General features: G+C 62.2%; 5 protein-coding genes and 2 long non-coding RNA genes across 7 annotated transcripts in view; 4 read left to right on the top strand and 3 right to left on the bottom strand.

Moving 5' to 3' along the window:
• Positions 1 to 2,170, top strand: part of ABHD17A (abhydrolase domain containing 17A, depalmitoylase) — a 4,944-nt gene extending 2,774 nt beyond the window's left edge. Inside the window, exons 3-4 of the mRNA XM_030845702.2 lie at positions 1,410 to 1,589; positions 1,692 to 2,170. Of these exons, the coding sequence (XP_030701562.1) occupies positions 1,410 to 1,589; positions 1,692 to 1,917 (406 nt within the window). The 3' untranslated portion in view covers positions 1,918 to 2,170. The remainder of the gene's footprint in view (positions 1 to 1,409; positions 1,590 to 1,691) is intronic.
• An 8,860-nt stretch (positions 2,171 to 11,030) lies between these two features.
• KLF16 (KLF transcription factor 16) lies at positions 11,031 to 21,871 on the top strand. Its single transcript, XM_060297404.2, has 2 exons — positions 11,031 to 11,609; positions 19,525 to 21,871. The coding sequence occupies exons 1-2, from the start codon at positions 11,153 to 11,155 to the stop codon at positions 19,824 to 19,826; spliced, it is 759 nt and encodes a 252-aa protein (XP_060153387.1). The 5' UTR covers positions 11,031 to 11,152; the 3' UTR covers positions 19,827 to 21,871.
• A 3,209-nt stretch (positions 21,872 to 25,080) lies between these two features.
• Positions 25,081 to 45,924, top strand: REXO1 (RNA exonuclease 1 homolog). Its single transcript, XM_030845822.2, has 16 exons — positions 25,081 to 25,339; positions 35,032 to 36,761; positions 37,728 to 37,832; positions 39,031 to 39,241; positions 41,043 to 41,206; positions 41,356 to 41,487; positions 41,552 to 41,675; positions 42,213 to 42,326; positions 42,435 to 42,572; positions 42,689 to 42,802; positions 43,395 to 43,468; positions 43,692 to 43,802; positions 44,217 to 44,332; positions 44,498 to 44,636; positions 44,823 to 44,943; positions 45,022 to 45,924. The coding sequence occupies exons 1-16, from the start codon at positions 25,183 to 25,185 to the stop codon at positions 45,108 to 45,110; spliced, it is 3,639 nt and encodes a 1,212-aa protein (XP_030701682.1). The 5' UTR covers positions 25,081 to 25,182; the 3' UTR covers positions 45,111 to 45,924.
• LOC132597153 (uncharacterized) lies at positions 37,150 to 41,460 on the bottom strand. Its single transcript, XR_009563582.1, has 3 exons — positions 41,229 to 41,460; positions 40,341 to 40,396; positions 37,150 to 37,947 (listed from the first exon to the last, which is right to left on the bottom strand). It is a non-coding gene; the product is annotated as an uncharacterized lncRNA (long non-coding RNA).
• A 618-nt stretch (positions 45,925 to 46,542) lies between the features above and the next one.
• On the bottom strand, positions 46,543 to 48,181 carry LOC132597053 (uncharacterized). Its single transcript, XR_009563332.2, has 3 exons — positions 48,042 to 48,181; positions 47,433 to 47,728; positions 46,543 to 46,910 (listed from the first exon to the last, which is right to left on the bottom strand). It is a non-coding gene; the product is annotated as an uncharacterized lncRNA (long non-coding RNA).
• Positions 48,182 to 49,774: 1,593 nt separating this feature from the next.
• ATP8B3 (ATPase phospholipid transporting 8B3) lies at positions 49,775 to 59,833 on the top strand. Its single transcript, XM_070045095.1, is given in 13 exon segments — positions 49,775 to 49,818; positions 49,968 to 50,026; positions 50,505 to 50,596; positions 50,969 to 50,981; positions 50,984 to 51,351; positions 53,149 to 53,317; positions 53,395 to 53,529; positions 54,636 to 54,711; positions 54,936 to 55,056; positions 55,318 to 55,449; positions 55,544 to 55,786; positions 58,859 to 59,506; positions 59,508 to 59,833. Coding segments are annotated over 13 exon segments (2,334 nt in total). The 3' UTR covers positions 59,742 to 59,833.
• A 4,798-nt stretch (positions 59,834 to 64,631) lies between these two features.
• The window catches only part of ONECUT3 (one cut homeobox 3), an 18,053-nt gene continuing 16,292 nt past the window's right edge, over positions 64,632 to 66,392 (bottom strand). The window contains exon 2 of the mRNA XM_030845845.1: positions 64,632 to 64,924. Coding sequence (XP_030701705.1) covers positions 64,632 to 64,924 — 293 coding nt within the window. The remainder of the gene's footprint in view (positions 64,925 to 66,392) is intronic.

The raw sequence follows: 66,392 nt of genomic DNA, 5'->3' as shown, positions 1-66,392 counted from the left end.
GCTGGCACCACCCTGGCACTGGGACCCGTGCTGGGTGGCGTGGTGCAGGTGTGTGTCCACACTCGGCTGCCGCAGCCTGTCCCCACTGGCTGGGGGTTGCTGGCAGAATCATATCCCGCCGAAGGGTCAGGGGTCTGAGCTCTGTCATCCATCCATCTGTCCTGCTGCCAGGCTTGACCTCCAGAGACCTGGTCCCTCAGACCCAACGGCTGAGAATCAGCAGGAGGGTGGGAGGCTGGGGCCCAAGTGGTGGCCTGGGGCAGGGCAGGCACTGGAAAGAAGAGCTGTGTCATCCGGCACCTGTCATGTTTGTCCAGGTGGAGACAGCCAGGTGGCAGCTGGGGGTCCCTGCCTGGAGCTGGGTGATAGGACGAGGCTGGTGCTCAGCACAGCAGTACTCATGGTGAACCAGGGAGCAGGTCGGGGAGGAGCTTGCAGGGTGGTAGGCACAAGGCCAGATGGCATCCCCGAGGCCTGGGGGTTGGGACCGGAGGACAGGGACAGGGGCAGATGGCGCCTGGGTGCCCAGGTGGGTTGCCCGGTGAGACGAAGACTTTCCCTGGCCACTCGGAGAAGGGGCACCCCCTTTGAGATCAGGATGTGGGTGTGGGGAGGAAGGCCGTGGAGGCCCCCTGCAGTGGGAGGGTGGTGAGTGGGTCCTTGTGGGGTCAGGAGAGGACTGTGCTGGGATGGCGCTGGGGGAGGCCCGTGTGGAGGGGGTGTGTGGGGGGGTCAGGACCTGGCCACTGTGTAGGAAAGATGCCCAGGGAGGGAGGTGATGGCCACCCACCTCCTCCCCTCAGGAGCCGCTATGCCTGCTCACCCACGTTGTACTAAGCAGCTGAGGGGCTGCAAACTGGCTGAGATAAGAGAGGATGAGGCTGCCTCCATTCCCCGAGGCCAAGGGGGTGGGTGAGGGTGACGGATGCTGGGAGGAAGACACACCCCCTTGCCCTGCGACCTGGAAATGCTGTCGAATTCCGAACAGCGAGGACAGGAGGGCCCCAAGCAGGTTCTGCATGTGGCCCTGGTCGAGTGTGTGTAGGGGTGGGGGTGGCCTGGTGACCAGGAGGAGCAGGAGAGGCCCCAGGGATCTGCCCCCAGGAACCACACAGCGCAGGTACGGCCCGCACAGGTGCACTGCCCAGGTGTGACCAAGTAGATGCTGTCGAAACTGAGGGTAGAGCTGGGGGCTTGGGGCTGCGGGCAGCCAGCTCCCCTCACACCTGTGGGTCCTGCCTCCCCTGCTGAACGGACCGCTTCGGGGCTGGGAGGCAGGGGAGGGTGCCTGGGCGCCACCCTATTGCTTGGAGCCTAAGCGGAGAACAACTGGGGACTGCACTAGGAGGGCAGGCAGTGGGAGGGGTGTGCGTGTTGCGTCGCGGCTGATCTGCCCCCACCGCCGCCAGGTACGGCATCAGCCCAGACAGCATCGTCCTGTACGGGCAGAGCATCGGCACGGTGCCCACCGTGGACCTGGCCTCGCGCTACGAGTGCGCCGCGGTGGTGCTGCACTCCCCGCTCACCTCGGGCATGCGCGTCGCCTTCCCCGACACCAAGAAGACCTACTGCTTTGACGCGTTCCCCAAGTGAGCGCTGAGGGGGGCGGGGCCGCGGGCGGGGGCGGGGACCCAGGGGGCGGGGCCGCGGAGGGGGCGGGGCGTGGAGGCCTAATGTGCCCCGACCCGCAGCATCGAGAAGGTGTCCAAGATCACGTCGCCGGTGCTCATCATCCACGGCACGGAGGACGAGGTGATCGACTTCTCGCACGGGCTGGCGCTCTACGAGCGCTGTCCCAAGGCCGTGGAGCCTCTGTGGGTGGAGGGCGCCGGGCACAACGACATCGAGCTCTACAGCCAGTACCTGGAGCGCCTGCGCCGCTTCATCTCCCAGGAGCTGCCCAGCCAGCGCGCCTAGCCTAGCAGCAGGCCCGAGCCGCGCCGGGACCTCAGCAATAAGGCGGCGCCCGGCCCCGGGCCCGGCCCCGGGGGCTGCATGTGAACCCCCGGGCGCCCCACGTCCTCGAAGCAGCTGGCCGGTAGGGGTCGGGACCTGACCCGGCCCCTGGGCCGTGGACAATGTACAGGCGACGGAGCTATGCGCTCCTTTCCTTCTGGAAGAAAAACGAAGGAAAAACGTGAGAACAGAAATTAAAGATTTAAAATTTTAAGGTTCCTCTCCCTTTCTTGGCTCATGCGTGCTCTTCCTGGGGCTCAGCAAGCACGAAGAGGGGGCCGGGCTTTGTCCCCAACCCACCAAGGAAAGTTCACAACTGCGGATGTCAGGTCACTCCCTACAGAAGAGGGGTCCAGTTCGGGTCCTTGGGGCTGCAGGTTGCCTGGGTGGTGACGGAGGGGCAGCAGCATTTGAACCCAGGACGCTGCGTGCTCAGAGGGCGCGCCTGGGGAGGGTGGTGGGCTTCCTGTCTCCGAGACAACCCTGGGGGTGGAAGTGGCCGCCGCCGGTTTAGGCTGAGCCTGCTCCGGGCCCCCAGAGAGGCAGACAACCCTTCCGTGCCCGTGTGGTAGACATCGCAGGGCTGCTCTTCCCATCCCACCCCACCCGTCCTCGGCTCCCGCTGCCCAGAGAGCTAAGAGAGTCTTGCAAACGGGGACGCTTGGGTCCAGTGGAGGGCAGTGGCAGGTCCGAGGCCGCGTGGGGCCTCCCCAGGAATGAGGTCACCATGAGCATCCCGCAACACGCCTCCGGACCTTGGTCTGAGTTGTATCCTCCGCCCGGGGTGCCCTTGAAGACAGGGTCGGTCCGCGTCACCCTGGACCCTGGCCAGACGCCTGGCTCATCAACGGCCTCCGGAGTACCCCCTGCGACCTCCAAGGGCGGCACTCTAGAGTGGGTAAGGCCTCAGAGGCCTGTCATCCACCCCGAGGTCGGGCGGCGGCTCGGCGTGTGTGGCGACACTAGGCAGTGGCGAGGCCGGGAGCCGGCGATGCTTCCGCCTCGGCCCCTCGGGGTCCGCGGCCCCTTTAAGAGGGGGCAGTGCTTCGGCCTGGGGGCGGGGAAGACGGCAAGGGGCGCGGCCGGGCGAAAGCGGAAGTGGGGTGGCGCGCGCACGGCGGAGGCGGTGGGTGGCGAAGCGCGAGGAGACCGCGGCGTGCGCGGTAAGTGGCAGCGGCTGGGGCTCCGGCTGGCCGGCCCTGCCCTTGCCGCCGTCCCGGTCGTGGGGGCGCGCCTAGCGGGCCGGCCGACGGCGGCGGGTGTGTGTCAGCGCTCTCTGTGGCTCACAGCTGGCCCTCGGGCCTGGGGCGCTGGAAGAGCCGGGAGTGGCCCCGGGCACGCCGTCCCTGACCCAGGACGGTGCCCGGCCTTGACCCTCCCGAGCCCCACGGGCCCTCCCGCTGGGAGGCTAGGCTCGTGTTTGATAAGCCAAGACGTCTAGGAGCAAAACTGAACGTGGGGTGTGTTCTCTCGGGAGCAGAGAGCATCGGGTCCTTTCCGCCGCGGGGCCTTTGCACGGAGTGGTCCTCGTGACCGACGTGCCGCCACTATGGCCCGGCCTTTGCCGATCCCCCTCAGCACGTCCGGCTCCTCAGCCTCCCGCTGCAGTATTTCTTCCTCGAAGCCGCCCCCCAGCCCTGTGCTCCCACTGACCCCACTGCTGCCCGTGTCACAAGAGCCCGCCGTCTTTTCACCCCATCAGAATGTAAGTTCCCTGAGTGCCGGGGCTCCGCAGTGCAGCAAGTCCAAAGCGACGGCTCACGATTGAACAAAAATGTTTTCAGACACACAGAGTAATTCAGAGTATAGAAGAGTGTTGGGTGAAAACTCAGTGTTCTTCCCACCCCTGACCTCAAGTGCTCCCCTCCACTGGGGCAGAGAGGAAGCAGTTTCTTATGTGTCAACAAAGAAAGTGCATGTGTACCTAATGAGTTTATACAAAAGTGTGATCCTCTTACTCAGCGTGCCTTGGAGAGTGTTGAGTTTCCCCTACATAGATAGACTGGATCCAGTCCTCCTGGTGGCCACGCCAGTTTATTAGCACTATAATTTATTCATCCTGTTTCTTGTTGGTTGAGATGTAGGTTTTTTCCAGTCTTCTGTAGCAGGCAATGCTAGGTCCAGTATCCTCGTACAAATATCTTCCTACCCAAGTACGAGTACTTCTGGAGGCTGAATTCCTTAATACAGAAGGACTAGATCCAAGGGCTTTCCATAGAACTCTAAATGGGTATGTGAGCCCTTAAAATAGTATTTCATTGTAGCTTCATTTGTGTTTCCTAGAAGTATAATCAAACATCTCAGTGCTTCTGTCAGATTTGTTTTTATGTTGATCATTTCTACCACTAATATAATCATTTTGAAACTGGAAGTCTATTATAAACATGTATATACTTAAAAAGCCATTTGTATTTCACATTCTTTGTCCATTGGGTTCTTGATGTTACTATTGGGTTCTTGGGTTGGGTTCTGTTGGGTTCTTGGTTTACTGTTTTATAGGAACACTTTACAGACGAAGAAAATTAGCCCACTGTCTTAAAAAAGATATATATTTTTTCCAACTTGTCATTCGTGTTTGACTTGGATTGTGTGTGGGTTTCTTTGGTTTTTTTTTTTCGTTTGTTTGTTAATTTTATTTATTTAGTTTTGCCAGGCACTTAAAATCGTTATCAGTCATTACCTTATCAATATGGCTTCTGCATTTTGTATAGTGCTCAGAGATATCTTCCCTACTCCACGATTGTAAAACGTTTGATGTTTTCTTATGTAAATATAATGGTTTGTTTTCTAAATATGTATTTAAATTTTTGGGCTAACTCTAGAAAGGACTTCTGAGAAGGAGTAAGGTAGGAACCCAACCTGCTTTTTCCCAAATCGTTCGACCCCAAAGCCATTTCCCGATAAAGCCATTCTTTTCCCCGACTGAAGCACCGCCTTTACCGCACGCACGAGGGGCTCTCCATGTCCGGGGCTCTGTTTCTAGACTCTATCACCCCAGTCATCCTGAACCCTGCTGACTTCTTTACTGTCTGGAGGCCCCAACTCCCCTCGTGAAAATCAAGAAAAGTTCTGTCATAATAAATAGCTGACGGCTTGAACATGTTCCCTGTAATGCTAGTTCTGACAGATAGGATTCTGAAAACTTAAGCCTTTGGGGCCTCCCCCCTGGCCCCCATGTACAGTCACAGTGCGAGGTGCTGACCTTGCTTGAGGTCAGCACAGTGCTTTACTCGCCGGTGCCTGCCCATTGCAAGGAAGGGATAAGCTAAGGCCAGGGGCTCCTCAGGCTGGCCCGGCCGGCGGGCTCTGCCCTTCTGCGGGGGACTCGCCTTTCCCACGGGGGGTGCCTCTGAGGGGCTCAGCCTCTGAACCGCAGGGGCTGTGATGGGGGAGTGGTACCTTCCGGGATGCACCCCCCCTTCCTTTCCACTTGGTACGGCCCATGAGCCAGGCCGCCTGGGACAAGGGCCAACTTTCGGTTCTCCATTTTGTGAATTTCCCAGGACACACGTGTTCACACCGGGCAGCGTTCTTGCGCTGCTCAGCAGGCGCCCCCCGGCTCCCCAGAGCCTCGCGTCCTCCGCTCGACACCTGGCCTGGCGCACCTCACCTGACACCTGGCCCCTGGGTCCCGGAACCAGGGTCCAGGCTCTCTGATCCGCGGCCTAGGCACGCCTGGCACCCAGAGACCCCGGGGGACACAGCCCGCCCAGGGGGTGGGGCTGCCTCAGCCAGGCACAGGCCCCTCCCCGAGGGTGGGGTCCGGGTTGTGCGCATGCCCCTCGCCCTCAGGAGCCCCGACTGGACCTCCTGCGGGGCCCAGCCCCCGAGGGCCCTCCGTCCATCCTCCCTTCCTTCCTCCGGCGACCCTGCTTCACTGCCCACCCCCCATCAGGCTGAACTGGTGGGACCCACCCCTCTGGTTCTGCTGTCTTCGTGTTAACTGGGGGGCCCCAGGGGTCCCAGAAGAGGATGGGGAGTTCAGTGTCCTCCCTGACGCGTAGTGGCTAAGGTTATGTGAGGAGCTGTGGTCCCCCCAGGGCCCAGATCTGAGATGGGGCCTCGTGGTGGGTGCCACCCCTCAGGGCCCCCGGCACCCCGACCCAGGGCCTGGGCGCTCCCCCAGGGCAGGCACTTGTCTGTATGCTTCACGGTCAGGGTGCAGGGCCAACGTGTTAATTGTGCGATTCCGTCAGGTGGGAGTGCCAGCCCAGCATCAGCGTCCCCCTTAAGTTTCGAAGCTCCTGCCGTGTGCAGTGGATCTTCACGACGACAACCCTGGGCTACTGGGGTCGCCGTCCCCACTGTCCCAACTTCAGGGGAGATTGCTCTGGCCAAGCTGCCCAGAGAAGAAGGCCTGGGACCCTGACAGGACTCAGGCCTGGGCTCTCTGGTGCTCAAGTGGTCTTGGGACACAGGGACCACTGCCCTGGACCACTGCCGCTGGACCACACTTGGGACGTGTCCACAGCACGTCCAGGTGAGGTGGAAGGGATGGGCCTGTCTGTGGTCATGGTCATCGCTGGGAGGAGCCGAACCAGGTGCTCTCTGAAGCCCAGCAGAGCGCCGCGCAACCCACGTTACAGGAGAGGGCCTTGAAGAGGGCTTGTCATCTCCCCCAGCAGGGCACAAGGAGGCCAGGCCCATAGGTGGCCCCCACTGCATCTGGCCATCTGAAACTTTCCTCCAGAAGCCCCTGCTTTCCAGGGGTTGGTCCCAGGCCAGCAAGGAATGGAGGATGAGCAGGGGCCCTGGGGAGGGAATTCACGGGGCTCAGGCCATACCCGCCCCCTCCCGCTCCTAGAGAAGGGACGGGTTGCGGGGGTGGGCGGGTGGGCTGGGTCTCTCCCCAGAAGCTGGGAGCAGGGACCTGGCACCTCCTGTGGGGGAAGTTAGCCACATGCCCACTGCCCGGCTAGGCCTGGGCTGGGGCCTTCTGCACCTCCTATGTGTGACCAACCCCTAGGACCACGGTGAGTAATCTGACACAAGTTAGAAATAAACAGGGATGGGGGCTTCCCTGGTGGTCCAGTGGTTAAGACTCTGTGCTCCCAATGCAGGGGGCACGGGTTCGATCCCTGGTCGGGGAACTAAGATCCCGCACGGTGCACGGCTTTAAAAAAGAAAAAATATTTTTTGTGTACCTTTGCAGGAGTGGAATTGCTGGGTCACAAGGTACCACATTTACAGCTGTGACAGCTCTGTACACAGCTGTGAAAATGTAGAACTCCTGGTGCCTCCGATGTGGACTGCTAGCATCCACTCCTCGTGTTTAATTTCAAATGTTCACCTCGGACTAGTTTGGGGTTTACAGAAAAGCTGCCATGTCTAGCCTTCCCCCAGCGCCCCTCGTGGGAGGGTCTTGTGAAAACCAAGGACTAACTTGTGTACCTGCCCATTCTCACGCTCCAGACTTTTTTCCCTGTCTCCGCAGTTTTCCCACTAACGTCCTGTTCTGTTCCAGCGTCCGACCCAGCAGCCCACATGGCCTTCAGTCATCATGTCTCCTTACCCTCTTAAAACCTGTGACGCTCCTGCAGTCTTTCCTGGTTTTTCATGGCCTTGACAGTTTGGGGACCAGTCGGGAATTTCTGTAAATGTCCCCTAATCTGGGCCTTTCTGAGGTTTTCTCGTGATCAGACCAGGGCTATGGGTATAGGGAAGAACACCCAGAAGTGAGGTGCCCTTCTCATTACATCCCACTGGGGATTGCTGACACCCTGAAGACGACCTTGACCTCCTGGCTAAGGTGGGGTCCCCAGGTTTCCCCACAAGCAGGTTACTGTCCTCAGCCCAGCCCACACCAAAGCGGGGGAGTTATTTAGAAGATAACTTTTCAGGGACTTTCCCGGCAGTCCAGTGGTTAGGACTCTGTGCTTTCACTGCCGGGGCCCAGGTTTGATCCCTGCTGGGGGAACCAAGATCCTGCAAGCCGCATGGCATGTCCAAAACAAAAAGAAAAAAACTTTTCATATGGAAAAGTATGAAAGGAAAGGGCCCATGGCCCATAATTGCACTGCCTAGATATCTACTGACATTTAAAGAAAATAAAAGTAATAAATCCACATGGATTAAAAAAAACGTTGAACTATACAGAAAGTACTATTAAGACAAAAAGTAAAGAGTTCACTGTCTTTAAAAGAAAAAAAAAGCTATGGTCCTTCCAGAATGTCTACACATACAGACACACAGATGTACACGCAGGTACACGAGCCTAGATTCCCACTCTGACCTGTTGGGGCCCCAGGGCATCCATGTTTCCAATGCGCTCCACTTTATATTGCCTTCCCCTCACTGGCAGCTGGAAGGCTCACCCTCTGAGCCCCCTTCCCTTCCACACCTCCCTGTGTCTGCTTCTGCCCAGCTTGGCTCCATGGGCCTTGTGGTCTGGCGAGAGCCCCCCTGAACTCGTTGGTGCCAGAAGGGAAGGCTAGAGATGGGCCCCCATCTACAGGTGAGGAAACTGAGGTCTGGAGAAAGAAGGGACTGACCTCTGTGTGGGTGCCCCGGCCAGGACAGAAGCTCAGGCCCCTAAACCCTCTGCTGCTTCCTAGCTCTTCCACGTGGGCCAGCCACTTCAGGCCACTTCTGAGACCTCTCCCAGCCTTGATGTCTTCATCTATGAAATGGGGTGACAACTCCTGAAGGGCTGTAGTGAGGATAGGGTGACAAAACATAAGGCAGAGGTGGGCATGGGGTCAAGGTGGGGCAGGGGGGGTCATCAGGGGTCACCCAGGCATCCCCCGGGGCCTGGGGTGTGAACAGAAACACTGTGGGTGGAGTGTGGTCCCCCGCCTGGGGTCTCCTGCCTGCACAAGTGGTCCGTGGAAGAAAGCCACAGGTCCAAGACCCTGATTATCCGTGGGAGCGAGTGCACACCTGGGGTTCTGAGAAAATGGTCTGTCTGGGGCCGTGAGATCTGCCAGGCACAGCCGGGACGGCAGTCCTAAGCCCTGCTTTGCCATGGTCCACCCCTCGCTTGCCTGTGGGAAGTTATTGCCCCAGTTTCCCGTGGCTGCCCCCTTGAACTGCAGGCCCCAGGTGGAGCCATCTCTGGGATGCTACCCCCACTTCTTCCACTTGCCAGGCCTGTGTCCATCCGCTGTGCCACTGTCTTGAGTCCCAGCTGCCTTGCCCTAGACTCTGAGCCCCTGGAGGGCAAAGCCACTGGGGAGATCTTGCTCGGGGTCCTATAAACATCAGTGGAAGGAACGAACAAAGGGTCCCGGCATCTTTCTTGTCCTGCTTCTTCCCCACATGCTGGGGTGAGTTGGGGCCTATGGGGGCAGCCTGCAAAGCACTTCCTGCCTTGTCTGGACTTGGGAGAGGCCAGGCACAGGGACTTGGGGAAGACCTGTGGGTGGCTGTGCTGAGATGGTGGAGGGTGGGGGCCTGCCCAGGTGGGCCACCCTCCTAGACTTTCAAAGGCACAGGAGGCCCCGGCCAGCAGGAATGCTGACAGCCGGCGCCCACCAAGTGCCCACCTGGAGTGGGAGTGGGCTCATCTGTTAAAAGGAAGAAGCGGCGTCTCCTCTCTGAAGCCTGAAGTCATTGCTCCAATGCCCCTCTCCTCTCCCTCCCTCTGTCCACCCTTGTGCAAGGGCGGGCCCCCAGAGGAGGCTGGCACAAGCTGGCACCACCAAGGATGGTCGGGCCTAGACCAGGGGGACGCATGGGGCGGAGCCAGGCCTTGTCAGCCAGCGCGTGGAGGGGGTATGTGTTGCAGGTGGCCAGGGTGAGTATTCAGTCCCGGGATGGGGTCTGGGCTAGAGCCCCCGGCCTCTGTCCACACCCAGCTCAGGGCGGGTCACCGAGAAAACAAGAACCCGTGCAGGAAGGTCCCCTGGAGGCCGCTCCTGCCACTGCACGGTCCCCGTGGCCTGCCTAGGAAGGGGCGGGGGCGTGATCGCAATGCAGGGGACCACCCCATCGCCCCACTTCCCCGCGCCCGCTGCTTCAGACCTGAGGGTTGGGCGGACCCCGGGCATCTGCGTTCCTGGCGTCATCGACATTAAACAACTTGGCCAGGACGTCCTCGGGGTCTTGCCGAGGCCCCACTTGCCCCGTCTGCGCCCCAAAGATCCCTGACTGGCGCCGGTACTGATGTTCCCGACCCCCTTGTTCTGGCGGGGCCGACCCACTCTTCCAACCCAAAGCACCCCGCGCCCCACCCTTTGTGACCCCAACCATCTTCACTCCCGAATGGGTCAAAAAAAGAGGAACGAGCGCACGTTAGCTCGACGCTACCAGGCGGGGAGTCCTCCCCTCCCCTGCCTAGCTGCGGGTCTCCGGGAGCGGCGAGGGGGACACCCACCATGAAAGCAAGCGGGCGAGAGAAGGCAGGGGGCGCGCGGTCGAGCAGGGCCACAAACTGGGGAGAAGAGGGGGAAGGGTCGCGCACGTGGCCGGGGGGCGGGGCTAGCCGCTTCCGCACCCCCACCGGGCCACGTGGGGAACGACCCCTCCCCCATCTTGACCTGGGGCGCGCCCAGGCCAGGGTGGAAGCGTCCGAGGAAGGGGCGGGCCCCCGCCGGCCGCGCGCCCCAGCGTGGGGTGGGCGAGCCCGCGGGGAGGCGGGGCGCGCGCCGAGCAGGGAGGGGCGCGCCCTAGGGGGCGTGGCCCTCCGAGGAGGGAGGGGCGTGCCGGGACGGGGCGGGGCGCGCCCCGGAGGCGGGACCGTAGCGGGGACCGGGCGGAGCTTCCTGGTGTGAGGAGAAGGTGCTCGGGGAAGCGGACCAGGGGTGGCCGCAGGGGGAAGGGAGGGCCAGAGGGGGCTGGCTCCCCGGCCTGGCGCCCCGCGTGGGGAAGGAGCACTCGGAGGAGGGAAGGCGTACTCCGTTGCCAGAGTAGGCGCGCCAGGGGGCGGCTCCTTCGGCCCGGCCCCGCCCCCGGCGGCCGCGCGCAGCGGGCAGGGTGGTGGAGGGCGCGCCAGGCGGGGGGCGTGGCCGTGCGCCCCGAGGGGGCGTCCTCCGGGCGGGGCGGGCCGCGGCCGCCCCCGCGGGCTCCGGTGCGTCAGGGCGCGTCAGGCGGGGCGGGGCAGGCCGAGCGCGGGCGGCGGCGGCGGCGGCGCGCGCCGGCCTCCTCCTCCTCCTCCTCCTCCGCCTCCCGCACTCGATCAGCCGCCGCCGGCCGGACGGGCGCCGCTCCCGCCGCCTCCGCTCCGCCCGCTCGGCCGCGCCGCCCGCCCCTGCCTGGCATGTCGGCAGCCGTGGCGTGCGTGGATTACTTCGCCGCCGACGTGCTCATGGCCATCTCCTCAGGCGCCGTGGTGCACCGCGGGCGACCGGGCCCCGAGGGCGCGGGCCCGGCCGCTGGCCTGGATGTGCGCGCGCCGCGCCGCGAGGCCGCCCCGCCCGGGCCCCCGGGGCCGCCGCCGCCGGCCCCCGTCGTCCCGGGCCCAGGCCCAGGCGCCGCCGCCGCCGCACCCCACCTGCTGGCCGCCAGCATCCTGGCCGACCTGCGCGGCGGGCCCGGCGCCGCTCCGGGGGGCGCCTCGCCCGCCTCCTCTTCTTCGGCCGCCTCGTCCCCGTCCTCCGGCCGCGCCCCCGGCGCCGCGCCCGCCGCCGCCAAGAGCCACCGCTGTCCCTTCCCGGGCTGCGCCAAGGCGTACTACAAGTCCTCCCACCTCAAGTCGCACCTGCGGACGCACACAGGTGAGTCTGGCCGCGCGCCCGGCCCGCGCGAGGGCGGCCTCCCGCGCTCCCCCCACCCCCCCGCCGGGACCCCGAAACTGCGTGGCGCGTCGGGGGCGGGGAGGGGGGCGCGCCCGGGCCGCCGCCGCGCCGGCCGGGAGGGCGGGGCCTTGGTGGGTGGGGCGCGCGCGGGGGGCGTGGCGGCCACGCGGTCGGGCGGCGAGCGGATGGCGGGCGCCGAGGCAGCGGCAGCGGCTCGCGGGGCGCGCGTCGCGGCGGGGTCCGCGGGCGGGATCGGGGCTCCCGGGCAGTCTCCTTCGCTCTCGGCCTCGTTTCTCTTTTATTTTACGTTGGTTTCGGATCTGGTTGGTGGGTATCGTGGTCGGAGCGTCCAATTCTGAGGTTCTCGTTCTCTCTCCTGCCTTGGTTTCCTTCTCTGTAGAAAGGCAGGAGGAACCGCGCGCTGCCTCCGAGGTGGCCGCGAGGATTCACCCCAGAGAGCGGCGGAGCGCCTGGTGCAGAGCCAGGTTGGGGGGTGCCCGACACGTTTTTTTTTCCTTTATATGTATTTTAATAACGCGGAAGGCAGGGCTGGGAGTGCGGGTTAGGGCTTGAGTCTGGGGAGGAGGGGGACCCCTAAGGGTGTCACGTCCTCAGTGCGTTTCGCAGCTTCCTGGGTCCCCCCCACGCCCCCGCCTGCAGCGGGAGCCGGGAAGGCTTGGGGGCGGGGGTGGGTTCCGCGCGACACTGTCACGTCTCACAGCCCAGCCGGGGGTGGGGAAGGGCCGCTAGGGAGCCGGAGGTAGGGGGGCTCTGGCCACCCTTTCACTCTGTCACCCCCTCTTTGTCCTCCTGTGGGTCCCCCCAGTCCTCCCCACGGAGTCCCACCCTCAACCCTGAGGATTTTCTCTTGGGCTGGGGGTCTGGGGATGGTGGGCCTTGGTCACCAGCCTGAGTTTGAACATTGGAGGTGTTCCTTCTGTTGGAAAGGGCAGGGGGGCTGGGTGGGCGTGCACTTGGACTTGGTGGTTCTGTCCGTTTCTAGCACATTACCTACCGCCTCCGGGCTGCCTTCTTCTGAGGGCCGTTATGGGGGTCACGTCGGGCAGTAGGGTGCATCAGCTTGACTCAGTGGACACGCTCCCACTGTAGGAACACGTGGAGCGGGTGCATGGAAGCGGGGTTGGACCTAGCATTGTGGCAGAGACATGGATGGTGTGACCCCTGAGAGTGGCTCAGACCCCCTAGTGCTCTAGTTTGGTTTGTTTTTTTCCACATTCTGTTTGAGTCTCTGGGTCTGGTGAAGGGGGTGGCCACCCCCCTTCCCACTGTGGCTCTGTAGGGACACTTCCCCAGGGTATTCTGGGATCCTTGAGAACCTCCGTGGGCCCCCAGGCAGTACTGGCCGCCCCCCTAAGCCTTTGGGGGAGAAAGGATTCCTTGTCGAGCGCCTGGATGTCAGTATTGCCATTCTGGTTTTAAAGAGAAAGCGAGGCCCAGGGGACTGAGTTGGGGTGTCCCAGTGATGGGTGGGGAAGGGTAGGGTGCCATCCCCCCATGCCCTGCCCCCTGGATAATAATGGTGCTGGGCCCTGGGGTGGGGGGGTGCTGCTCCTGAGAGTGAAAGTCGTGCACCTAGGCACCTTTGGTGCCGGTTTTGGAGGGTTTGGGGCACCTTTGTGCTCAGTGATTGCTAATTCAGCATCTGTTTAGTGCTCAGGACCACCAAACCCTACCCAGGGTTTGTGTCAAGGCCTTTGGGTTTTTCCAGCCCCTAGGGGAGGGGGCAGCTGTTTTTATGCCTGTTTTGGGGTGGGGAAGCCATGCTTGTCTGGACCTTGTTGCCCACTGCTGGGGGCAGGCCTGGGGAGTGATCTGATGAGGAGCTTTAATTAGATGATGGCTGTCTGCTGCGCCGTTGTCCGCCGAGGGCCTTTGGGAGGGAGTCCCGTTCCACCCGCCTCTGCCTGATGGCGGCTCTCCTCTCTGCAAAGTAAAGAGAGCTCCCATCCTGGCCTGGCCCCATTTTACAGATGAGCAAGCAGGCCCAGCAGGAGCCAGGCGAGTTGAGTGTGGTGCCTCATCATCCCTGCTCCATTTGGCACAGAGGTTTGGGGTGGGGAGACCAGGAGGGGCGATGGGGTCCTTCACAGGGCCACGCAGCTGTGGGGGAGCGGGGACGGCTGTCCTCCGGTCCCCTGTGTCTGGCCCGCAGCCCCTGGCCCAGAAGGAGCTCTCCTGCCTCCAGTGTGGGGCACGGAAGGACTGGGAAGCTGCAGGAGATGTTGACGCGGTTGCCGTGGATACCGAGAGGGAGAGGGAGGGAGGTGGGGCGGGGGCGGAGAGGCTGGCAATCGACTCCTCGCTCTCCCAACCTCCCTTGTCTCCGGACTGCTCCCCTGCCCCAGTGCCCCCAGTGTCCAGCACCTTCTGGTGGGCTCAGGCCCCCTCCCCGCAAGGAGCTGAGATCTGGAAGTGGGGCTGTTAGTCTAGGGTCTCCCCTTCGGCCCTGCTGACTTCGGGGCTCATTGTCTGTGTGGGGCGTCCTGGCTACTGTAGGGTGTTGAGCAGCCTCCCTGGCCCCCACCTGGAGCACCCCCCGTTGTGACAATGACATATGTTCTCAGACATCATCCAGTGTCCCCTGGGCGTTGCGGCAATACCTCCAGCTGAGACCCCCTGTAAAACCCTGTCTGCTTGAGCCAGAGCAAGAGTAGCTGAGCCTTTACAGTGTGTGAGAGGCACTGTGGGGACGACCCAGCCCCCGTCCCCCGGGACTCCTGGAACACTGGGGGGACAGTGACAGCAGCGGTGATGGAGGAAAAGGCTTCCTGTAGGAAGAGGCCGCTGAGCGACACCGCGGGGTCAGATGTAGCAGGGAAGGGTGTGTCCCAGGAGAGGGGCCGGCACCCTGGCTGCTGGGGGTGGGGGCAGGGACCCTGGGGCGTGGATTTGGAGGGCTGCGGCTGTGGTGGGTGGGAGGTGGGGAGGGGGCAGAGTAGGTAAGTGTGCCCTTTAATCCCAAGGGCAGGTGGGGGGGGCGGGCAGGCCCGGCTTTGCAGAGGAAAATCCGTTTATGGGGAAGGGATTAGGATCCGGCGGAGGGATCGAGGAGGGGGGCCACTGTGTTGGAGGGAGAGCAGTGGGCCACCGCACGAATTGGGTGGGAGGGACAAGGCCCAGGACTTGGGGGACAAGAGGCGGCTAGGGCGACCCCTGTTTGCCGAGCGGCCTAAGGGGGGTGGTGGTGGTGGTATTCTTTGCTGAACAGGCCCCCAGGAGGAGAGGCAGACAGGGAAACTGAGGCCCAGAGGGGAAGTAGCCACCGCACCCCCCAGGGCTGTCTGAGTCAGCAGACCCCACCTCCACGCCTCGCAGAGCTGTGAGTGCCCCTAGCGTGCCAGGTGGGGCGCAGGAGACTGGTGGCTTATCTGGGGGGCCAGAATGGGGCAGTGCCAGGGCGTGGGGTGGGGTGCGAGTGCCCAGGACTGCCCGCCCCCCAGCCCCCTCCTCCCGCAGCAGGGTGCAGCGAGCAGCTGGGACTGCTCACGGTGCTGGTGCCCCAGCTGGGGGGTGGGGGAGGGTGCCCCCAACCTTGCAAGGGGCGATAACCACCCCCCACCCAGGCTCCCTGATAAAGCTGGCCCAGATGGCCCGGGAGTTGGCACACGATACCAGCCTGAGGAGCTGGCCTCCCGGGGAGGGAGGGGGGCCACCCTCACCCAGTCCCGTTTCCAGAACAGCGGGGCTCCGGAACACACATGCTCTGGGGGGCCTGAACACACAGGCACTGAGTGGGCCATCATCCCCGATGCTGAAGATGCCAGTCTGAGTGGGGAAGCAAAGCGAGGGCAGCCTGGGTTCCCCAGGAGGGAGGAGAGGTGTGGGGTGGCAGGTGGCCCGCTTTTTATGTAAACGGGGGTAGTGGTGGCTCCTACCTGGGGGGTGGGGAGGTAAACCAGATGACGCACCAGCAAGCTAGCTGGTTAGCTGCTGCTGGAGCTGTAGCAACCTGAGTGCCATTCTTGGGGCTTGTAGACGCTTTCCACGGATGTGTTAAGCACCCACGGTGTGCCAGGCCTGTGCTGTCAGCTTTATGGTCAGGTGGGGGGCACATATCATTCCCAGGAGAGACTGTGCATAAGCATAAGAAAGCCGAGAACGGGGACAGTGGGGGGGGTACCCCAGCGGGATAAGGAGCGTCTGCTCTGAAGGGTGACGTTAGCACAGAGAAGGGACGGAGTGATGGGGGAGAGGTTCCAGGCGGTGCGTGAGGAGCAGCTACCGGGGCTGCAGAGAAGCGAGGCCACAGTGAAGACTTCAGCTTCGACTCCGAGCCAGGGAGCAGAGCACAGGCTGGGCGGCCCAGGCACCCGCCGATGGGCTGCCGCCTCACTCCTGGGCTGAGCTGGGGCCGGGGGGGGGGGGGGGTTGGACATATTTTGAAAGGGTGTCTGATGGGATTTGCTGCCAGGTACCACGTGGGGAGGTGAGGGCCTGCAAGACCCCTGCCTACGGTTTTTGGTGGCAACCGCAGAGCAATTGAAATGGAAAACCTACAGGAGGGGCGGGGACAGGGAGAGAGATGGGGGTGGCTAACGTCTAGGGAGTATTTAAGATCACAGAGCACATGAACTTCGCACGGGTTGGTCTTTGTTAAAGCCATCAGGATGGCCAGCCGCACGGGGACCCTGTGCTCTGACCCCCGGACCTCACCATCAATTTTCAATCCTTTTGGCTGTATGTCCGTACTGTCCTTCGCGGCCTGCTCAGGCCTGTCTCCTTTGGGAAGCCCCTTGCCCCCGCACCTGCTGCAGTCCCAGCCTTCTCCAGCTCTCCTGGGATGCTACCTTACCTGGGCCCCTCCCCCGGTGCAGTCCACCTGGTAGGTGGGCATTTGCGCAAGGGTTGGCTGTGGGCCACACACCCCCCTCTTAGGTTAGTGATGACCTCAGGAGGTCACAGTGAAGGTCAGCTGTCAGACCCTTGGCCCCCAGCCCCAGCCCGGGGAGGTGGGGCACTGTCCCCCGTGAAGGCTGAGCACACTGAGCCAGGCCTGGCGCACGTTCGCCAGGACCTCCTTTCCGGCCGTCCTGAGCTCACCCCTAGTCCCAGCCCAAGTCAGAGGGTCAAGTCCACCGCAGCCCCGCCCACCGCATCCTCCTCCGGCACCCAGGTGGACTCAGCAGACAGGCAGCTGCACCCGGCATGCCGGCTCTGAGCCTCTGAATGTTACCGCCCTTCCCGGCCAGAGGACTGAGAGGGTGGCAGGCCCTGGCATCCTGCAGGCATCCGCCCGACGTTGTGGGGAGGGAAGCCTGCAAGCCCCGGGCCGCGCCACCCACGTGTGCACGTGCGCTGCGCTACCCAGCAACCCGGCGTGGGGCGGGGTTGGCAGGCGGCCAGCCGGCGAGGCGACCCCCGGCCCCGGCGGGAGCGGGACCACGTGAGCGGGGCCGGCTGGGGCTGCGGATGTCCCTGCCGCCGCTGAGCTACGTGCGGCAGCTGTGTTCCCGGCGGCTGCAGGCGTCCGGCCCCTGCGGGCACTGGCACCGCTCTTGCAACCTGCTGGTGGCAAAGTAGAGCTGCGGGACGGAGAGAGGGGAGGGCAGGGCGGGAGGCGGGCCCCGCTGCCCTAAATGGGGAAGTGAGCCAACTGTGGGGCGCACCCGTGGCGGGCTGGCCCCCCTCTCCCCCCCCTTCTCCCCCGCCTGCGTCCTGCAAGATGGCGACAAGGCCGCATGCCCCTCGGAGGGGCGTCGCTCCCCCAGGCCCCCGTTTGCTTGGAAGCCAGCAGCCCCGCCCCCAGACTTAGGCCCTCGGGACCTGTCGATTCCAAGTGGGGTGGGGTGGGGTGTACCTTCTGGGGCTGTTTTGAGCCCCGTGATTCTATGGAGGACGTCCCCGCCGGGGCCCCTCCCCCAGCGGCTGCGGACTCTGCCTGCTGGATTGTTGCAGGGGAAGCATGGGGGTGTGTGGGGGGGGCGGCCCCAGGGATTTGGGGCCACCTGTGGTCTTGGACAGTTGCTCTCCCCCCAGCACCATGATTGTGGCCTGTGACCCCTGGGGGAGGTGGCACCAGCGCGTCTGGGTCCCCAGCCTCCTGGGGCGTGCCCTCCCCCAGCCGTGAGTATAACCGACAGGTATCCCACAAGAAACTTTCTGGGGGAGGCTGCTGGGCTTTGACCCCCCCCCCCGCTTTTCTGCCTCGCTGGTGGTGTCCGAGTGCGACCAGGAGGAAGGGGTGGGGGAGGGGAGGTTTTAGTCCCGCTCTCTCCTGGGCAGCCCCTCTGAAGTCCACTGGTGCCCCTCAGTGGTTCGCGATCCCTTCCCCCTCCCAGCCCTCTCCCCAGGGCGGGCTTTGAGCTTCCAGAGCAGAGATGTCACTGGGTCACCCTGAGAATGCAGGTTCCCCCCACCCCACGGCTGCGGGTCTGTCCCATGGCCCCCACCTCCGGCTCCTGGTCAGCGGTGCACGCCCCCACTAGGGTGCTGCTTTTCAGGTGCTTCTCTGATTCTCGGCTGAGGACACCCTTCAGTCTGTCTCCCTCAGCACCTCCCCCACCGGTGGGCGTGTTTCCTGAGGCAGGGTCAGCCTGGGTCACCGCAGTCCCCAGTGCTCGGTGTGGGCCTCCCAGTGTGTAACCTACCCTGACCCCACTGTGGCTCCCCCTCCTGCCCCCCAGCTGGCCTCCCCCTCTTCCTCTGCTGGGTTCCGTCCAGTGCCACGAGGGGCGACCCTGCCCACGTGTCCACACTCTATCCACCCCCAACACACCCTGCAAACCCCCTGAGCATTGGGCAACACAACGCCTGGGGATTCCAGGGTCCCAGGTACCCGGCGCTGGGTCCAGGAGGGTGCAAACTCTTGGGTGCTTCACGGCCCCCGGGCCTGGGGCGTGGCGGGGGTCCCCCTGGGTCGGCTGGGGACACGCTGACAACACAGACGTTGATGTGTTGATGAGGGGGGTCGGGTGACCCCCCGGGTTGATGAGGGGGGTCGGGCGACCTTGTTCCGGGGCGGAGACCCCCCCAAGGGATGGGCGGGTGGGGACTGGCAGGCGGGGAAGGCCGTGGCCCGCAGGGGCAGGATGGGCGAGGCCGGCTTGGCGGTGGGAGGGGTCTGCGGAGGAAGTTGCCGGTGGCGGCCCGCCCCTCCCCTCGCCTTTGCTCCGCTGGGGCGGGGCGAGTCCTGGGCTGCCTCGGGCTCCGCCCCTTCCCCGCGCACACCCAGGGGCTGTCCCCGTCTCGCCTTGCGTCCCTCCGCACCCTGCGAGTGCGGCCCCGGGGTTGGCCGGGGTTGGGGGTCCCTTCACATGTCCCTCAGCTTGTAGAGGGGCCACGAGGGTCAGCAGTGGCGTAAGGCATGGGAGGCTGCCCAGACGGTGCACCCCACGGGGTGGTCATTTCCAAAACGAAGGGGCTTGACTGGGATCGCGAGCACCTGGGAGACCCCGAATGCCCCCACAGGAAGGGCAGAAGGGAGTTTCGCGGGAGTGGGGACGGCAGGACCCGTTTGCATAAGAAGCCTCTCCGAAAACTCGACGTGCGTTCGGAGCGGACAAGTGTGTGCCAAGTACACATGACACCGAGGTGGCGCCTTCCTGGGGGTGGGGGCGCGCGGGCGCGCGGTCCTGGGAGAACGCGGTCTCTGTAGATTCTCTTTTCAACCCATGGCAGCTGCTCCCAGTCTGATTACCATTAGTCGTAGGAAATAGAGGGGAGAGTATTCACGGGGGTTCGCGAAATGAGTTGGGGCCGTTTTCTTTAAACATCTACACGTTTTAAATTCACGCCCAGAATTCAGCCTCTAGAACGAGGTGGGGAGGGATGAGGCAGATGACGAGGACCTTTGGGGATCTGATGGGACTTCCTCCTCTCCCTCTCTCCCCCGACATTGACCAATGTCTGTCTGTCCTCCGCCTCCTCCGCGCAGGTGAGCGCCCCTTCGCTTGCGACTGGCCGGGCTGCGACAAGAAGTTCGCGCGCTCCGACGAGCTGGCCCGCCACCATCGGACGCACACGGGCGAGAAGCGCTTCCCCTGCCCGCTCTGCTCCAAGCGCTTCACCCGCAGCGACCACCTGACCAAGCACGCGCGCCGCCACCCCGGCTTCCGCCCGGAACTGCTCCGGCGCCCGGGCGCCCGCAGCACCTCGCCCAGCGACTCGCTGCCCTGCAGCCTGGCGGGCAGCCCCGCGCCCAGCCCGGTGCCCAGCCCGGCTCCCGCCGGCCTGTAGAGTCCCAGTCCAGCCGCCCTGAGCGCGCCCCCGCTGGGCCTGGGCATGGAGTACCAGCAACACGCCTGCTGTCCCGGCCCGGGGCGGGGAACGGACTGACCGCCAGCCCGGCCCCTTCCAGTGTCCCCCTGAGGGCCCCCCAAGATGCCCTTGCCCCCTCGAGAAAACAAGGAGGGGTCTGAGACTGGACCGGGGTCATCCGGGCCTTGGAGTTTGCTCTCGGGAGGGGTAGTGGCCCCGTGTCTGTATATAGCCATGATCGTTAACTCTCTTCCCAGCTGTTAAACAGGGACCCCGGGTGGGTGGCCAGGAGGCGTCCCCCTTCCCCTTTCGCCACCTCCCTGCTTTGAGGGACGTGTGGGCCTTGGGGGGAGGTGGCCCAAGAAAGGCACCCCCTAACCGGTGTTCACACTTGGTCCCCAGGCCCCTCTGTCCAGGTTGGGATGAAGTGTGCAAAGAGCCATAGGTGAACCAGGGGTTACCGCGGGCTGCCTCGTGTCCCCCCATCCCCCGCCCCGGGAGCCCCTCACCCCACCGAAAGCCATTGGAGACGTTCAGGGAAACGGGGGTGTGGCCCGGCCGCCCCCATTCGGGTACTCAATCTCAGGTGTCCACAGGTTCTACCCCACTGCTCATGGGAGGGGCCCCTCAGCTCCCCGGCCTCGAGGGCTGGGTGGGTGGGGACGGGGGAGGTCGTAGGGTTTCCATAGGGGTACCGGTTTTGCTTCTGAGACTTGGGGTAGGGAGGGAGAGAAAGGGGGGTTCTTCCAAAGAGCAATTTGACTCACGGTGGGGGCGGGGTGCGGGGCGCGAATATCACCGGATGGGAGTTACTGCAGGCTTATTTATTTTCCGCTGTCTGCTGGCTTGGGGGGCTGCCTTGCCCCTCTGGGTGGGTGTGCGAATGTGTCAGTGAGAGAGACTGGGGGGAAGCTGGCCCCCAGTTTGGATGGCTGGCTCCCCTCTCCTGAAGGGGAAGAGTCCCCGACTTTGGCCTTGTGCAGCATCACGTGACAATCAATCCCTCCTATTTGGGACCAGGCCAGCCTTCGGGCGAAATGCACCCCTTCCCCGCCCTGCGGATGGGGGTGAGGAGGCCCCGGGCCCTTGCTCCATCCTGCCCCGGGCATGGCCACTGGACCAGCGGTTGAGGTCCCGCCCACGCGGGCGGGCGGGCGGGAAGTGGGAGGGCTGACCCCCGAACCCCCTGGGATAGCTCGATTTTTTTGGACCGGGTAGAATATTTTTTCAGGCGCCAATCTCTTCCTTGATCTGGGCCCCGGTGGGTGGTCTGTTGTCCTCAGGCTTTGTGGGTGTGTGGGGGAGGGCCTGCGTGGTCTGAACTTAGGATGAGGAAGGACAGATATCACGTCCCCTCCTGGTGTCTTCCCACCGTGGCTGCGGTTGGATTTCATTTTGGACAGAGGGACTGAAGACCCCGGCCCTGGAATGGGAAGGGACCCAGGCTCCCTGTCCCATACCCTGAAAAGGCCTATCCCGCCTTTGGCTGCACGAGGTCTGTGACACCCCTCTGTGTTCCAGAACCTTCCTGCCTCCCAGTTGGCGGCTGGGGCGTTTGGATGGCACTAGCGTGGACCGGAACGGCCCTGGCAGGATCCAGGGACAGGTGCCTGGGGTCCTGGGGAGGGCGGTGGGGCTGCGGAGGATCTTCCCGCGGTGGTGAGATGCCTTAGTCCAGGGGGCAGAGGGCGGGCCCGGGCCTTGTTTCCCTTTGTGTCTGTCTGGACGCCCCCCTCATTGTCCCAGCCCTGGCCGGTGCATGTCCGCGGGGGTTGGACTGTGGTCTGAGGACCCAGGGAGCTGAGGACTTGTCCCTGCCCCCCTCCCCCCCCCCCCGTGTCCAGGAGTCTGGAGGGACCGATGGTCATTGGGGTCTGGCTCCAGCCATTTTAGCTGTGGCCTCTCGAGGTGTGGTGGGGTAGGGTCCTAAGGGATTTGTGCTTTCGGGTGACCCCCCCCTCCCCTTGCCCTGCCTGGCCTCATCCTGGTATTTAATTAATTAAACATGTCTTTTTTAAACCCGATTTCCAGAGCCTTGTGGTTTTTCCCATCGCTGGTCCGAGCCGGTGGGCCCTCTGAGTCCCTCTGTCCCCCTCGCCAATGGGGTCCCCAGCCTCCTCTTGGGGAAACTGAGGCAGTGGGCTAGTGAATTCGGGGACCCAGTGGCGGTCTTGGCAACGCCCCTCCAGCCCTAAGGTGCGGGGGGGGCTGCCCTCTGCTGCGCGTGGCGCGTGCTGTAGTCCAGCGGCACCCACGCCTCGAGCAGCTGCGCCCCCAGCCCGCCTTCCGGCTCCGTTACCCGGCAACCGAGGCGCGGTGACACGGCGCCCGGGGGCGTCCGCTGCCCGCCCCCTTCCGGAACCGGGGGCGGGGGGAGCCCGCGCTTCTCTAGACTCTAAAGGACTCGCGGGCTCGACAGGGCTCCTCCCCGGAGGTTCCCCTCGACCCCTGCCTGGCTCCTGTGCCCATCGTCTGGCCGCTCCTGTATCGTGTATGCCTGCTGTATGCCGGCTCCCAATTGAGAGGGCAAGGGGCCTCGGGAGCGTTGAGAAACTGGTGAGGGCTCTGAACCCCTTCTTAGGAAGAGTGCATCCCAGGTTCCAGCGGTCTCCAGAGCCCGGATGGTGTGTGGGGGACTGCGGTGGGGGGAGCGCGGACCCTCCCCACGGGTTTCCCCGCTTCCCGCCCCCGGGAAGGCGGCAGACCTGCCATCTGGTGGCTTCCCCTGGTACTGCACCACCGGCTCCGGCCCACCCCTCCCCAGGGTCCTGTCCTTGGGGCCGCCAAGGTCGCCCCAACCTGGGCACGGGGCCCTCGCCTTTACTCGATGGTGGCCTCCCTCTGGCACTCCCCTTGCTCCCTTTCTCCTGGAATCTGGCCCGAAAGCCCGCAGATCTCGCTCCCTGGACCCCTGTCCCCCTCCAGCTCTGGCAGGCTTCTCTGCTCCTTTGTGGCAGGGTTCCTGGAATGCTGGGTCCACGCGGGCAGCCCCCCCTTTAGTCTCTCTTGGTCGCACTCCCACGTGCCCCGGAAACAGCTCGAAGATGCCCCCTCTGCCTCCTGGACGCTTCATTGGCAGGTGGCCTCGGGACCCCTGGCCCTCCTCCCCAGGTGTGCTGAGGACACCCCCTGGTCCATGCCAGCTGGACCTCACCCTCAACTCCAGGCCCGGAATGTTCTTACCCCTGCCCCCAGTCTGCCTTGGTCGGCTTCCCTTCATCACTGCAGCTTCATCTTTCCAGGTGTACAGGCCAAAATCTTTGGGGTCACCCGTGACTCCCCTCTTTGTCTCACCACCCACATCCAGTCCACCCGGAAATCTCCCTAGAGCTCTACCTTCAAAACATATCCAGAATCCACCCACTTCTCCCCCCTCCTCGGCCTCCACCTGGTCCCACCTCATCATGGCCCACCTGGACCAGCATGGCCTCCCCTGTGGTCCTTGACTCCCACCCTAGCTCCTGACAGTCTGTCCACCCTGTAGTGGCCACAGGGCGCCAGTGAGCACCTGTACCAGGTCCAGTCCCTCCTCTGCCCAGAGGCCTGCAAGGTTCCCACCTCCCTGGGGATAAAAGCCCATGCTCTCCCCATGGCCCACAGGGATCTGCACGACCTGCCCCGTCCCCTTCCTGCCCTCCCCTCCTCCCTCTCTGCCCCTTGCTCACTCTGCTCCAGACACATGGACCTTCTAGCTGTTCCTCCAACATGCTAGGCCCGGCCCTGCCCCAGGGTCTTTGCACGGGCTATGCCCTCTTCCTGGAAAGCCCCTCCCCCAGATGCCTGCTTAACTTCCTCATTCGCTTCCTTAGAACTGCTCAAATCCCACCTTTCCCATAGGACTATGTGAACCACCCCTTGTCCCAGCCCCCTACTCTGTTCTACTTCCCCGTCATAGCACTTTTTACCTTGTATCAAGATATTTACTGATTTCCTGTTGTCTGTCTGTCTGCATCTATAATGCTACAGCCACCAGGGTGGGGATCTTTGCTTTGTTCAGGAGCCCACCCTCCTGTTGGCAATGGAGGAGAGGCATTGAGAGACCCCTGGGGTGAGGGGTCTCAAGCCCATATGTCTGCAGGGCCAGGTGGCTGAGGTAGGGAGAGAGGTGGGTTGGGAGAGCGGGGAGGTGACCTGCACAGACTACCGCCTGCTCACAGGAGGATCCTTGGTAATTGCCAGCTGGTGGACAGGCTGGGAATTGTAGTTGTATGTGACATCTCCCTACATTTTAAAAATGGGCAACAGGGCTTCCCTGGTGGCGCAGTGGTTGAGAATCCGCCTGCCGATGCGGGCGACGCGGGTTCGTGCCCCGGTCCAGGAAGATCCCACATGCCGCGGAGCGGCTTGGCCCGTGAGCCATGGCCGCTGAGCCTGCACATCCGGAGCCTGTGTTCCGCAACGGGAGGGGCCACAACAGTGAGAGGCCCGTGTACCGCAAAAAAAAAAAAAAAAAAAGGGCAACAGGCAAATTTACATCATTTGAAAAACTAGTACTGAAACAAAACTGGTACTCAGATACACACATGTTCACAACAGCACAATTCACAATAGACAAAAGGCAGAAACAATCCGAATGTCCATCATTTGATGAATGCATAAAATACGATTTAGGGCAGGGCCTTGGTATACAGTAGGTGCTCAATATTTGATGGATAAATGAGTGAATTGGAACAGGTCTCCTCTGGTAGACCTGGGGATTAGACTGCTGACAAGAGTCCAGGTGGGAGAAATGAAGCGCTTATTGCCAGTCAACCAGGGAGGAGTTGAGTTTCAGAGCCTGAACTGGGTAACTCAGGTGAGGGTTCCCAGGTGCAGGTGAGATGCGCCCGCAGGACTCGAATCGCCCCGCAGAGGGCGCTTTAGGGGGACAAGCTAATAGAACGCAAATTGAATGCAAATGAGCCGCAGCCGAGCCATGTGGGGCGTTTTTTTTTAATCAGGCGCGCCTTGGACAGCCCAGGTGCCGCAGGGGCCTGGGGCTGAAGATGGTGCTTCTGCCGCCGCAGAGGCCCGGGCGGCGGCGGCGGCAAGACACCCGGAAGCCGCAGGCAGGGCAGCCTGCGCCCCCCATCACTCCCTCCGCAGCCGCCTGTCCCAGGCCAGGGGTCCGTGACCCACCTCGGTCCCGCGGGAGCAGGCGTTTCTGATCAGGCGCACTTCGGGCAGCCGCTCCCGGGGTCCCTTGCGGCGTCGTCCCGGGGGCCTCCGGGGACCTCGGAGCAAGATGGCGGCGGCGGCGGGGTCCGTGAGCTGCGGGCGGCGGCGACCGCGGCGCCAGTGAGGGGGCCCGGGGGCCCGGGCGGCTCCGGGCCGGGGCCCCGCCGCGGGACGGACCATGCTACGCTCCACCGGCTTCTTCCGGACCATCGACTGCCCCTATTGGGCCGGGGCGCCTGGGGGACCCTGCCGGCGGCCCTACTGCCACTTCCGGCACCGCGGGGCCCGGGGTCCGGGCGCACCTGGCGAAGGCGGAGCGGCGCCCCCCGCAGCAGGTAATGTCTACGCGCCCGCCCCGGGCTCCGTTCCCTGGCGCGGGCCTGGACCCCAGCGCCCGGGTTTCCATGGTTTCCTGTTCCCCGCTCAGCCCTCTCCCTGCATGGTCGCGGGCTTCGTCCCCCCAAGCCAGGACCACCCACCCCGGGGCCCAGTGCCAGTCGCGGGACCTCTGTAAGCCACCGTTTCCATGAGTGTAAAACGTAAACAATGGGAGGACTTGCTCTCCTAGAGGTGTCGCGAGGGTGGAGCGCGCGGGGATCGGGAAATGAGCGCGGCCGACACTGGTCTGCAGGCCCGGGACTCCTGCCCGGGGAACCGTTCCCGCCGTCTCCCCGGCCCGGGGTGTTGGTTGCAGCCGTTGTTTATTTCCGCGCTTCCTCTCGCGCCGCGCCTCTGCTCGTGGCCGCTCCTGTTTACTACAGCGGAGTCGAGAGGGTCTTGTTTAGCGGCCGCCGACTGTGTGTCGAGCCTGGTGTGTCATGCCAGGGTTAGGGAGTGAGTCAAACCCGGTTGACTGTGTGTTGTGTGTGTTTTGGGGTCGGGGACCGCCTTCCGAGAGAACGCTCAGAGACTGCGCATCCCATCAGCGTGGTGATTATCAATGTCATGGCAGAGTTCGGTGAGAGCTGTCAGGGGGCAGGCAGTGCTTCTCGTAGGAAGTGTGGGCCTTGAGCCGAGACGTGAAGAACGGGGGCAAAAAGAGGGACATCACAAGGAAAGGCCCGCCGGGAGGATCGAGTGTGGTGTCATTCTTTCCGAGGGGAATTCAGGCTCCCGCTGTGGCCCCTGTCCTCCGGGACTGGCTCCCCCTTTCCATCAGGGCCCAGATTTCCCCCATAAGGCACTGGTCCTTGTCTCAGAGTCTTCTTACTTGAAGAGAGGGGCGTCATTGCTAGGATGAAACCATAGGGCTGTTTTCCCAGTTTGCCAGAAAAAAAAAAAAGGTAGAATTTTTTTCAAATTTCCACTGTAAATTTGCTCAGACCGCTGGCCTCTGTAGCCCAGTGTTTGCTACAAGGTCGGGCTCCACACCTGCGCTGGGCTCCAGCCTGCGTCTCAGGAACCTTCCCTCGAGGAGGGAAGACAGACGTGCACGCAGGTGCCTGAGCTTCAGGTCTGGGAGAGGGGAAGGGGGTGAGTAGGAGGCCTCTCGGTGGTCACCCTGTCACAGGGCAGTTTCTCACTCCATCTGTTGAGTTATTGGCGTGGTGTGTGGCGTTCTGTAAAGAGCCCCTGGTGTCTGGGTTCCTCACTGTCAGGACAGACCGGGCGGGCCGGCTCCCTGAGACCCCGGGACTGACTCTTCTGCAGGCCCACAGGTGGCCTTCCAGCCGTCTGCGCTCTGGGGCGCTGACTTCTCTTCCTGTGCATTTCTCTCGTGCCAAGTCAGTCTCTTGATTGCTTCCTACACCACAAATGGCCATTTTCCCAAAGGATCGTTTTTGAGAATCCATTCGGTTGATGTAGCCCTGTCTGCTTCACTTTCCCGCAGGAAAAAGTGCAGCTGCCTACCCCTGACCCCAGTGTGTCTGCATTTTCCTTTTGCAGGTGAGAATAAGCAGCCCTCTTCCCATCACAGAGGGCGGGGCCTGGGGGGCGTGCTCTGGTTACCTTCTGGTCGAGGGCTACCTTGCCCTGCAGAGAGGCAGGGGCAGATCCCAGCCTGGCCTCTTTCTCGCTGCGGGGCCTCTCTGACACTCTCTTTCCTTCTCTGTGGCGTGCTCGTGGGCCAGGGGGAGTGTGTGCCTAGACCTCCCCCACCCCTTCAGCTCCCGTTGCTCCAGATTTTGACAAACCCACTTCCCATCGGGCTTGGAGAGACTGCAAAAATCCAGGCTTTGGGGGTCCACTTTTGACCAGATAGGCACGGTCCAAGCACAGGTGCTTTGGCAAGGGTGGGCTGCGCAAGGATGCTGAGGTGCTGGGTGATGGCCACCTGCAGGCAGGATGTGGGGGTCTCTGTGTAGCCCAGCACCTCTGGCCTTGGGTTGATGGCCTCCTGAGGGCTGGGTGGGCATCCCGTTCTTCCCGGCCCTCAAATCTGCCCTCCTGTGCTCCAGGGTCCCCACCTTGGCACTCAGCTGGGGGATGCCCAGTTACCGCCACGCACCCTCAGTCGTGCTCTTTAACCAGTGGTAGGGACGATTGTCCCCATTTTAGGGACAAGGAGACAGGCCCAGAGAGGGGAAGCCACGCACCTGTGTACACATGGCTGGTAAGTGGGGGACACGGGGTTGATCTGGACTGTCAGGCCCTTGCCCCTCACCACCGACGGCCGATTCCTGCTGCCTGACACATGTGGGACCTGGGCACCTGGGTACCCATTACATGTGGGCTCAGTGCTGTGCCCTGAGGCTGGGAGGTAACAGTGAGAGCTGGGAAAGACGGTATAGCAGGGCCTGAGCACTGAAACCTTCCAAGGATGGGCCGGAAGGAGGCTGGAAGGCGGGGGTGGCCCCAGCTGGGTGGCAGTGGCAGCTCCCTGGGCAACCCGCTCCCCGGGGTCTCAGATTTAGGCCTCGGCAGCGGCCCCTTGTGGTCTGGAATCCTGAGAGCAAGCCCTGCTTCTCCAGGGAAGGTCGCAGCCAGGAGTCAGGCAGGGAAGGGAGGGTGCAGCCAGAGAAACGAGTGCTTCCAGCAGAGGGTGGGTTTTGTTTGATTTTCTCCGCGAGCTGACTTGGAACAGGAGGGGGCAGCAGCCCCTGCAGTATCACTGCCCCGGGCCGCTGGCCACGCTGCCCCTTAGCTGCCTCCCCCGTGGGCTGGGTGCCAGCAGCTTTCCCACTGCCCTGATGACAGTGCTTTCCTCGGTTTGACACTTTCTCTTCCAGAGTGAACTGCCGTGTGCACTTCCCTCCCTCCCCTTCCTGGGAGAGAACTGATACTGAGAAAACCTCAGCAGAGAGCAGAATCGCCTTTGTGTCTGGAGGCCCAGCCAGGGTACTTGAGGACCTGGGAGGGATTTTCCTAGCTGGTTGTCAGGTGTGGTCTTTGGTCAGGCCAGCCACGGCCTCTCACTTCATCGGGGGGTCGGGGGGAGCTATGAAGAATAGCAGAAACTGGGGACATGGGGGGTTATCCTCTGGGCCAGTCCTGGGCACTTTGAGGTGTGGAGCAGCCTCCCTGGTCACAGCCCCTCGATGCCAGCATCCCCCCCAGTCACAACGTGCACAGATGTCAGATGTCCCCAGACGTGGCCCAGTGTCCCCTGGGGGGGCGGGATCACCCTGGGTGAGACCCCCTGGTCATAGGCTGCTTCTTGCTGAGGCCACTTTTTTTTATTTAAAGTCTCCTCCCTGCCCCTCCCAGGGAACTGTGTGCCCAGGTGCAGCTCCAGCCCGGGCCACCAGGCTCAGAGGACAGAAGCTGTGGCCTCCCAGAGGAGGGGCCTTCACTGCCATCCGTGGGTGGTTCTCTTGTTCTATTGTTCTTGACTTTTTTGTAAAGAGAGAGTAGAGGAGAGGTACTGTTGGATTTTCAGAGCAGAGTTCGTCTCTTACACCAGGATGAGAAGAATCTAGGTTGTATTTGTGGTTCAGCCCCACCCAGATGCAGCCCTTGTCTTCGGGGGCAGTGTCCCAGCCAGCGGCAGCCTGGACACGTTGTCTCTCCATTCAGAGCACTTTTTTTTCTGGACTTGGAGAACGTTCATTTTAAAACCACTGGAGAATGCCGCAAAGTCAAAGAAAAGACGTTTCGTATGTTGTCGCAAGTCCTGCATCTGCCGGCTTGTTGTGCGTCCTCCCAGCCTCAGAAACAAAAGGCTCTGTGTCTCTTTTCTGTACTCGTGACCCTGCCTCACTGGTGAAGTTGCATTCTTTTGTGGAGGCTCCAGAGACTCCAGTGAGGTGAGAGGCCGTCCCCAGGCCTGCGGCCCCTCTTCAAGCACTTGGGGAACTTTAAAAACCTGCCTTCTTGCCCAGATCCAGGCTTGGGACACTTGAATAAGGATACATCTGCCCTTAAAGCTGTTTTTGGTATTTTAGGATTCTTTGCTTCGTGTCAGTAAAGCAGTGTCTCTCACCGTGGACAGTCCTGATCCCCTGGGGGACACAGGGCGATACAGGGACATCTGCGGTTGTCATGACTTGGGGGTGCTCCTGGCAACAAGGGGGCGAGGGCCAGGGATGCCGCTCAGTGCCCGCGGGTGCCCAGGATGGCCCCCTTCCCCTACACACACAGACTTTTCCAGCCCCAAACGTCAGTGGTGCCAGGTGACATGGAGCAGCCTGATCAGTGTCCCAGCACCTGGCCCCTTTCGTATTTGAGAATAGGACAGGAGGGCTGGCCACGCCTGCAGGGAGCCAAGAACCCCGAGAATCGTCGCCGCCCCAGCTCCTCCGGCTCTGGAGGTGAGGCAGGGCGGCCCAGGCGCCCAGGTTGGGGTGGACAGGGACAGCACCCTGCTGGGAGAGCTCAGAGGACCACGTGGGTGCCCGAGTGTACCCCCCACCCCCAGAGCATCCTCCAGAGAAGAGGTACAGGCGCCACGGCTGGCTTTCAGCCCTGCAGGTGGAGTAGGGCCTCAGATGAAAACCTTTTGGCTCCACCTTCCGTTGTGCGAAGAGCCTGGCGTCAGTTACTTCTGCAAAACGGGGTCGCGATGCAGACCCTCTACACACAGTGCGCCTCTCTCGTCTCAGCTGTGGTGCGCAATGCTCCTGCTTTGCCGTCCTCCTCCACTCCCATTCTGCCCTCAGAATCCCCCACACAGGATCATTTCCAGTGACGAGCGAGTGCTGGGTGCATAGGAATTTGGTTTATTATTATTTAAGCTGTCCAAGTGCGGAAGGTAGACTTCTGCTGGTCTGATCTGACTCAAAGCAAAACCTGGAACGCTAAAGAGGAAAAGTGCGGAAGGAGGATCACGGGAGCTGGGAGGTGGTCAGGGCAGATCCGGCCGGAGCCCCACAGGGTTGTCTCCTGGTCCCCTGTCCTCCTTGGTGGTGGCAGGTCCTCAGGCTCCTGTGGTAGCCAGTCTGCCCTTTGAAGAAGCAGGCACATGTGCCAGCGGTTTTAGGGCGCTGGGTCCGTGGCTTCCTCTGAGCACTGAGGCTTTCTGTAAAGGGCCATGTGGAGCACCCTGCCCCCGAGGGCTGCGCGGGTGGCAGGCAGTGTCGAAAGCCCAGGAATGTTGCTGGGGGAACTGCCCTCCTGCCTGCTGCTGTAGTTGCTGGGGGGAGCAGGACGGGTGGCTGATGGACCTGGGTGCTCTGGGGGCTGGGACTTGGCCATCTCACAAGCTGTGGCCTCAGCCTGGGCATGCACGTGGGCACGGCACAGCTTCTGTGTCGTCCGTAAAATCAGGAGCTGGCTCTGGGGCCTTCCAAGGGCTCTTCTGGGTCTGTCTGAATTCAGTACTTATCTGGGGACCAGGCTGTGGGGACTCTGCAAGGGAAGGAGGGATGTCCAGCAGCACAGATAACGGCCCAGAGTCCGGGAGAGCGAGCCGTTGGCACCTGAGGTTGCAGGGAGTCGGGCGAGTATCCCCAAGCAAGCAGTTACCGAGCTGGGCTTTGAAGGATGAATAGAAGTTTGCCTAGTGGCTGGAAGTGGAATGTCCTCCATTCTTTATGCTTTTGAGGCCTCTGCCACTTGGGTAGCTTCCTGGGGCAGGGCTGGTCTAGTTGCTCTTCTTCGACTCATCCTTGTGTCCTGCTTACCTCTCGTGTGGCGGGATGGTGTCTGTCTTCTCCTGGCCCCCCTGCCCACCCCCTTGTGTTGTGACCGTCCCCTGGGTTGGAGGAGTCCCCACTGATGTCTAATCAGAGCACAAGTGGGCGGGGGGTAGGGGTGGGACCACTGTGTGCTTCTTGTCTTTGGAGGTGCAGTGGGGAGGAGGGGTGGGGTGATGGGGAGTCTTTCGGGGCCCAGAAAGGATCGCGCGGCGCTGGGTCTTCTGGTCTGGGGGCGGGGAGCCAGGGTTTGGGGTTAGGCAGATCCCTCACCCGCTGCCCTAGATCCAGCCTCCTCTCTCCTCTGTGAGGGGGGCTGACGCGAGCAGGGCGAACGTAGAGATTAAAGGGGAAGGCCTCGGAGCCGGCTGGGTGGGGGTCACGTGCCTCCCAGTGGGGTCTTCACGCTCATGTGTCTGCTCATTTTCGCTTGTTAATTTTACGTGCAGCTAGAGCTTGTGGGCCAGGCGTCTGCGCAGTTATGGAAGGGTGCGGAGTGTTTTCTGGAATGGAAGGGCGTGGTGGGAGCAGAGAGGAGCAGGGGGAAGGCTTGGAGGGGTTGGAGGTGGCCACCACCCCGTGTTGTCCTTCGACCCGCCGTGGGCTCTGCGTGATCCGTTCCCTGAGCGCTGTGGCCCCGAGTGTTTGCTTTTCCCGGCGTGGAGGTGGGGCAGCTGGCCTGGGCCCCGCTGTGCCGGATGCTGCTCAGAGCTGGTGATCAGAGCCGGTCGGGACTGGGTCACTGGGAGAGTGTCCAGCAGCACCAGAGCCGGGAGTGGGAGCTGGTGCACACAGAACTGGGCACAGGGACGGCTGAAGAAGGCTCGGCCCCATGAGCTGGCCGGGAGCCTTCCCAAGGGGCGTCCTTCAAGCGGTGGCCCACCTGGGCAGGCCCTTGGCCTTGTGGGTGTCCCTCTAGTGGCAGTAGCCAACCCCTTCCTTGCCCTGGGCCGGGGGCAGGAACTTCTGAGAGTGTAACCCCAGCAGCCAGGCCTTCAAGGTGCTTTTCCAGTCATCCCGAGGTTCGCCCCCTTTCCGAAAAACAGCCCAATTAATCTTGTTTACCAAAGGCATGCTTCCCTGGTGCAAGCCCCGAAGGAGCTCCCATTGGCTCCCAGCCAGGTTAACTCCCCAGTAACGGGGAGGTGCTTCTGAGGTGCTCCCACGGCCATTCCTGACCTCTCGGGGGTCACCTGTCGAGTCGCTTGTAAAACATTTTCTTGGGGAGCTTCTCCAGTTCCTACCGGTCCCTGAGGCGGGGTACGGCGGGGGCGCTAGGTAGCATCACAGATATCTTCTCCATTTGCCCGCCTCCCCCCACGAGCCTCCAGTAGCCTTGGCAGGGGCTTGGGGCTGCAGCTCCAGGGACCAAGCTCTGGGCCCCATGCACTAGCTTCTGAGCTACAGGGGGCTGCTGCCGAGCCCCTGGCAGCTGTGTCCTTGATGCGGCTAGACCTGTCTGGAGCTCCTCGGGCTGGTGATTTGGCCTTATGGTACCTTGGGGACACTGAGGCCCTGGAGGGGAGGGTGTTGGCCTAGACCGGCTCACGCCCACCTTGGGCTGTTTCTTTTGCTTTTTGGTGTAGCCTGATGGGGTGTGAGGAGGCAGCCTCCCCTGGGACTGAAAACACCCCACGCGTGGGGTGGAAGCTCAGATCTAAGGGGCTGGGGGCTGGGTCCCAGGGCACCTCCTTCCTCTCCTTGCTTCCAAAGCACAGACTTGTTTGTGGGTGGATCCCTTTCAAAATGCAAAGTGCAGGGGTTTGAACTCTGCCCTTACTTGGGAAGGGCTAGAGGCACTCCTGGGTGATTTGCATGTTGTCTGTGGCCCTTTGTGACCTGTTCCAGAGCAGGTCAGAGGTGGGGAAGGACCCCCATCCATTTGATCCTCACCCTGCCCTGCCCACCTCTCCTGGGGGAGGGCATTCCCACCAGCTGGGCCCTTGCTCCTGTCCCCCACCTAGGGGAGCCGGCTGGGGTGGGAGCCATCTTGGCCTCAGGAGGGAGGTTGGGAGTGAGGTGGGTTGGGCTGGAGGCCCCCTGAGACCGGCAAGACCCGACCCACCCCTCACTTGAGATGCCCTGTAAGTGCCCCCTGGCTTGTGTCCTGGGCCCTCCACTCCGAGGGGACGGCGTGCGGGGGCGCTGGCTCTTCTGTTCATCCGGGCGGTGGTGGGCTAGGGGTGGGTCTGCTTTAGTGCCTTCGGACCCGTTGAGGGTTAGGGTGGGCTGGGAAGAGGGCCCTGGATCTCGCTGTTGGGGTTTCTAGCCTTTCCTCTCTGTGGTGCCTTCACCTTGAACCTTGTGGGGGGGCAGAGGGCCCAGTGGCTGTGTGTCCTGACCTGTCCCCCACTCCGCCCTTCACCCTGGCATCCTCAGCTGGGAGGTGGGGGCCTGAAGTGACTGCTCCCCGGCACCCCAGTCCCGCTGCCCCCTGCAGCCTCTGCAGCTTGGTTTTACCGCCCCATCTATAACCCGCAGCCTGGGTGTGTCCTCGGTGTTCTGAAGCACAGATGTACGCGCGCATGTCCTTTCTCCTTTCTAAGCATTGTTTGAGAAATAGGTTCCAAGGTACAAGCCAGACAACAGGCCTGCAGTGGGCCCCGCCCCACCTTGGGCCCCCAGGCGGCCCAGGCCCAGCCACTGGCCCCGGCAGTGCCGGGTTCTCTGGTGCTTCATCAGTGATGCGTGCGTTTCCCGGGGCTTCTGCAGCAAGACCCCACTCACCGGTGCCTTAAAACAACACAGGGTTTTTCCTCTGGTGGTTCTGGAGCTCAGAGGTCCAAAGTGGGTCTCCCTGGGCTACAGTCCAGGTGTGGGCATGGCTTATCCCATCTGGAGGTTCTGGGAGAATTGGCTGTTACTTTGCTAACCAGAAAGCACCAAATCGATCCACTTTTCTGCCAGAGGTTTTACAGATTATGTCTGGCAGACGCTCTAACAATGAACCGTCTCTACGTTCTGGAATATTTGAACACGTTATCCTTTCTCAGAACGTTGGGCTTTATTTGCTTACATCTTACTGAGAATTTCCGCACCTCTGTCCTGAGTCTCCCGTGAGCTTCGTGTCAACTTGGGTGGTATTGGGGTTGGACTGGTCTCGTGGAATACACCCTGGAGCCAGGTAGCCCGCCAGCCGCTCCGCCACCCCTGTTCAGCTTGATACAAACCTAAGTGTGTCCTGTGCCCGCCTTGCCGTCCGCCCCACTTCGTGCTTCCCCAACATTGCCCATTGCCGGAACGTCTTTCACGCCGTGGCGCTGTTCCCTGGACATCGTCGTGCCTCGCTTCCCCCGTGAGATGTGCTGTGCTGTCCTTCGTCCACCCCACCCGCTGCCCCTTCCCAGTGGACGCTTCGGGGCTTTCTGTGTCCTCACCGGTACACACGCAGCCGGTGGAGTTCTCTGTGGGCGAGAGTGCGTGTGGGGGACAGAGCCCTAAAGGCGCTGTCACCAGGCAGGGCCGTGTGCATCCGCCTGTCCACCTGCTGCTGTGGGTGGGCTGTGTCGGCCCCGCCTCCCGCTCCCTCTCGCACCCCTGTCGCCCCCCAGTCAGGCGTCTGTGCGCTCTGCGCTTTCTGCCCTGGCTCGGTGTCCGGCCTCCCCGGCTGCAGGGAGCAGCGTGGTGTGTCTTCAGTGTGGGCTGGGCCCTGGGGAGAAGCCACCCTCTCGCCCAGCTCCCCAGGCCTCACCATCCCCTGTCCCAGGCAGTGAAGTCCCCGGGATCTTGTGGCCTCCTCTGGGGCCTGGGCTCTGTGCCCTCACCCTACCTGGCAGCCTCTTCGGGGCAGGACCTGCAGGGAGGGGCCCTCTGGAAACCCTGACTTGCTGCTGGAGCCTTGGTGGGGGTCGGCCGGAGGTCTGGCCCCCGGTAGGTTCTGGAGGCTGGTACTCTGCTCTTCCTTGCTGGCACCTGGGGTCGAGGCCCGGGACGAGGCAGTGACCGGTCACTGGCTCGTCTGGCCTGCTGCTATAGCCACCTGCTCATTTCTGTTTTCTCTCTCTCCGTTTCAGGGCTCGGTTATGACCCGTACAACCCCGAGCTGCCCAAGCCCCCTGCCCAGAGGGAGAATGGCGCCCTGGGCAGAGGTGCCGAGCCCCGCTCAGACATCCTGGAGCTGGAGCTGGTCAACCAGGCCATCGAGGCCGTGCGCTCTGAGGTGGAGCTGGAGCAGAGGCGCTACCGGGAGCTCCTGGAGACGGCCCGGGAGCATGGCTCGGCCGAGGCCCCCGCCCTGGCGCCCCACGGCCCCACTGCCGGCCTGGATGGGGACACCTTCTCTCTATCCTTCGAATACAACCCCGGCGGCCGTGGCCTGTTAAGCCCCGATGCCAGCTACCAGCCCACGCCTCTGGCCAGCCCCACCGAGCCTGGCACCAAGTACTCGCTGGCCTCTCTGGACCGGGGTCAGGGCTATGGTGGAGGGGCTGGTGGCACCCTGGAGTACGTCCCCAAGGCCGTGGGCCAGCCCCGGCGGTATGGCCGCCCCATCTCCAGCGGCAAGTACGTGGTGGACAACTCCAAGCCATCTACAGACCTGGAATACGACCCCCTGTCCAACTTCTCCGCCCGCCTGCTCAGCAGGGCCAGCACCAAGGACGACAGGGCCCCCAAGCGGCCCCGGGGCTCCCGCGGCAGTGAGCCCTACACACCTGCACCCAAGAAGCCCTGTGACCCCTTCGGCGGCTGCGACGCCAGGTTCTCAGACTCTGACGATGATACCGCTGCTGCTCCAGGTGACAGGCTCGCCACCGCCAGCCCCCCGAGAGCCCGAGTGGGCCCTGAGAGCAAGGCCCTGGGGAAGCCGGGCTCTAGGGAGGGCCCAGAGCCTGAGGAGGGCAGCCTTCGGGAGACCAAGGAGATGGCCGTGCAGTACGACGTGGGGGACCTCGGTCAGCCTGCCAAGGGCCCAGGCGGGCTGCCTCCTGCCAAGCCCAGTTCCCCGGGCAGGGCCTCGCAGGAGCGCAGCAGCCCCAAGGAGGGGAGACCCAAGAAGAAGAAAACCGGGGGGCCGCCGGCCGCCGGCCGCAAGGATGGTGTCGGGAAGACAGGCAGGGGTCAGGATGGAGAGCATGGGAGGCCAGCCGAGAAGCCCTGTGTGGACAGGAGGGGCCCGCGGGCCGGCAGCCCCCGGCACAGGGCGGAGCGGCCCCAAGGGACCAAGAAGAAGCCATCTTCAGCCACTCCGGTGGCCAGCTCAGGGAAAGGCCGGCCCGAGGGGCCGGGACCGCGGCCCAGCCCCGCACAAGGGGCTGCCCACCAGCTGCCAGACAGGACGGGCAGGAAGACCCCGTCAGGGAAGCTGGCACAGCGGAAGGCCCGCTCGCTGGATGAGGGTGCCCCCCGGGGTGCCCCCAAGCTGCCGAGGCGGGCCCTGAGCCACGCCGAGCTCTTCGGGGATGAGAGCGAGGACGAGGACCCGGGGCCCGAGGCGCCCACCCCGCGGCCGCCCGCCCTCCCCAGCCTCAGCTCCAGCTCCGATTCCGACTCGGACTCCAGCCTGGGCCTCTGTGGCACGCAGGGGCCGCCCAAACGCCTCAAGGCCTCCCCACCCCCGTCGGCCAGCCGGTCCTCCCCTCCCCGCCCCTCCTCCTCCTCCTCCTCGGGGGCGGGCTCCGACGTGGACTACTCGGCCCTGGAGAAGGAGGTCGACTTTGACTCCGACCCCATGGAGGAGTGCCTGCGCATTTTCAACGAGTCCACCGCTGTCAAGACGGAGGACAAGGGCCGCCTGGCCCGGCAGGTGAGGGCGGGCTGGGCTCGGGCAGCCGGGCTCCTTCCTGGCTTCCCCCGTGACTGGAGTCCCAGCGCCTGGTGGAGACGGCTCGCTCAGCGTCGGCCTCTCAACTCGTTCAGAATTCAGGACCCCTCGCTGGCTGCCTGCTGCCCCCCTGCACCCCGTCCAGAAAGAGGACGCTGGCTTATGGCCCACCCAGCGGGGTTCCCACGGCAGCCTTCTGAGAGCATCCCGGCCAAGGGGTATCAGGCACCACCATCCCGCCTTCCCCAGCCCTCTCTCCCCACTGAAGCGTTGCTTCTCCCCTGCCTCTCTTGCCTCTCCCCTCCTCCCTCCTTCCCCGGCTTCCCCCCCCCCCGTAACCCGTCCCTGACCCCCCCAAACTCAGCCAGCCTCCACCTTTCTGGTCTCCTGCTGCAGTGTCCCCACCTCGCCACCAGAGGGAGCTTGCTCTAAACAAAGCAGGCTGAGCTAGTCAGTCCCTGCAGAGAACCTGCGGCTTCTGAGGGATCCCAGGGTGGGACCCTGGCCCCGCCCCTTACTGCCTCCATTAGTGCCCCACCCTGTTCTTGGTCCTTTGCTTTTCTGATTTCTTGCCCTTCATTCCCACGATTCTGAGCTTGTCCCTGTGCTGGCTGGGTGGGAGGGGAGCAAGAGGCAGGCGTGAGCGTGGGCTGGGCCAAGTCTGCAGAACTCACCATCCGCAGGGCCTGGGAGGGGGGCCCAGGGTTCAGGCAGCAACTGGGGGCCTTGGCTCCGGGGCGCCAAGTCTGTTTGCTCACCTGGGAGATGGGGCAGATGCCCCAAATCGCATCTCTAGACGCGGCAGCCCTCCTTCAGCACGGTACTGTCTTCCACCCACTACTCGGGCCTGGGAGTCAGACCCTCCGCGTGCTGCAGGCCAGGGTGAGAAGAGCCGCAGCATCGGTGTGTGTGTGGGGGGCCTCGCTGAGGGCCGGATGTGTGTCTCAGCCCCCCAAGGAGGAGAAGACCGAGGAACAGGGGCACTCGGGGCTGACCACTCTGTTTCCTGGGCAGAAGAGGAGGATCTCTCACCTCTCCAAGCAAGGCAAGGAGGTAAGGGAGGGCCCGCTTCTGGGTCCTGGGTAGAGGCTGGCAGGGGGGAGATGGGCCTCGCTCTCCCTTGCCCATGGGTGCCTCTGGCAGCCGTGGATCCAGCACTGCCTGTGTCCTGCAGAAAAATGCCAGGGACCCACGTCCAGTCATCAAATTGCGCTTAGTGCGCAGAGTGGGGCACAGAGCAGGGACAGCGAGATGTGGGGCAGCCCTCCAGCAGGGTCGCACTGCCCCATCCCAGTCCCAGTTCAGAGGTACGCTGTGTGATCTTGGGCAAGTGGCGTGACCTCTCTGAGCCTAGGTTTCCTCCCTTGTGGTCCAGAGACAGGATCAATTGTCAGTCACTATGGGGCTGCTCAGTTAGTTAGCACAGGGAAGGCTGGAGCAGAAGACAGGGCTCCTGGCTGAAGAACTGCAGGTGATCCAATCACCAGACCCCTGCCCCACCCGGATGGGGATTTTGGAAGTACAGTTCAGAGAAGATTGGATCAAGCAGGATCTAATCTAGGTGCTGGGGGTTCCCACCCACTCTGTGTCTATATAAGGGCTGAGAGCACAGTCTGGGCACTTAGAAGCCAGGACAGCAGGGCTGGGAAGGGACCTGGGAGAGTGAAGCATCATGGTGAATTTGAGAGCCGAAGCACCAAGCTGGTTCCCTCCCGGGTATCTGCAGACTTGGGGGGAAGCTAGTTGGTTCCTTCCAGGGTATCAGCAAACTCAGAAGACCAGCTGGTTCCCTCCGAGACCCCTGCACACTCAGGAGGAGGAGAGCTGGTTCCCTCCGGGACGCCTGCACACTCAGGAGGAGGAGAGCTGGTTCCCTCCGGGACCCCTGCACACTCAGGAGGAGGAGAGCTGGTTCCCTCCGGGACCCCTGCACACTCAGGAGGAGGAGAGCTGGTTCCCTCCGGGGCCCCTGCACACTCAGCAGGAGGAGAGCTGGTTCCCTCCGGGACCCCTGCACACTCAGGAGGAGGAGAGCTGGTTCCCTCCGGGGCCCCTGCACACTCAGGAGGAGGAGAGCTGGTTCCCTCCGGGGCCCCTGCACATTCAGGAGGAGGCTTCTGAGGTGGCCTGCTCCATCCCAGCCCTGGAGCACCTGCCGCCCGCCCCACAGTACTACCTCTCTCCTGACACTCCTCGAGGCCTGCTCCGGGTACCTCTGATGTGCAGTCTGGACTTGAAATTTGTCACCCAGGCGGAGCCCACAAGCAGAGGCCCAGCGCCTCCTACCCGTCCCCCGACTGCCCAGGAGGTGTGCTACCGCCGGGCCCAGCAGGCGCAGAGGGAGTCAGCCAGCCGGCTCCAGGCTGCCCAGCCACTGGCCGAGAAGCAGTCCTCCATGCACATCTCAGCCCCCGGAGAGAAGAGGAGGATTGCCCACGTCCCCAACCCCCTCCTGGCTGCAGGTGGGTCCCAGGGTTGTGGTCTTGGGAGTGCTTGTCCAGCAGGAGGACCCCAAGGCCGGGCTCCTTTTATGCCAGTAGTAGTGGCCTTGAGCAGGGCCTGGCTGCGTCTCGGTGATTATATGTCAAACGGGGATAAAAGTCTCCCAGCTGTGTGGGAGGCTGAGGCAGGCCTGTTGTGGCGCCCGGCGGCTCTGGGCCTCTGTGGGCTTTGGTTTTAGCAGTGGGGCGGGCCGTAGGGAGTCTGAGGGGTGTCTTCCTCTCTTCCCTGTCTGTCCACCAGCCCCAGAGGTCTGCCTGTGACTCCGCTCTGCCCCTGCTGCCTGCTCTGTGGGGGGCTCCCACCCAGGTGTGGCTTGCACCTGGTAAGGTGTTAATGGGGGGGGTGGTCCTGGAGGCCTTCACCCTTGAGTCAAGCCAGCTGATCTGGGGTGGGAGTTGGGGGCTGGTTTTCCTCCCCCTCCCACCCTGAGGGCCACTTTCCCCCACTTGGGCTTGTCTGAAAGCTGGGTTGCCCTTCAGCAGTCCGATGCGTGAGGTGCTCAGTGGTGTGTCTGGGGCTGAGGACGTGGGACAGGAGCCGGGGCTCTGCAGCCACCTGGAGGCTCGTTCAGATGCAGTCGTTTGCCCCCTTGGACCAGGGGGACCCTTACTGTCTGAACAGCTGCCTGGGATGTCCTTCCTGCTAGTTCCAAGACCCCTTTGAGGAGCCAGCCCCGAGGAGACGGCTCCACCCGCTGGTCCTGCGGATACAGGCTTCCGCAGGCCTCCTTGGTTTCCCTGGGTGCTAGAGCCTCCTTCAGGAGAAGCTGGCCAGATCCCCATCCTTCCCCCTGCCCCAGGATGCTGGAGGGAGCGCTTACAGCCAGGCGGCTTGTCAGCCAGGGGCTCTATCTCCGGCATGGGTTTTAGCAGTTGTTTGGCCCTGGGGATGTGAACAGAGATCGACCTGAGTTGTGGACCTGAGACGCACACTCTCAAAAGCCTGCACCTGCTCTCAGGTTGTCTGGTCATCACCGATGGCTTGGGACAGTTCTGCCACCGTTGTCACTGCACGCGCTGTGGTGGGGTGGCGGCTCTCCTGAGCCCCAGGGGGACTCACCTGTCATCCGATGCCTCATGCTCCAGATGACCGTAAAAGCGTTCCTTCCTCCGTCACTGAAAAGTGTGCATTCTTAGAGCCGAGGCCGGTCGGCAGTTGGCCTCCTCTGTGGCCCGAGAGGCTGGGCCTGGTGTGGGCCCCGCCGCTCTGTATCTGTGCCTCCGTCTCCTTGCTGCTCCTGTCCTTCCTCGGGGCTGAGCCCTCCCGCCACCCCACCCACCCTCTGAGCCCTTGGAAACAGCCCTGCTGGTGGTCACAGGAGACTGTCTGGTTTGTGACCTCATCAAAGAGAGAGACAGAACAGAGGTCGCTGGGGGCAGGCTGGTCGGTCACAGTGAGCAGGCCCTCTGCCCAGGAGCCAGGGCCTTTCGTCCCTCACACTTGAGTGCCTCGGGGTCGGGGCCGCAGCATGTGGCAGAGGCTCCCCACACCCCCCCGCCACTTGCAGGGCCACCCCAGTGGCGACCTTGCCTGAGCTGGCCTCCGAAGCCCCGTTTTCGTCGCGTCCCCTCTCGATGGACTTGCCCGAAAGCTGATAGAGCCTAATGGCGTTCCACAGCCCACAGGCCAGACCCCGGCCCTTCTGCCTGTGCCCCAAGACGCACGTCCTGCTGGCACTGAACGGCCGCAGCTGCCTGGTGCTCTGCAGCTCAGTGATGGGCGTGCTCTCCTTCCGTACTCACGTCCCCCGTCCGCCTCCAGCCCCTACAGGTGCCAAGAGGACCCTCTCGGCCGGCAGCAGCCAGCCCCCCAATGGCCCCGAGCCGGGCAGCCAGCCCCTGAAGACGCGTACGTTGTCGGGCATGGCGTCCAAGACTACCGCCACCGTGGCCCCCAAGCGTGTGGCGCACAGTCCATCCTTACAGGTGAGCCCTCTGCTTAGCTTACCTCTCTCTGCTCCCTTGTTGTTTCCATTTAACCCGTAGCCTTACTCCTTCGAGCAGTTTCAGTTTGCAGACCCTGAGCGGGGTGCAGACGGGAGCGTGCCACGCTCTGCTGGTCTCTGTTCCCCTAGAGTTTAAAGAAGCCCGTTATCCCAAAAGAGTTCGGGGGCAAAGTTCCCACTGTCATCCGCCAGCGCTATCTCAACCTGTTCATTGAAGAGTGCCTCAAGTTTTGCTCTTCTAACCAGGAAGCCATAGAGAAGGTGCGTGGGGCGGGGCTGGTGGGAGGCGGGGCTGGGCTGGGCTGAGCCGAGTGTCCTCCTGCAGGCGCTCAACGAGGAGAAGGTGGCCTACGACCGGAGCCCCAGCAAGAACATCTACCTGAACGTGGCCGTGAACACCCTCAAGAAGCTGCGTGGCCTGGGCCCTGGCACCGGGCCTGGTCTCAACAGTAAGTCGCCTCCGGAGGACCGGGGCCCAGCCCTCCCCGGGCCACCGGCAGGTTGTCAGACAAAGGCTCTGCGCGCCAGCCACCCGGTTGCCAGGCTCCTGTCAGGATGGCGCTGGGCCCATGCACTCAGAACAGCCTCCTCTCGCTGTTAACCGCCCTCCTCAGCGAGCCAAGGGCCGCCACTAATGGGGGCCTCTGCAAAGCGCAAAGCAGGGGGGCATTTCCTGAGCCCTCTCGAAGGATGCATTAGCGCCTGTCTGCTCTGCCTGCTCTCCGGTTCGGCCCGCTTCCCTGGCAGGCAGCTGCGCACAGCGCCCGAGGTGGCCATCAGAGCCTGTGTAGAGTCCTTTCCCTTCCTTCTCCAAGGGGTGAAGACCCCCGGGGGGTCCAGGGGCGGTGGAGGGGCTGCCGGGCAGCCTGCTGCTCCCCAAAGAGTGCACATCACAGGAGGTCAGGCCGTCCCCTTCTGGAGGAGTGTGGAGGAGCACTTGTGAGGGCTGAGGTCTGAACCTCGTTTACCCTCCCCTCCCCTTCCAGAACCCAGCGGCCGGAGGGTGGTGTCCCATGAAGTGGTGCTGGGGGGCAAGTTGGCTGCCAAGACCAGCTTTTCGCTCAGCCGTCCCAGCAGCCCCCGCGTGGAGGATCTGAAAGGTGAGCTTGGCTCTCCAGGTGCGGCCCCTGGAGGCTCTCCCACCCTCCCCGGCCACTGGGTCCAGCCCCAGCCCGGCTGGGGGCTGACCCCCTCTCCCCTGTCCCCAGGGGCCGCCCTGTACAGCCGCCTCAAGGAGTACCTGCTCACCGAGGCCCAGCTCAAGGAGAACGGCTACCCCTTCCCGCACCCCGAGAAGCCAGGGGGCGCCGTCATCTTCACGGCCGAGGAGAAGAAGCCCAAGGACTGTGAGTACCTCCTGCGCCACCGCCCTTGGGGTGGAGGGGCCATCTGGGGACAGGGAACGCCAGGCCCAGGCTGGCCTGACGCATCGCCCTTCCTCCTGCCCCGTCCCCACTCGCAGCCGCCTGCAGGGTCTGCTGCCGCTGCGGCGCCGAGTACCTCGTGTCCTCCTCCGGCCGCTGCGTGCGCGACGAGGAGTGTTACTACCACTGGGGGCGGCTCCGCCGGAACCGAGGTGAGACCCCCGCTGGGCCGGGCTGGCGCCAGCTCTGACCATTTGTAACTTTTTTCCGTTGGTTGTTCTTCATGGGAAAAGTAACACAAAGGTCTTCCTGTGACAGTGTTCCCGGGTAGATAAAAGGAAGGCCTCCCACCCCATGAGGCCCCCACGCATCCTTTCCACGACTGTCCCCATGGAACGACGTGGGCGGTTCTGCCCCAGTGGGAACAAAGCGTTCGTCCTGTCCTGCGGCTGCTTGTTTCATTTTGTCGCCGGTGTGGCCAAATTCCCTCTCCTGGGAACACACGGGGTGGAGCTGCCGGCTGGCCGCCCGCAGACACGTCTCTGGGTGGGCAGGCCTCCCTGGGGGCCGCGCCAGGCGTGTCCTCACTACCAAATGCGAAGGGCTTGCGCTAAGCTTGGGCAGGGCGGTGGGTCTGCGAGCTGTCCTGGCCCCTCACTGCCTGGTCGGGCCTGGCGCCCTTCCAGGGAGGGGCACTGGGAAGCCCCTGCCCCGCGCAGGCAAACCAGCTGGCATTTGTAGTTCCCTGCGGGAGGCTTGGGCCCAGGGCATCAAGGAGGTCTGCTGACCGCGTCTCCCTTGCAGTGGCAGGGGGCTGGGAGACTCAGTACACATGCTGCTCGGCCGCCATCGGCTCCGCCGGCTGTCAGGTCGCCAAGGTAGGTGTCCTGGGCCCTTCCTCGTCCTGGGAAGCCCCTCCCCGATTCTGGCCAGAGCCCTGACCTCTGAGCTGCCCTTTTCCCATCCTTGATCTACCTGCCTGGTCTGGGGGCTTTGGGAAGAGGTGGACAGTCTGAAAGCCACCAGCACAGCACAGCCCCCTGAGCCCGGCCTTGCCCTTCCGAGCCTGCCGCCCTGACCTTCCTTCCCTCCCACCCTCAGCAACACGTGCAGGACGGCCGGAAGGAAAACCTCGAAGGGTTTGTGAAGACCTTTGAGAAAGAACTTTCAGGAGATGCACACCCAGGAGTCTACGCCCTCGACTGTGAAATGGTGAGGCGGCCCGGCTGCCCAGCGGGGCTGACCCAATCTCTACCCAGAGCCTCGGGCCAGCGCAGGTGCCGGGATAAGAGCGTGAACGGCAGCCGGGCCCACCTGCCCGCTGGGCACCCGTCACAGCCTCGCCTGCGCCCGAGGGCCTGGCACACAAGGTCCACCTTGGCTCTCGGAGGCTGTGTGGGCCTCGTGAGCACAGCTCTGGCTTTGGGAGGGTGCCTGGGCTCACGCCCCCTCCGACCCGCAGAGAAGCCCCGGAAGGCCTCTGGCCTGGTTTCCGTATCTGAGAGTGGGAGCTGAGCCTCCGCCCGCAGGGTTCAGGGACAGGGTGGCCTAGGCGGGAGTGCTGGTGTGCAGGGCCGGGGAGGGCCACCGGGTGCTCCACCTGAGGCCTGTCCTCTGGCCCCGCAGTCTTACACCACGTATGGCCTGGAGCTGACGCGCGTCACGGTGGTGGACACAGAGCTCCAGGTTGTGTACGACACCTTCGTCAGGCCGGACAATGAGATCGTCGACTATAACACTAGGTGTGCCCCCCCACCCTGACCCCCGACCCCTTGACCAAGGAGCTGGGAGCCCTGGCAGGACCCCCATTCCCCACCACGGCCCAGCCTTCCTGCCCGCAGCCCAGCCCCGGGTTGGGGTCCCCGTGCCCTCCCCAGCTCCCTAAGGCCTCCATCCTCCCACCCCAGGTTTTCAGGGGTGACTGAGGCTGACCTCACGGACACAAGCATCTCGCTGCGGGACGTCCAGGCCGTCTTGCTGAGCATGTTCAGTTCAGACACCATCCTCATCGGCCACAGCCTGGAGAGCGACCTGCTGGCCTTGAAGGTACCCGCCTGCCTCGTCTTCGGCTCTCTGAGGGTCCTCAGAGCGTGGGTGGGGCCGTCTGGGGCCCGCTGCCCTCAGCCCAGGGCGGAAGCTGTAGGGTCGGGGAACAGGCACTCGGCGTCCCCCTCCCCCCTTTGCCACCCCAGCCCTCCTGTGGTCCGTGACCGCCCACCTGCCCGCCCGCAGGTCATCCATAGCACCGTGGTGGACACGTCCGTGTTATTCCCGCATCGCCTGGGCCTCCCCTACAAGCGCTCCCTGCGGAATCTCATGGCCGACTACCTCAGACAGATCATCCAGGACAATGGTGAGTGCCGGGCCGTGGGGCCGCGGGGGCCGTGGGGGCTGTGGGCTCCCTGCCCTGACGCATTTGTCTGCCCTGCAGTGGATGGGCACAGCTCCAGTGAGGACGCCAGCGCCTGCATGCACCTGGTGATCTGGAAGATCCGCGAAGACGCCAAGACCAAGCGGTGACCGCCGCCTGCCCGCCCGCCCACCCACCCGCCCGCCTCTCCTGCCGCCCCGGCCCGTTCTCTACCCCAGGCCTCTTCCAAAACAGTGCAATAAATCTTGAGATCTAACCCTGTCCACGTCGCCAAGACACAGAAAACCGAGAGAACGGGACAAGGCGGAGGCCACGAGAGCCCAACGCCGAGACTGACCCCGGAGCCCCGGGCCCCCGCCGCACCCCGTCGCCCGTCCCTGCCTCTCTGCCCCAGACCTCTGTCCTCTGGAGACTGCTGCTGACTCGACGGGCGAGGCCAGGGCCCTCCCGCCCGGCACCTCCAGCGGGCCCTGCTCGTGCCCCAGGCAGCGAGACCACCTGCCCCTGCTCCTTCTCGTGGGCGGGGGGGGGGGGGGGCGGCTGGGCAGGCTTGTCGAGGGTTTGTTTGTGACAGGAGTTGTCTTTTTATTTTGTATTGTTATTTTTATTATTTGTAATTTAAACCTGATAACTTGCACAGTTGTCTTCCCCCACCTGGAGGAGCAAGGCCCTGGTGCTGCCTTCCCTCCCGGGGGACGGGGGTAGGGCTGGGAGTGGAGCACCGGCACCCCAGCCGCCGCCAGGACCTGGGAGTTCTGGGAACCAAGCCAGCCCCTCCATCAGCCCCCAGGGCCTTGCCTTCTGGACGCCCCAGGGCCCATCAGCCTCTGGACACTTGTCTTCCCGCCAGAGCCCCGCCCTCCTCGGGGGGCTGTCTGTAAAGGCCCGCAGTGCCCCAGTTCCTGCATCCCCTCTCCCCCACCCCCAGGCAGGGGCAGAATAAACGTTTGTATGGATTTTAGAGCTCATGGCGTCTGGAGGTGTTCTTGGTGCCAGGTGTGGCTTTACACACACAGTGGAGGTCACCGTCACCCATAACGGGGGGAATCAGGAATGGGACCTTGCTGTCCCTCACAAAAAACAGCCCAGTGCTCGGGTTTACCCCAGGACCAGTGTCCAGAGCAGACCAGGGCCTCATGCTTCCAGCCCCTCGGGGTTCCGTGACAGTGGGGCCAGCGGCCAGGCCCTGGGACTGGAGTTGCCTTGCCCACTCATGAGGTGGGGCCTGTGTACGGGGCTGGGAGTGGGGAGACCCCGGCCACCGCTGCATGTTCCCTGTCTGAGCAGCTAACTTGGGAAGGGAAGGGCAGCCACTGGGGTAAAGCAACAAGTGAAGCCCAAAGAGCCTCATGGGTCGGGGAGATGCTGGGGGGCCCCAGGTCCCTGTGCAGGAGCACGAAGGTGCTGGAAGGAGGGCTGCCTGGAGGAGGCCCCCTTGCCACTCCACTTCCGCAGAAGTTCCTCTGGCTTTTGCTAAAGGCCAAGAGGGCAGGCTCCCATCTGAGGACACAGCAGCCAGGGCTGCAGAGTTCCCAGGGGGCGTCGACTGAAAAATACAAGACCTGAAAGCTGTGAGTCATGTTTTATTCCAGGAACTTACTGAGGACTGTAGCCCAAGACATTGCCTCTCATATAGCTCTGAGGAACTGTTCCTCGGAGTTTTTGCTGAAAAAAACCCCATAGAGTCAAACATCAAAAGGTTCCTGCTAATCACAAAAAGCTGACATCTCTAGTTAATGATTGCAGTGCTTTTCTGTGTATGGGAAGATGCTAGATGCTGTCTGGGCTCACTGAAATCATTCCTTGGATATGCACTTCAGCTATCCAGGGCCAGTATCTGGTTCTTCTCCATCCTGAATCCCCTCACGGCGCACCACTGTGGGGAAGGGGGGTGGCGCTGCAGTGGCAGAAGGCTTGATGGTGAGCAACATTCTCTGTCCACAGGGGCCCTGAGGGGAGGGTTCTTGGTGAAGTCAGGCCTCTGCCACCATCGTGTCCCTCCGGGGCTGTTCTTGTGACCAGTTGACTTTCCCCCACCCTCTGTGAACAAGGAGTGTTCTTCTAAAGAAAGGATGCAGGCAGCATCCCAGAAGCCCCGTTTCTGTGTGGTCTGTCCCCCTCCCCAGAGCATGAGTGCCCCAGGGAGGCCTTGGGCAGTTGGGGGAGGAGCTCCCAGGTGTGGGGGGTGTTGGGGGTGGGGTGCAAGCTTTCAGCTTGCCAAAACTGCTGCCTCTTGGAGGCCAAAGAGCCTTTGCAAACTCGCTGCTTGGGAAACTCCTCTCCCTCTGTCACCGTCCCAGGGGGGAGAACCGATCCCGACCCCCTCCTCACAGGCGCCCACCGGGTGAGGTGTCTCCTAAAGGCTGTTAGAGCAGTTTGTCCAAGACACTCCCCGCAGTGTCTTTCTCTGTAACCGCTGGGTAGGGCTGGATGAACGTTTCTCCAGTGAATGAAGGAAAGGAGAGGTTTACCTGGCATCCCCCAGAGGCCGCTGGGTGTGCAGGTCTTCCCAAGAAATGGGAGTGGGAGGCTGCTGCTCTGATGGGGACGGTCAGCTCCTGGGTGCTGTCACCATCCCCATCAGTCATTCCTTCACCCAACATCAGCTCAGAGGGGATGCCCGTGCCCCAGGCAGGGCACAGTCAGACAGGCACCCTCGGTCTGTTGGGTGGCGGCTGGGCCAGAGGGAGAGAGCAACCCCGAGGCTGGGGAGAAAGGGTGGTGGAGGTGTCCAGTACCTTCCTACTTTCTGCGCTTCAGAGGGTTCCTAAAAGAATATGAAAAACAGAGCTTAATCACCTCCCCTGAACCCCCAAGTTTGACCCTCCTAGGAGGACCCTACCTTCAGTAGCGCCTCCCACACACCCTCCCCGCCCTGGCTCAAGTCCCCCATCTCCGGCCTGGACGCTGCCCCAGCCTCATCGCTGTCTCCCACCCCTGTCACCACCTCCAGGAAGGCCCCCGGAGTCCCGGCCCCGTGCTGGGTAGACACACACCGGGCTAGAACCCTGTGGGCTTCTTCCTGGCGGGATGATCTCTGGTTCTAACAGCCTCCCCCAGCCTGAAGTCCAACACTGTACCTGCGCGTACGACATGCTCGCTGAACTGGAACGCGCACACAGCTCAGACTCACGCTCCGCATACCTGCGATTACCTCTCCGTCCTTTCTCCGCCCCTAGCCTCTCCCCCGCACACACACCCGGCCCCGCCCAGCTTCAGCCGGGTCCAGCCCACCCCCGCCAGCGACTGGCTCCTTAATTCCCAGGCCCAGATTAAGACTCCATCCCGCCCCAGCTCCTCGAGGTCACGCTCGGTCCCGCCTTAGGCCCCGCCCCTTTTGGCCCTGTTAGGCAAGGCCTAGCTCGGCCCCGCCTCTGTCCCGCCCCGCCTTCTGTCTTGGCCCCACCCCTGGGGTCCCGCCCCGCCCCCTCTACCCCGGCCCCACGTTCCACCCTGGCCCCGCCCTCGGCCCCCTGCATTCTGCCCGGCCCCGCCCCTAGGCCCCAACCTTCCGCCCCGCGCCCGCGCCGCCCGTTTCAGGCCCGTTTCAGGCCCGTTGGCACCGGGCTAACAGCTCCACCACGTCCGTCGCCCTGGACGCCTGCGGACCGCCCCAGGAGGCCCGGCCCCGCCTGCCCCGGCCCGCGCAGGTGAGCGGCGGCGCTCCCGCAGCTGTGCGTCCCCGGGCGCCCGCGCACCCTCTCTGGACTCCGCCCGGCCTGAGGGCGGGAGGACGCAGCCGCGGCGGCGGGGGCGCGCCCTAGAGGTTCGCGTGGGCCAAGGTTCGGACGGGCGCCGGAGCGCCTGTGTCGTGTGGGCCCGGATATCCAGGTGCATTTCCCAGGGGCCTGGGCGTCGAACCCTGAGCCGCTTCGCTGCGGGAATGCTCAGGGCTTCCCGGGGGGGGGGGTAGTGGGCGTTCCGGTGAGCTGAGAATGCGAGGGAGGAGGGCGTGTCCCTGCCCCCTGATACGCTTTGATTGGATTCTGGCCCACAGCATTCGTCTAACCCCGGCCGGGTTTCCCCCGGCTCTGGCTCCGGTGGGGCCAGAGCTCATCCCGGCTGTGGCCCCACGGGATGAGCCTCACTTTTCCTCATCTGGTGAATGGGCACTGGCCTTGCTCGGGCCCCCAGGAGCATCAGAGCTGGCCCTGAGCCAGGCCCTCCCTCCCCCTGGGGGCCCCGGCACCAGTGACCCAGACGCCAGCAGTCCCTGCCCTAGGAGGTTCCAGTTTCATCAGGCAGCCCAGACAGGGGAAGAAGCAGAGGAGAGAGGGTGATCAGAAATGGGATGGGGGATCCCGCAGGCAGAGGGGAAGCCCAGAGGAGGCGGCAGAACAAGGCTGGGCAGTAGGAGAAGTAGGGGCTGAGAGCCGAAGGGTGAGAAAGCTCCGGCCATGCGAGCAGGAATGGTGCTCCCGGCAGAGGGAACAGCGGGGCCAGGGCGTGGGGAGTAGGGAGCTGCTGAGTGCTGGGGGTGGGAGTCATTTGGGGAGCTGCCAAGGGCACGGAAGGACTAGGAGTGACCATGAACTAGCTGGTGGGAAGCCTCCGGGCTCTGTGGAGGGCTGGCGGTCCCTGCCCCAACACCACACTCAGACCTCTCAGCCCCTTGGTCCTCAAACACACTTTGAGACATGATGGAGAGCCCTGGGGCCCCATTTAGTCTGTCAACAAACATTGACTGAGCACCTGACCAGGCTGGGCGTGGTGTGCCGTGTGGGGATTGGGGCAGGAGGGGCAGCAGGGGGGCCCGGGAGGATGTGGGTGCGATCGGCCCCGGAGAGGTGATGAGGGACGACCATGGGGGGCCATGGGGGGCCATAGGGGTGGGGAGCAGCGGCCAGGTGACCGGCTGTAACGGGGAAGGACTCACAGCTGGTGACTGGACCTCCAGAGCCTGGGGAGGGGACAGCAGATGGACGTGGGAGGTGACATTTCAAAGAAGGTGGAGTGGTGGGCACTGTCCGGCTGCCAGTGTGACCTCAGACCCCTCTCCTCGACAGCCCCACCAGCACGGGCAGCCTCGCATACCGAGAAGACCTTGAGGAGGAGAAGAACTTGGGTGCATGTCTGGCCAAGCGCGGTCGCAGGGCTGGGGGTAGAGTGAGGGGATGCCAGGGGGACCCTGACAAGGGGCGTTAGAGTGCAATGACTGAAGTGGGGAGATGGGAGGCCAAGCACGCGGTTCTCAGTGGGTTACAAAGAGTTCAAAATCCTATCACTGAAAGGTGGACTCAGGATTTGTGGGCCTGTGAGCCCAGAACTATCTGGGCAGGGAGTGGAGCCTCGGACACCTCGGCACCCGTCCCTGGGCCTCAGTTTACCCCTCTGTAGAAGGAATGTGCGTGAGTGGGTCTCCCAGGGCCTAGAGATTGGCTCAAGGGGAGCCGGATGCTCAGATCCACCTGGGCTCCCCGAGTGCCTACTGTTGTGCAGGGGCCGCGTGGGCCCTCTCATCTGTTTACGGGCTGGATCCCCGGGGGGCCCCTTAGCCCTCCTCCGGGGTGTCATTAGCCCGTGTTTGTCCTCTCGGGCCTCAGAGTTCACCTGGGAGGTGCAAACCAACAACTGGTCCTACAACAACCAGTTCAAGAAGAAGGTCTTCCTGTGCTGGCAGAGGAAGAAGTACAAGGTGGGCAGGCCCAACCCCCGCGGGGCCTCCGGGACCTGCCACCCAAGCTCTGCATGCTGGGTCAGTCCACTTAGTCCTGAGGACTGTAGCGCCGCCCTCGCCGAGTCGTGGGGTCCAGTGCTGGCGCTTCGCGTGTCTCCTCCGCCCTAAATAAGTTACTAGGCAACCTTCACGGTACAGCGTGTCCATTGGGCTCTACCTGAAACCCCCGGCCTGCGTCTCACGCGGGGAGTCCTGGGGTCACAGCTCGGCTCACTGGGTCTGCACCCGCGCTGGTCATGGCCGGAGGGAAGGGGGAGGCGGATGGGGCTGGGTGGGAACCCGGGCCCTCCTGGGCGGCGCCCCCATGCCGGCTGCCGGCTCTTGACCCAGAGGAACGTCATCCACGGGCCAAGTACAATGTCTTCTCCTTCCTGCCCTTGAACCTGTACGAGCAGTTCCACCGCATGTCCAGCCTCTACTTCCTTCTCATCATCATCCTCCAGGTGGGGCGGGTGGGGCAGCCCCAGGGGTCAGTGCCTGTGCCCACTCCACTCCTTCTACCTGCTCGAGCCACCTCCTCCAGGAAGCCCTCCCTTCCCACCTTCCCACGTGGCTCTGTAGACCCAGGGTGGTCCTACCCCGTGTTTGTCTGTGTGGCTGGTGAGTCAGTGTCCAGCCCCCCTCACACTGGGAGCACCCTCATGGCTGGGTCCCCACTGCCCAGCCCAGGGCCTGGCACACAGGAGGCGCTCAATATATGTTGGATGCTGAGGGTGCATGGGTGGCCCCTCCAGGTCTAAGGTGGCCTCCTGACCCCTTTGGCCCCAGCAGGCTGAGCTGATCCCAGAGGGCCAGGAGGAAGGATTAGGTTCTTGGGACCCGCCGGGTCACTTCCTGGCATCAGGCTGGTCATGGATGGAGATGGGTGAGGGATGGGCAGTTTCCAGTGCCTGCAGAAGAAAGGCCTGATGGAGTGGACCACGGAAGAGGCCTTGGCCATGAGTCCCTGTGGGAAGGGAGGGTGGAGGGGCAGGTTCAAGGGCACAGGGACAGGAGGAGAAGGGCAGGAGAGGAGAGTGTGCAGAGAAATGGCCTCAGGTACCCAGGGCGGCCATGTACAGTTGATCAGGTTGTGCACTATTCTGCCCAGCACGCGCGCGCGCGCGCGCGCCCGCACGCGCGCGCACACACACGCGCGCGCGCGCGCGCACACACACACACACACACACACGCTGGAGAGGGAGCCAAACTCCAAGCTGCACCTGCCCAAAGGGAATACCTTTTTCTCAGTCACGCAAGGACACCCTGTGGTTAGGCTTTTGTTCTGGTTGCTACCCCCCTATCCCAGCCAGGCCTAGTTTCCAGGACGTGCTCTGCCCCAAAACTTTTGTCTCCGTGGGTGAAGCCCAAACGCCTTGGCCCAACTTTCCAGACTGTCTTTCTGTGTTCTGCTATCCTGTCTATCCTGGTCCCTCCTTGACCTCGCGGGGTTCCCCAGAACCCCAATTTCTGGCTTGCAGTTTCCTCCATGCTCAGGTGTTGCCTCAGGACCTTTGCACACGCTATTCCCTCTGCTAGGAATGCCTTCCTCCACTCTAGCGCTCAGTCACCATCCTTTGGTCCTCAAGGTTCAGCCATAGGTCCCCACCTCCAGGGAGCTGTTCCCGCCCCGACCCTGACATGGGGCTGTCCTGCCGTGCTGGCCCAGCCCTGACCCTGCAGGTCCCCAGCCTCACCCCGCACAGGGGCCAGTGGGGCTGCTTGGGGAAAGAAATGTCCTGTGTCCCTCCACACGGGGGCCTCCCAGACTGCCCTGTTCTACCTCTGCCGGGAAGTGGGTGGGGGGTGGGGAGCAGGCAGCTGGTCTGTGACCCACAACCGAGGAAGTGCAGTCAGAACCATGACCCAGAGCCCAGGAGCTCGGCAAGACGGCTTGGCTTAACCGCCTATGGAGTGGATGGGGAAACTGAGGCACGAGAGGAGCACAGGCCTGTCTGGAGCTTCTGACCTGTCCAAGCTCAGCCGCTCAAGCCCACCTTCAGTCAGGAACAGAAGCAAGACCCCAGGCAACAGGCGAAAAGCCTGGGGGAGGGTTGGGGCGTAGGAGGGAAGGAAGGAGCCACGATGGGCCCCCCTGGGGCGAGCGAGCTCTGGGTCTTTCCTGGGGTCTGGAGACAGAGTCCCCAGGATCCTTACAGTTCCACCCACCCCAGAGGCCTCAGCTCCTTGAAAAATGAGGCAGAGGGAGGGGTCTGGGGCTGGGGGAGCCCTGACGGCGGAGGGCTCTGGCAGGGCTGCACCGAGTGTCTTGCGGAATAGTTAGAATTTGCCTGTGAGGTCTGGGGGCAAAACAGCTGGGCATCGGCGGGCGGGGGGTGGGGGGGGCAGGGGGCGGGCTGAGACAGAGCGGGTGTGGAGCAGGGCGGCACGTGGTCCTAGCTCCCCCTGCCCGGGAAGACAGACTGTGGGTGGTGGGTAGGTTGGGTGACCCCAGGCAGAGGGAGGGGTGCCCGGGTGAGGGGGCAGGGGTTGGCGGGGGTGCCAGCGCCGCCTGCCCGCCCGGGGCCCAGTCCTTGGCCGAGCAGACCCTGCGGACACTGTGCATGGCCTGCAAGGAGGTGGACGAAGACATGTACGAAGAGTGGTGCCAGCGGCACCAGGAAGCCAGCATCCTGCTGCAGAACCGTGCCCACGCCCTGCACCCGCTGTACGAGGAGATGGAGCAGAACCTCCAGGTGGGTGGAGCTCAGGGGGAGGGGCGCCCGCACCCCAGCTCCAGCCCCTCAGCCCCACCAGGGAGCTGGCTCCCTGCTCAGGCTGTCCCCACGCCCACCCCCGGCTGCTGGGAGCCACAGCCCTCGAGGACAGGCTCCAGGACGGTGTCCTCGACACCATCAAGTGTCTCAAGCAGGGGAACATCGAAGTGTGGGTTCCCACAGGGGACAAGCAAGGTGGGTCCCAGGGCGGCCACCCCCAACGTGGGGAGAAGGGAGGCGCGGGGAGAGCTCACCCCTGCCTGGGCACCACCGTCGGCCCATCTCTCTTTTTTTTTCTTTTTTTTCCAAAGATTTATTTTTGTTGTGGACCATTCTTAAAGTCTTTATTGAACTTGTTACAGTATTGCTTCTGTTTTATATGTTGGTTTTTTGGCCACAAGGCATGTGGGATCTTAGCTCCCAGACCAGGGATCGAACCTGCACTCCCTGCATTGGAAGGCGAAGTCTTAACCACTGGACCGCCAGGGAAGTCCTGGCCTATCCCTCTTGTCTGAGTTCAGCATTGCCCTCCACCTTGTCCCTGGGAAGGGAGGACCGGGAACAATGGACTGGGGTCCCCTGGGCGCCTCCCTCGGGCGGGCCGGTGCCATGCTCAGCGTCTCCTTGGGGTTTGGCCCCCTGGCAGCGCCATGCAGTGGGGCCCTCATTACCCCTGCCTCATAGATGACCCAGCGGGGCTCAGAGAGCATGGGCACCTGCCGCAGTTGCTCAGCCACCCAGGAGCCAAGCTGGAATGGAACCTCAGGTCCTGTGGCCGTGGAGCCATGACTCCACTCCAGTGAGGCTTCTCCGGGGCCCCACTGGGCATGGGTGCCTGCAGGGCTGCATTAGAACTTCTGCGGACAGGAGGCACGTACACACAAAATATTTAGGATGACGTTTAACAGCTGTGCTGGAGTAAAGACAAATATCCAGGCTGCATTTTTATATTCATTTTTTTCCTTCTTCTTTATTTTTTTTAAACAAATTAATTCATTTTTGTGGGTTCCTGGAAGTGCCTTGGGGCCCTAAGCACGATATGTCTAACGATCCCTTGGCCCTGGCCCCAGACCCACCTCTCACTGGCAGCCCAGCTCTAGCCAGGCGAGTGGAATGGAGCCCCCTCTGCACAGAGCTGCAACCAAAGTCTCAGGGCTGACTCTCATTGGCTGGCCTGGTCACATGCCCTCCTCCAAACCAATTGCTGTGGCCAGGGGGAGGGGCATGCTGCTGTGATGGGCAGAGTGGGCATGGCCGCCAGGCAGGGGGCTGTGGAGGGGCTGATCTGGGCTGGTTTGCAGAGACAGCGGTGAACATCGGCTTTGCCTGCCAGCTGCTCTTGGAAAACATGATCATTCTGGAGGAGAAGGAGATTGTGTAAGACGTGGGGGTTGGATGGTTGGGTGCATGAGCCTGTGTTGGGGGGGTAAGGGTTGGGGCAGGGCACCACCCATGGCCCAGGCATGGCTCTGGGGTCTGCAGAATGCCCTCAGCCTCTGCCTGGTGGGGCTTCCAGAGGGGGAAACCAAGGCACAGCTGGGGAGTGGGTGCAAGGAAGCCCGTGCGGCTGGTGTGGCTGAGCCCCTGCTGGACCCCTGCAGGCAGATCCTGGAGGTCTACTGGGAGAGCAGTAATAGCCTGCAGGGTGGCAAGAAGGGCCACCTGAACAAACAGCTCCCCCTGCACGTCAAAATGGCCTTGGTCATTAACGGGGAGTTCCTGGTCAGTGTCAGCTCAGGGTGGGCAGCGGGGCCCTGGTACCTGGGAGGGGGCTGGGGACGGCCTCCACCAAAAGGCCCCCAGATGTGGTGTTGGACCAGCCAAGGCGAAGGGCCTGAAGCGTCACACCGAGAGATGGTTCTCAGCAGGGCGAGAGCAAGGGAAGGACGCAGTCAGGTCCAGCCCGGAGGAGGGCCCAGTCGGGGCGTTCCTGGAGGGCAGCGGTGCAGCTGAGTGACGCGCCCCCTGTCCCCCGCGGGCCAGGACCAGCTGCTGCTGTCCCTGCGCACGGAGCCCCGGGCCCTGGTCCAGAACGTGAGCTTGGAAGAGGAGGAGCCCTGGCAGGAGCCCAGAGAGGAGAGGGTGGACTTATTGCAGGCCAGACGCCTGTCCCTGGTGTGACGGTTCGTGGGTGGTGGGCAGCAGCGCGCGGGGAGGCCGGCGGCTGGCAGCAGGCGGGGGTGGTAGCTGAGGGGCCCGGGGCCGACAGGCTGCGTGTGCCCCTGCAGCTGCGGACATCGGCATGGGGCTGGCGGGTCAGGAGGGCATGCAGGCGGTGCAGAACAGCGACTATGTGCTGGCCCAGTTCTGCTTCCTGCGGCGGCGGCTGCTGGTGCATGGCCGTTGGTCCTACACGCGCGTCTGCGAGTTCCTGCGCTACTTTGTCTACAAGACGCTGGCCAGCATGATGGTCCAGATCTGGTTCGCTTTCTACAGCGGCTTCACTGCCCAGGTGCGCTGGAGGGAACTCCCCTCTTGGGGCGGGGGGGCCGGGGGGGTGGGCTCTGGGATTGCCGTGTCCTTCCCATAGCCTCCAGGAAGGCAGCAGGCAGGCTCACACTCGGGTCATCACGGGGCAGAGTTGCCTGAAGTCACAGAGCAGCACAGACTTTTATTTGGCCGCATTCATAGAGGTAGAGATTCCAGATGAAGGGAAGGGATGGTTCCACGCCCAGCTCAGTGCCAAGCCTTTTCAGGGATATTTGGCAAATTTGAGCTTTGGAGCAAGGGCAGGACAGGTGCTCCAAATATACATCCTTCAAGGGGAGACAATGAGAGCTTGAACTTGAGAGAAGATAAGACTATGGGGGCTGGTTCCCTAACTTCAAGACTCTTGACAGTATCATGGTGAATACTGGCTGTGCTCTCCAGAGCGTTAGAGGAGTTGTAGGGCAGTGATGTCCACTGTGTGTAAGGAAATTGTCTGAAGATAGACTACAGTGAGAGGGAATGAGCTCCCCGTCACTAATGCCAAGGTATTTGAGAGAGAGCTTTACAGCAGCAGCCCTCATAAATATATATATGTATATATATATATTTATTATTATTACTTTTTTTTTTTTCTTTTTGCGGTACGCGGGCCTCTCCCTGCTGTGGCCTCTCCCGTCGCGGAGCACAGGCGCCGGACGCGCAGGCTCAGCGGCCATGGCTCACGGGCCCAGCCGCTCCGCGGCATGTGGGATCCTCCCGGACCGGGGCACGACCCCGTGTCCCCTGCATCGGCAGGCGGACTCTCAACCACTGCGCCACCAGGGAAGCCCATAAATATATATTTTTGTTTTACTTTTTATTTCTAGATATTTTCTTCTTTTAGATGCTGCTCTAAATGGAATTGTGTCTTTAATTCACTTTTGAGATTGCTTATTGCTGGTATATAGAAACAGTTTTGTGTGTGTGTTGATCTGTGTGCCCTTCAGCTTTGTTGAATTTGTTTATTGGCTCTAGTAGCTTTCCTGTGAATCCTTTGGGATTTTCTGCATATAGATCCTGTCCTCTGCAAATAGAGATAGTTTTACCTCTCCCTTTCCAATTTGGATACTTTGAATTTCTTTTTCCTGCCTAATTGCTCTGGCTAGGACTTCCAGTGCAATGTTGAATTGCCATGGTGAAAGCAGGCACCTTTGTCTTGTTCCTGATCTTAGAGGGGACAGTGTCCAGTCTTTCTGTATTTGTTAATTGGAATTCTTCCATGGGAAGAACTGTTCCTTCTCCCCTATTTATTTATTCAATTATTTATTTCTATCAGTGTGGACTCATGGGTGTTTATTTTATTCTATGCTTTGTTGCTCAAGTTGTCCCCGATTTGCCCCTTTGCCACGTGCCTGCTCTCCTCTGAGTACATCCTCACTTCCTGGTGCTACAAGAGGTTCCAGGCCCATTTTGTCTTTTCCGTGCCCCAACCCTGGAATGAGCCGTTCCCATATGGAGCCCTGGTTCTCTTCACCAGAGAACGGTAGTTAGACACCAAGATCCAAGTGCTTAGTGTGGTCATTTTGCTACTGGGATGCCATTATCCTCTCGGTAGACAGAGCTAGGAAATGCACACATATTAACCCATGTTTAGATGCAAATCTATATCTCTATCGACACCTATCCATCTATCTATTTTTGTGTATGTGAGTTCACACTGATACCTCTGCTTCCTGACCCACAGAACAAGGCTCAGCTTAGCCTTTTCCGTTTACTGCTTTGTGACTCTTATCTCTGATGGTGAGAAACTTGATTCTGGTAAAAAAGTTCGATCGTTACTTATTTGCTCAATCCCACAATGCACATAAAGTGGTTTTTGGAACTGAAACTGATATTCTTTTAACTAGTCTGGATTCGTGCATTCGGGAAGGGAGCTGGGCTATATGTCTCTGAGGTCTCTTCCAACTCTTCTACCCATCAGTGATTTCCTAAATCGAAAATGATCTAAAAACACACTCTCTAGCCGTTTTCCCTCCTGTAGCTTTTTATTGAAGTCATCCACTTAGAACAGGCTCAAAGGTGCTGCTTTAAAAGAATTAGACCAGGGCTTCCCTGGTGGCGCAGTGGTTGAGAGTCCGCCTGCCGATGCAGGGGACACAGGTTTGTGCCCTGGTCAGGGAAGATCCCACATGCCGCGGAGCGGCTGGGCCCGTGAGCCATGGCCACTGAGCCTGTGCGTCCCGAGCCTGTGCTCTGCAACGGGAGAGGCCACAACAGTGAGAGGCCCGCGTACCGAAAAAAAAAAAAAAAAAAAAAGGACAAATACTGTCTGATCCCACTCACAGGGTATCCCTGGGGGAGTCACATCCATAGAGACAGGAAGTAGATGGTGGCGGCCAGGAACTGGGGGAGGGGGTGGGGAGTCAGTGTTTCTTGGGGACAGAGTTTCAGTTTGGGAAGACGAGAAAGTTCTGGAGATGATGGCGGGGATGGTTGCACGACAGTGTGAATGTACTTAATGCCACTGAGCTGTGCACTTAAAAATGGTTGAAATGGTACATTTTATGTTATGTGTATTTTACCACCGTGAAAAAAGGTGGGGGAGAGGACTCACTGGCTCATAAAATCAGAATCTAGAAGGATGGGTCGCAGCTGGGCTGGGCCCCAGAATTGACTGGAATGGTGGACTAGGACATGGCCACAAACCTGCCACCTTCACCCACACAGGCTGGACATTGGGCTGCCCCAGACTCTGATTGGCTGATCCAAAGTCAGGTCCTAGGGAAGGAATCTGATTGGCTGGTCCAAAGTCACGTCCCATGGGACTTCCCTGGGGGTCCAGTGGTTAGAACTCTGCACTTCCATGGCAAGGGGCACAGGTTCGATCCCTAGTTGGGGAAGTAGGATCCCACATGCTGCGCGGTGTGGCCAAAGAAAAAGAGAAAAAAGTCAGGTCCCATGGAGGACTCCATGGGTCAACTTGGGTAGGAAAGAGCCTGGCCAATCCATGGTGGCAAAGGGCTCTGATTGGCCCCCACTGGAGGGGCAGGTGACCCGAAAGCAGTCAACATGGCTTAGCAGCCTGATGACTCCTGCTTTCCCCTTTGCTCTGTAGAAGGAGGAGATCATCACCGTGGAGCCCATACCCCATGTCCTCCGGGAGGCACGGACCCGGCACTCCAGCTATGCCTTCTCCCACCGGGAGGGCTATGCGGACCTCATCACACAGGGCACAATTCTGTGGAGGTCACCAGGGGTCAACAGCGACACGCTGGTTGGTCACACGAGGCCACCTGATGAGCTGCCCTCAAGCATGGAGGAGTCCTCCTGGTACCCCAGGAGGATGTCGTTCCTGGGGAGGAACAGGCGCCAGCACCAGGGGAAGGTGTCCTCCGAGGATGTTCAGCCTGCCTCTGAGGTGAGCTCATCCTTGCCTGTGGATGGGCAGTCCTCTCCTTATCAGGAGAGCCAGCACTCTCTCCCCAAAAACCGGCTGTCCGGGTCTCTCCAGGAGAAGTTGCCGAAGAGGCAGGAGAGGTCACTGTCATAGGAACCGTGGCCATATACTCCCCAGAGTCTGCCACCAACCAAGGAGTCACCACTATCAGCGGAGGAGAGCCAGATGACTTCTTCTGAGAGCCAGATGCTGCCTTCAAGCCAGCTGTCTTTGAAGAGCCAGTCAGCACACTTGCAGGAGAAGACATTCCTCTGGAAGATCCGGAAACTGTCCTGGAAGAACTGGCCATACACCTGGCAAAAGGAGTCCGGGCCCTCCCAAGGAGGGGACGGTGCCAGGTTCCAACTCGAACCTCACTGCTCTGATGGAAACTCCACCACCAACTGCGAGAGGATCATCCACCAGCGAGCAGCCGATGGCGGTGGAGCCCTCCCCTGTGGAGAAGCAGCCGTCGCCCACGGAGTGGCTGCCAGGGCCCAGCGAGGGTCAAACTCCACCTGATCTGGCAGGGCTGCCGCCCTCACCTGAGGAACAGCAGTGACTGCCCAGGCTTAGTAAGTGTCACCCAGCATCGTGAGGCCTTCCCCCAAAGACAGGGGCTCCACCTGCTCCTCTTTCTCTAATAAACCACGGTCTGACTGACCCCAGGTCTCCTTGAGGCTCTCTCTTCCTATACTTCTTTCTGTGATGTCCCATGAAATAGTTCTTTTCTGGTTTTAAAAATCAAAACACTGACCTCTAGTGGCCTGATGGGGAATTTGCAGGGAAAGCTGGGTTTCTTTGGGTTTCTTTACCCTGGGGTAATGTGGATAAAAGCTTTATTGCTCTCAGAAGGGAGAAAGGTGCTGAGCAGACTCTGCTTACCAGCCCTGGCTTCCTGCCTGCAGCCTGCTGGCCTATCTCAGGGCAGTTTATAAGGTCCAGTCCTGACACCACCCAGCCTTTTCCTCCACTGGGCTGCCCTGGTTTCTTCTCAGACAAACCACCTTACACTTTGCTCCAGAAGGCAGTGGTCAGTGACACCTCAGAAGCAGAGCCCAGCAAGATCCGAGGCTCAGGTGGCCCAAAGGCCCTGTGGAGTGTGGAGCCCTGTGGGGGCAGGGGCTCAGGGAGGGCTGAGTTCAGAGCAGAGAGGGGTGGGCTGGGAGAGGCCCGCTTCCACTTTCCCTTGTCCCCTTCCTCCTTCATGGAGGGTGAGCCCCATGCCTCCCACTCCTGCACCAGCCCCTCCCCCCCCACCATTCAGCAAAGGCACAAGCCCAGGTGAGTGACTAGAAAATAATTTATTGGAGGGAAACAAAACAAATCCAGCACAGCAATGGTTCACAACTATGATGATATATTTTTTTAAACTTTTAAGCCTGTCGCCTGAGGGTAGGGTGGAGGGGGCCTCTGTTCCCTCTAGCCCTGGGGGTTCGGGGGAGGACTTTGGATGACCCAAATCGTGTGTCCCCTGAAAGCAGCCCTAGTGTCCAGTTGTGATTACACACTCAGGGCCACGTGGCCTCCTGGCCGCCCTCACCCCTGGTGGAGACAATCCTGCCAAAGACCAGCCCTTGGGGGGCCTGCCAGGGATACAGGAGGAGACCAGGGAGCTGATGGGCTGGTGTGGCTGAAACTGCTTTGGGCCAAGAATGTGAGTGTCCCCAGTTCCAGCCAGTGCAGGGGCCCTGGAACACGCCCCACCCCCACCTCCCACCCTCATTGCAGGTGGGTTTAACCTGCGCCCCCAGGCCCAGCCCTCCAAACTTGGGCCTTCTGTCCTTCAGGGTGTGAGAGACCCCCTTTGGCCACCCAAACCCACCTTACCTGGGGCCTGTCCTGGAAAGTGGGCTCTCCCCTGGTGGGAGTGCGGGCCCCGTGGCAGAAGAGTCACAGTCAGGGAGACTGTCCCAGAGCCCCCTTTCATGATTTTTTGGGGGCCCCTTTGCTGTCTGGTACCAGTGGGGGCTGGGAGGGAGGGCTCCACAGGTGTGCACCCCCTACCTCCCAGGCCAGACAGAAAGGTGAAGGCCAGGCCTGAGGGAGCTGGGGCGTGTGGGTGGAGCCCGGGCAGGTGCCTGCCTTGGGGGGGTTGTCTCAGGAGGGCCCTTCAGATCTGAGGAAGTAGGGGTACACCCCGCCCCCCACCAACCTAGGCGACAAGACTCGAATTGGTTGATTGTCTGTCTCCTCTGAACAAGACACTTGGGAATTCATGCTAACGTGAGACCGACCGACCGTGCGGGGGGCCCGAGGTGGCAGTGACGCCCACTGGTGCCCCAGGACCAGGAGCCGGAGGGACTCTGGTGCCAGGAGCTGGAGGCCCCGCCACCGGCCGCCTTCCTTCTGCACCTGAGGCCCGTCCACCCACCGCCGGCTAGACACAGATCCTTGGAAAAGGGGGAAAGTAACACAGAGCAGCGCCGAGGAGCACCGAACAGCACCGACTGAGGCATGAAACACAAGATGCGACACGGAATCCCGGGGCTCCGGCCCCGCGGCCCCGCCCCACCCCCACCCTTCCACCTAGTACATTATCTTCAAGAAAAAGTACATTAGTCATGCATCAAATCAAATTCCATTGCGTCTTTTTTTTCATTTTTCTTCCTTTTTTTTTCTTAAATTACATTTGAACACAGAACACATAGAATAATAAATACTCTTATAAGACATGACTTCAAAAAACAAGAAACAGAACACGCCAGAGAACAGAAAGGTATCCAACGCTCTCTCTCTCCTCTCTTTCCTAAAGGACTCATTGAAATAAGAAATCTGTAAACGCCGCAGGTCCTTCCTCGTGCGCTCCCAGACTCTCTCTCTCGCTCATGCTCCCCCGGCCCTTTGCCTCTGACCACCCAGCTTCCCCTGCCCTGACATTCAACGCGTCTCCCACGGAGCTCACCAAAAGAAATGACATACCATCGTCTGCAAAATTATAATTTAACGGTATAAAGCTTCAAGTCACGTATTCCAAAAACTAGCTAAGGATTTTTTTTTTAATCACATAAACTATACATTAAATATCTTGAGGTATTTCAGAGAAAATTGTCAAAGGCTCGAAGGAGCTGTGCTGGAGGTGTCATTCCCTGTGTGGAGAATGGTCTTTGGTATGTGACAACCAGCTGGGTGTTGGGGCAAGCGGGGCTGGGCGGGGCGTCAGAAGGGAGATGGTGTGTGTGCACGTGTATGCGTGCGTGTGTGCATATGTAATAGGAGGGTGTTTGAAAGGGACACAGGAGTCAGGGACGCTTCTGTGACCCGTGTCACTGGGGCTTGAGGGGTCCCGTCACCAGAAAGGTCCCATGTCCATTCCTAAGTGTCCAACACGGGACAAACCCAGGAGGCCCTGGCCTCTGACGCTTGGGCCTTGAATGCAGGACCAGCAAGTGACTTAACCAGCAGAGAATCCCCGTCCCCCAAAAGCAGGTGCTCTCTCAAGTGGGGCTCACGTGTTCGTGGCAGGCTGAGGGAGGGGCCGTGTCCACCCAGACCCCAGCTCCCAGTGTGGTGGGACCAGTGTGTGCACAGGAGTATGTACGTGTGTCTGGGGGGAGGGGTTGTTGCTGAGCGGGAACGGGGACCCTTAGGATTCTGCCCCAACACCCAAAGGTTCTAGAAGCATCACTCAGATCCGGTTGCTTGAAAAGCGGGGAGAATAGCGAGTCGATAAGGACAAGAGAGCATCTCACACACGTCTTTGGTTCAAGAAAAAGGCACTCATCGACCTCACCACCCTCTCCCTCCCTCCCACTCTCTCTCTCTGTCTCTCTCTCTCTGTCTCTCTCTCTGCTCTCTCTGGTGGTGGACAGGTGGCACCTGGGGGGCAGGGCCCAAAGCAGACCCTCGCCCACACCTGGTCCCCAGGCGAGGGAATCCTAGCATCCAGCACAAGTCCTTGGGGAAAATCTTTGGTATCAGGCGTGATTTTTCCAATCACAGACATGAACATTTGAGTGAGGTAGCCTTTACCTGGGGAGGAGGAGGGGCATTTCATTAGAAATGTCTCTTGCATTCTCAAAGGGGAGGGGTGTGGCCACCTCTCTGGGAGGCGGTGGTCAGGGGGTGGGAGGTGGTGGTCAGGGGGTGGGAGGCGGTTTGGTGGGGAAAGGTTCCTTCTAGCCTCCAGCTCTTGAGCCCTGGGCGGGGGAGCAGGCTCTTGGGATCCAGCTGCCGGCCAGTCCTGGAGGTCACCTGGAGAGGGTGAGCAGGGGAGGGGGGCGTGCTCATCTTCATTTCTGACCCTTCCTTCCCCTTTGTCATTTTTTGTTTTTCTTTTGGCAAAAATTAGAGCAAGCAGATTCCACCTTGTTCATCATCATCTTTCTCTCTTTGGAGAAGAAGCAGCAGCAGTACCGGTTCACCCCTGCGCCCCTGCAGGCCCAGCGCCGCACCCCCGAGCGCTGGGAGGTGGGGGAAGTTCCGGGGGGTCCCGAGCAGAGGGCGACGCCGCGACCCCAGCAAGCAGAGGCTCAGGTGTGCCCTGCTCTTCCGGGGCCCGTTTCTCCGTGGAATCTGGGTGTTTTCTTCTGTTTCCTGGGGTCTGTCTCTCCCCGCGCGTCATTCATCAAGGTGCCTAGCGGTAAAGTGAACTGGCAGAGGGATGTAGGGAGGGAGGCGTCTGGAATTACCCGCTTGTTTGAGCTGCCGTCCCCTCCGGTCTGGGACAGGGTGGGGAAGGGTGCTCGCCGGTGGGTGCTGGGCGGTCGCCGCTGCAGGGCACCCCCGCCCCCAGACGTTAAGGCAGGCAATTCTTGGCACAAGGAATCCCGGCTGCCGGGAGGGGCGGCTGGGTCTTGGCTGCGGAGGCAGTTCTGCCGGCGGACCCGGGGTGGTCTTGGTGGGGTGGGGGCAGTGTGAGGCTCCAGCTCGACGTGGGCTTTGGCGACTTTGGAGGGGTTGAGTTCTCGGGGAAGGGTCCGTGGCGGGGGTTTGGGGGGGTACCGTTGGAGAGGAAGCCTCCCTGCCTCCTTCCGTGGGGTCGGGGGGCCGGCGAAGGAGGGATTATTCTTTAAATTCCTTTTTTAAATACCCGGTTTGTTTCTAGTATGTGCTTCTTGACCCGCTTTCGGGACGACACGTGAGCCCTGGTTTTCCTCGAAGCCCCCTGGGCGTCCTGCCTTGAAAGGGAGCCCGGGAGCCCCTTTCTGTCACCCCCTCCCCTCTGGCGGGGGGGTGGAGGGCTTCCTTTGGCCTGAAGGAGATTGGGACGGAGGGAGGAGGGGGGCCCTTTTTGTGCACTTGGGCTGGGGGTGTGCTGCGTCCCTTCCCGGGGTGTGGGAACCCGGACGGCAGCCCCTCCAGGCGCCCCCTGGCGCGGGTCTCCGGGCCGGCAGGGTTGGGGCTGGGGGACGTGGGAGGGCAGCGCCCGGGCCGTGGAGGCTGGGAGGGCGCGGTGGGGGAGAGGGGAGGGGAGGGCGCGGTTGGGGGGGAGGGGAGGGGGCGGGGCGCCTCAGGCCTTGGAGAAGGTGGCCGCGGCGCCGACGGGGCCCCCGGGGGCCGCGCCTGGCTCCTCGGCCCAGCGGTTCATGCAGCGGCGCCGCGCGTTCATGAAGAAATTGCTGACGGTGTTGAGCTCCAGGCCGAGCTGCTGCGAGATGGTGACCTGCATCTCCTTCGACGGCCGCTTGTTCTCCTTAAAGATGGCGATCAGCGTGCGCCGCTGCAGGTCGGTGAACACCAGGCGCTGCTTCTTGGGCTGCAGCGCGCGCTCCTTCTGCTGCTCCTGCTCCTTCCGCTTGCAGGCTGCGGGCGAGCGGGCGGGCGAGCGGGACGCAGCGCCACCGTGCGGCCGCACGGAAGAAGACAGGCCACGCGTCCCGGAGCGGAGAGACACGAGGAAACACAGAAATACGCAGGAAACGCGAGAGATGGAGGGAGAGACGACCCGGGGACAGGGCCAAAAGAGACAGGGAGACACAGAAAGAGGCCAGGAGGCAGCGAGTAGAGACCGCCAGTAATGGAAGGAAGTGGGGGGCAGACGGTCGTGGGCAGGAGACAGAGACAGAGGAGGCAGATGTGGAGGTGGGGAGAAACAGAAGGGGACACAGTGTGAGCACACCTCCACAGGCACGGGTCGCCACCCCTCCCGTCCCTCTTCTGCATGCTTGGCCCCCTCCCCAGCCTCATATCCCCAAACCCCTCCCCACCCCCCCAAGAATCCTGACCTCAAGAGCACCACTGGTGTTGGTGGCTTTCCGCCCTCCCTTCTGCAGCCCACACCTGGGGGGTGCTGGGGGAAATGACATGGAAACTCTACATGTGAGTTATTTGGCTCAGTGTAGACCTGGGTGGAAGAAGTGGTTAATTCATAGGTCCTTGGAGATGTGTCACAAAGCCCAGTAACCTCCCCCTGGAATGATGGGGCAAGGGGGTTCTTAGAAGGGGGATGACAGCCCACGCTTCCTTCCCTGGTGTCCTCTGGCGCCTGGCCAGCTCAGGGACCCTGAACCAGGCTCACATGGGCAACCACTGCCTGATTCTGATATCTGAGCCCCCACTCTGGCCTCCCCCCACCAGCAGACTGAGACTGAGGTTTGGCTCCCCTCGAGTCCCCAGAGGAACTTCTGGAGCTGGGAGGATCTAAGGGGGGTTGAGAGACCAACCCTCCCTCTCCCAGGGTCACCTGCACGGAGGACCGGGAAGGCTGCAGGAGGCTGCCCTGTGGTCGGTGGATGCTTGCAAAGGGGAAATGGCAACATCTCAGGGTGGTGGAGCTGGGCTGGAGCCTGTGGTCCTCCTCCTCCCTGCCCCAGCTCCAAAGCGGACCCCTCCCCTCAATGCCATGGGGGCCAATGGGTGGAAAAGATGAGCTTCACCAGCCAGAGCAGGCTACTTCCCCCCGGGGGCTGCTGACATAAGCACAAACTCTATCAGAGTCTCAATTCCTCATCCACGTAGCAGTCAGGGGCAGTGGGTGGTGGACACCTGCCCTATCCTGCCTCCCTGCCAACCGCTTGCCCCAGCGACTCTGTCACCCCCATAGTGGCCGGTGGCACAGGCTGTACTAGCAGATCCCTGCTGCCAGGCCCAGTGGCCTGCTGGGACCACAAGCCAAGCTGGAATTTTTGGTTCCAGGACAGCCTGAACCCGATGACATGCCAGATCAATGTCCACACACGTCAGCAAAAATAAATGAATGTCCCCTGCACTGTGGCTCGTTTCTCGGGGACGACAGGTTCCCCTGTGTGACCTGACGCACCACGTCCCTCCC

The sequence above is a fragment of the Globicephala melas genome, chromosome 3, assembly GCF_963455315.2.
Source record: "Globicephala melas chromosome 3, mGloMel1.2, whole genome shotgun sequence".
In the NCBI taxonomy this organism is placed as follows: domain Eukaryota; kingdom Metazoa; phylum Chordata; class Mammalia; order Artiodactyla; family Delphinidae; genus Globicephala; species Globicephala melas.
The sequence above is the reverse complement of the archived record's forward strand: the minus strand, read 5'-3'. Positions and strand labels throughout refer to the sequence as shown.

Bases quoted from the DNA above. Each gene is read 5' to 3' on its own strand.
- KLF16 (XM_060297404.2), top strand. From the start codon at position 11,153: ATGTCGGCAGCCGTGGCGTGCGTGGATTACTTCGCCGCCGACGTGCTC. The intron at 11,610-19,524 runs GTGAGTCTGGCC...TCCTCCGCGCAG, and splicing joins GCACCTGCGGACGCACACAG to GTGAGCGCCCCTTCGCTTGC.
- REXO1 (XM_030845822.2), top strand. From the start codon at position 25,183: ATGCTACGCTCCACCGGCTTCTTCCGGACCATCGACTGCCCCTATTGG. The intron at 42,327-42,434 runs GTGAGCTTGGCT...CCCTGTCCCCAG, and splicing joins CCGCGTGGAGGATCTGAAAG to GGGCCGCCCTGTACAGCCGC. The intron at 43,803-44,216 runs GTGAGGCGGCCC...CTGGCCCCGCAG, and splicing joins ACGCCCTCGACTGTGAAATG to TCTTACACCACGTATGGCCT.